The following is a 60,977-nucleotide window of genomic DNA, read 5'->3' on the forward strand; positions in this document are numbered from 1 at the left end:
TGGAAGCTGGCCCTCACGACAGAGAAATCCCCCCAGGTCCTCGATTTGGGCGTATCGGAACCCCACGATCGCAGTTCCCAGTCGCCAGACAGTCAAGAGAGGGCCCCTGTGACCATCAGCAGAAGAAGGTCAGGAGGTTCAGACCCCTGTGGACCACACATGTGGACAACGGCAGGCCTGCAGCACACGGTGCTTGAGAGGTTAGAAAAGTGGTCCCCAGGCCTGTTTGGTCCATCCCACGGGTCCATTCAGCATCTGGAAGCCCAGGGCCACTGCTAGTGGTAGGTCAGCAGTCAAGAGGGCTGGATTTGGGGTATCCAGAGAGAAGCAAGGACAAGCCAGACCTCGCTTTGTCTTTGCACCTGCATGGCCGGCTCGCGAGAGTGTAGGCTGTTGCTGCTGCTCTGCCTTCTAAGTCCCCCACGTGCCATGCTCTAGGGCGACTCCACACAGGACCCAAACCAGGAAACCATGGCTGCCATGAAGATGCACCAGTGGGGCCGGGGCCCTGGGGCATCACGGGCACCCGGCCTGCTCGTGAACCCACCAGCGCGCTCACCCGAGACAGTGCTTCGGGGGCGGCTCTACCACGCTTGGGGCAGGGATTCTGAGACACGCCTACTCCATGGGCTGGAATCTGAGAAGTGAGCCGGCTCTGGAGTATGCCTGGTCAGGCCTTGCTGGAGCTGAACCCCGTCGCACCTCGGCCTGCCGCTCCCTTGTCATCACTGGGTCTGCAACGTGGGCTGCCGACTGCCAGGACTCATCCAGATCTTTCCCTGGACACACTGCTGCACGGGTACTCGCATGTTGGTGTCTGCTTCAAACGGGACTGTGTTTAAACAGCCAGTGCTGAGAAGGTGGGAAGATGGGGGGCTGGCGCTGGCTGCTCACCACTGGTAGATGAAGAAGCAGCCACGCTGGCTGGCTGGGGAATGGATGGTGCCCGGCGCAAGGTAGGAGGCTTTGGGAAAATGTCCCAGAAGACAGATACCGTGCACAATGCAATGATCCAGACGCCCAAATAACCTGGGGCAACCGCGAGCAGAGGGTTGGCTGCTGCTGCCCACCTGTACCCACACACCGCAAAGGGATGGTGAGGGACCGAGGGCTGTTGCTGAATGGCTAATTGGCAAACGTGGAGGCTGGAGAGGCTCTGAGGGGCTTACAGAGAAAGCTGCATCTCTCACGGGGCACAAGGCAGAGTAGTGGGCAGCTGGCCCAGTGTTAAAATCAGAATTCCTAAGACGCTACTTGGCAGGGCCAGTGCAGTGGCATAGCGGGCAAAGCCACCCTGCAAAGCCAGCATCCTGCATGGCTGGAGCCCTGGAAGCTCCACTTTTGGTCCAGCTCCCTGCTAATCCACCTGTGAAAGCAGCAAAGGATGGCCCAAGTGATTGGGCCCCTGCAGCCATGTGGGAGACCCGGAAGAAGCTCCTGGCTCCTGATTTGGCCTGGCCCAGCCCTGCACACTGCTGCCCTCTGGGGAATGAACCAGCAAATGGAAGAGATTCTCTCTCTCTCTCTCTCCCTCTCTCTCTCTCTCTCTCTCTCTTCACCCCTGTCTCTTTCTCTCTCTCTCACTCTCTCTCTCCCTCTCCCCCTCCCTGCCTCCTTCCCTCCCTGTCTCTTTCACTCTCTTTGCCTTTCAAACAAATAAATAAATGTTTTTTTTGAAAAAAGACTGGAAATCCATGCATATAAGAGGTCTTCAAAAAGTTATGAATTGTGAAAAAACCATGCATAGATCTCAAAGCTGTTTGTATTAATAGAAATGGATGTTTTTGTTGCACTTTCCATGAACTTTTGGAAGAGTTCTTGTAACACTGAACACTTCCTCAGAAGCAAGGACAAAAGAACCACTCAAGGAGCCAATGTCAAAGTCACTGCTGGGTGCCTCGCAGCACTGTCTCTCCCGGCTGGGGTGTGGCGGCCGCTATTCGGTGAGCGGACTTGCCAGGGAAAGGCCTGGCTCTCACCAGAAGATCATTGCATGAGGATGCATGGAAAGAGGGGTGAACCAGGCACTCGAGGCTGAGAAGAATGAGTGTCCCAGGAGGCTGACAGGGCACAGAGGAGGGACACTGAGGAGGCAGACAGTGAAACGGGGGCCGCAAGGTCACTCCCCAGAGGACACGTCACTCCCCAGAGGACACGTCACTCCCCAGGGACACCTCATTCCCCAAGGACACGTCACTCCCTAAGGACACATCATCCCAAGGCCATCCAGTCACTGCATCCATGATGGAGACCCCAGGATCACTAAGAAGCTCACAGTCAGCACTGAGGTGAGAGAGCTGGACACGAAGCTTGTGTCCCGAAGCCACAGAGGCTGGTGGCAGCAATGACTAAATGCATGTGAACTAGGAGCTTGGAGGGACCAGCATGTGGGGAGTGGGCAGACGGCCAACTGCAATCTCAGGAGCAAACAGACGCACAAGCAGCTTGCTCTTAGCCAAGCAACCCCCAAGGCCAACATCAGAGGTGGAGACTAAAGCTGTTGTCCAGTCTAGAGTCCCAGTTGCACACTTTGTTCTCCATCCCTACACAACACTCAGGGCCAGAACCCACTGATGGAAGCAGACTCAGATTCACGGAGTGAGCAGCCGGCAGGGCGATGGCGAGCGTGTCCAGGCCGCACATCTCTACTCTGAGGTGCTCCTAGATTGCTCCAACTGCCACACTTCCCACGAGCTAGCAGGCAGCTGCCACAAGAAAGGTTCACGCACAGAACTGTGCGGCTGCGTGTGGACAGATTGCTCGGGGAGGGGTGCAAGTCTGGGAAGAGACCCTCTGAGGTGTCAGGGAGGGCCTCACGGGAAGAGAGTGAACAGGGAGAGAAGCCCACGTGGCTGTCCAGGGACACAGTGGCCCCGGGGTGTGCAGTGCACTGACCCAGAGTCCGACCCTTCCCCTGCAAGGCAGGGAAGCTGGAGCCTGGAATGTGCATGTTTAGCTGTGGAGATCATGGCAGCTCATCGTGTGAGGCAAAGGCATACTCACATGACGCTGCCCTGAGAGTGCGCGCTCACGCCTCGAACGTGAACCCCGGTAGGTGCACCCCACACCTGGGGCTCAATAAGCCCCTTTCATGAGCATCTTGCACTACAGGAGATGCCATCAGGGTGCAGATTGGACTTTGGAATTAAAATGATTTGCTCTGCTAAATACCAGACACACTTGGCAAAGGTGAACCCATTTTGTGACCCCAGCATGGGTTCCTAATGTATTTGCAGGAACTTTAGAGATTTCAGAGCCGATTTAATGAAAACATGAAAGAATTGTAATAGGTTCCTGACTTGATAAGGCTCCAGGGATATTTACAACAAAAGCAAAGCAGCCTCCTGCAGAGGTCTGGGACTCACAGCCAAAACTTCATTCAGAAAGAACTCTCATCATGGTCTCCTGAAGCCGCGAGCACAGCCCGCTCCCCCAGCCCGGCCTCTGCTCTGCTCACCCCCACAGCCTGTCGCTGTCTCCGCTCCCTAGGAAGCCCCACACCTCCCCGCCAGCTTCCGGAGTGCAGCCAGCACCTGCTTGTTCCTCAGGCTGTAGATGAGGGGGTTCAGCATCGGGGTGAGCACGTTGCTGAACACAGACAGCGCCTGGTCCTGCTCTGGGCTGTGGGAAGAGGTGAAGCTCATGTAAATGAAGATGTTTGGGCGGGCGGAAGAAGAGACTCACCACCGTGAGGTGGGAGGAGCAGGTGGCCAGGACCTTCCGCCTGCCCTTGACGGAGCTCATGCGGAGCACAGCGAGGAAGATGAGCGTGTAGGAGGCTGTGATGAGACCGAAGGGGACGACCAGCAGCACCACGCTGGTCACCACCACCACGGACTGATACACGGACGTGTCCTCGCAGGACAGCTTGATGAGGACAGGGACCTCGCAGAAGAAGGGCTGGATCTCCCGGGACCCACAGATGGGGAAGTGCAGAGGGTAAACTGTGTGAACTAAGGAGCTGGCCGAGCCTCCAACCCAACACCCAGCCACCATGTGCAGGCAGAACCTGGGGCTCATGATGGCGGGGTAGCGCAGTGGGTTGCACACAGCCACGTAGCGGTCATACGCCATGAGGGTCAGGATGAGGCACTCAGACATCCCCAGCAACAGGAAGAAGAAGCTCTGTGTCCCGCAGCCAACCCAGGAGATGCCCCTCTCCCCTGTGAAGAAGTTGGTGGCCATCTTGGGGACGATGGTGGAGGTCAGTGTCAGGTCGATGAGGGAGAGCTGGCTGAGCAGGACGTACATGGGCGTGTGCAGCCGGGCGTCCCCCAGGATCAGGACGATCAGAAGAGCGTTTCCCAGGAAGGCCAGGACGTAGACGAGGACCACGGCGGCATTGAGGAGCAGGGAGTGCCGGGACCCAGGGAAGAGCCCGGCCAGGAGGAAGTCCGTGGCCGAAGAGGCGTTCCCACCCACCATGCCGCTGCAGGCACAAGGGAGACCACAAGTGCCACCACCACGCGTGACAGACTCGTGTCAGTCTGGGGGCCAGCGTTCGAGAACCTTCCCCCCAGCTCCGGGTTCTCACATAGCCTTTGCCCGCATCTCAGGGAGAGCACTTTCCCGTGTCTCTTGAACAATCACCTGACTTGGTAAATACAGAATACTGGACACACGACCCACGCCAGCACTAACCGGCCTCTGCTGAGCTGAGTTCTTCCGATTTTCTTCTTTCTTTCTTTCTTCTTTCTAAGTGGGAGAATCCTATAAATACGAACACCCATTTCTAGAAATACAGGCTTAAACTGCTACACACTGTTTATGTTAGCCGTGGGCCCTAGCTAAGAACTTTTGTGCATTGGAGCACAAATGAAGGAAATTCTAATCAGTTCTTTCAATTTGGCTTTATAAATTATAAATCAATTACTTGGTTACATCCTAATGAAATATCCTACTGTTTGCTTTCCTCTTGTTGGGTAATTGTCCTTATGTTATACACAGGGTGACAGAAATTGCTAGACGCACAGAACTGCCAACCATCAGTGTTCTGAATTACTGACCGAGGAAAGCTCTGGGATTTAACAGAGAATCTGACATCTACAGTGACTGATGACACGCCTGTCCTGTGTCTCAGACACAGACCTGGAGCTCTGCCCAGTGGTCTCCGCGGCCCCTGGCCCTGCTGCACGCGCCGCTGCACCTCTGCTCTCTGCAGGTTGAGCAGCTCCAGGAGCGCAGCCGCCCGCACTTGCACAGGCACCTGCATGCAATGAACTTCTGGCGAGAGCCAGGCCTTTCCCTGGCAAGTCGGCTCATAGAACAGTGGACGCCCCACCCCAGCCGGGAGACAGTGCTGCCAGGCAGAAGTTTCCAGATGCTCAGCCTCCCGAACAGAGGGGCTCTGCTCAGCACGGGTCAAAACTCCCTGAAGTCCAGTCTGTTACTGCAGCCAGAGACCACTAATGTAAAGCCATGCCCCCCTCGGTCTTACACTGGCTGTTCAGCTGGCCGTCTGTATTCACAGTACTGTGTGCATTTTGGACAAAAGATCAGTTCAGAAGAAAAACCACTGCTTGGATTTGAGCCGTCAGTCCAGTGAACTACAAATGCGGCGGGACTGGCTGACCTTGCCGGTCAGCGACCATGAGCACAAATTTGCTGCACACCACACTCACATCAGTTCAGGGAGTGCCAGCAACGAGTGCGTGCGCAGCCTGCGTGGTCCACTCACTATCATAGCACACTTGCTGAGCGCTCACGAGGGCAGCAGTGACCTGGGACAGGGCCTAAGCAGATCAGAGGCCAGTGTGCAGCACTGCCCAGCACCAGCCCCTGCGGTGACCCTTGACAGTGGCCGTCAGAACCTTTAACTGCCCTGTTCTGTAATCCTCTCCGCTCCAGACGCCACCTGTCCGTCATAAGGCTGTGGGCTTACAACTCAGAGAATGCAACTGTCAAGTTTAGACACAGCCAACTAATGTTCAAACACTAAAAGCTGGAGCAAAGAAACATTCAAATGTGTCTAGCTCACTCCCACTTTAACTTAAGGACATCAAACTTTTACTTTGTATCTTATAAATACACATTAACTCTGTGGGGACTGAAACCAGACCCTGACAGTGTTCTTTGAGTAGAAATGCAAACATCACAGCAAAGAACTCTGCATCACTTCATACAATAAAGCCTATTGCGCCATTAAATGATTTCAGCTGACTAAGCCTTTTTGGGGTCAGCTCTGCACATGTTTCTGTTACTTGCTTTGTAAACAAGAAGGCTGAGCTGTGGGAGGGAAGAGTGCGATGCTGTGTGCGTTAGCCTGTAGGCTGCACTGCAGTCTCCCAGGTCCTGACGACCTTCCGGGCTCCGGACCCCTCTTGTTAGCGTGCTCGAGGTTGGGCTGTGAGGGCACAGACAGTGCAGACATCGACAAAGTCAGCAAACGGCCATAGCTCAGGAAGCAAACTACCACAAGCCACAGGATAAGTTCAACGGGTTGTCCTACCTGCTGACTGAGTTTGGGCACATGATGGTGCCCCGTGTTCTACTGGGTTTGGTCAGACAAGAGTACCGATCACACCACAACCCCTGCCTTATACCCTCGACAAAAAACAGCTCAAAATGGATCAGGGATTTAAACATAAGACGAGAAACCGTAAAACCACTGGAGGAAAACACAGGGCAAGGACTCCAAGACATCGGCACAGGCAGTGGCTTTTTGGATCAGACTCCCCAAGTCCCAGCAATAAAGGCAAAAGTAGACAAATGGGAGTGCATAAAGCCAAGCAGCTTCTGTACAGCCCGGGAAAGTGAAGCGGGAGGAGAGAGCTGACAGAATGGGATCATATGTCTGCACACCTTGCGTCTGGATCTTTCACACAGAGCCCAAACAGAAATACCGATTCCAGGCAGACTTCCCCTCCACGCGGACTCTGAGCAGGCTGAGCCTAACACAGGCCTGGCCCAGCGCTGTGTTGCACGCATTGTATAGGGTGAACCAGCAGATGAACAATTTCTGTCTCTCTCTGTTACTCTGCTTTTCACATAAATTAATGAAATTAATCTTTAAAAAATAAAATAATGCACTGAGATACTTAAATATATATTTTAAGGCAATAAATATGAAAATGTAACTGAATATCTCTGAGGAGAAAGGGAAATAGGATCTGGAAAATATGAATTACTTTACCTGCAACTGTTTTCAATAAAACGTATAAAGCAAATAAAAAATAGAAGTTTCAGTAAAAACAGAATGTGACCAGTTCAGTAGGAGACAGACCAGGAAACGTAAGACTACTGCAGTGCCAGGATCCCATTTGGACATTGGTTCAAGTCCCGGCTATCTACTTCCGCTACTGCTCTATGGCCTGGGAAGGCAATAGAAGATGGCCCAAGTCCTTGGGCCCCTGCGCCCATATGGAAGACCCAGAAGAAGCTCTTGGCTCCTGGTCAGATTGGAGCAGCTCCAGCTGTTGCGGCCATTTGGAGTGAACCAGCAGATGGAAGACCTCTCTGTCTCTACCTCTGCCTCTCTGTAACTCTGCCTTCAAATAAATACATAAATCTTAAAAAAAAAAAAAGATTGGTGGAAAGAATTGTGGAAAGACCCCTGATGGCTACAGGTTTCCGATGGCTCTGACACACTGCCGTTGGCGGGGTCAGGGTCTGGAGAGCAGTGGGGCTCCGTGGCAAGCAGGCCAGACTTTGCAGCGTGGGGCTGAAGGTCCTGGGAGAGGACCCGTGTGGTGCTCAGGAGCCCGCTGAAGCTGACACTCGTGTTTGAAGGCTTGGGGGTGTCTGAGACGTGGGAAGACAGCTCTGTCCTCACAGCAGGACAGAGAGCAAACACTGGTTCCAGCTCAGAGATTTTGACTGGGGGGCAGCGTCTGAGCATGGGAACAACCAGGACCAGACCCGACTCAGGGTGGAGGGCCACCCTTGTGGAGTGGAGAAGACCCTGGCCCAGGCTGGGCTTCCACGAGTCACTCAGACTCCAGGTGATGCCATGACCTTGCCACCAGTTCCACCATTCACTCTCAGCATTCTAAATAAAAGCTCACACAGGAGCTGGTGCTGTGCTCTAGCAGGTGAAGCCACCGCCTGCTGTGCCAGCATCCCATAGGGGTGCCGCTTTGTGGCTCAGCTGTGCCACTTCTGATTCTGCTCCGTGCTAATGCGCCTGGGAAAGCAGCAGAAGATGGCCTAAGAACTTAGGGTGCGCCTAAGACACTGCCCTTGGCTTTCCTCACTGACCTTAGCTTGGATTTTAGGGGCCTTCCTAAGAAGCAGGCTACTGTCTTTGGGAAATGATAGGAAAAGGAGGTTTAGACTCCAGCTGAGTGCCCTTCAGCCTGGGATCCTGACCCCATCCAGGTCTCCCAGGCACTGAGGGATGGGGCTGTGTTTGCCTAATTGTGCACAGTCAAGGGGATGGCATCGGGGCAGGATAGGAACAGTCAGCAGCCCAGAGGGCCTTGGGAGCTCTTCCTGCTGGAAGGGTCCATATACTGGACCTGGAGGAAGTGACCTCACTTCCTTGGTGATGGGCCACAACAGACCATGGAACTCTGGTAACCAGGCACCCAGATTCTAGTGGTAGCCATTGCCAGCTCACTTGATAGGAAGCGTTGCAGGGAGAACTATGTTCCCTTGCTGCTGCCCTTCAAGGCGAGGCTCTGGCCGAGCCAAAGCCCAGAATGAAGGTCTCTTCCAGCGTGTAACACGCTGGCTGAGCTCTCACTATGGACGCCTGTGGCCACGGGGCAGGAGGCAGCCACAGGTAACAGGGTTTAGCAGCCCTGGGAAATCCCGGCCAGGCCCAGAGTCTCTGGTGACCCCGCGTGGGCTGTCCTCCCAACCCCATGAAGGGGACAAGAGGAGGGGCCCTTCCTGCACAGCACCAGGATTCAGGCATTGGATGAGGGTTGTGGTGTTGTCCGTACACATTCCAGGGATGGAGCGGATGGGAAATTGGGTGTTGGGGGCCATTTTGTCTACTCAGGGTTTCCACGTGAGTTCTCCTGTGTCACCTGGAGTCCTCCTGGCTGGGGGTATACCCACATGTCCCTCCGTATGTGACCTGGGGAGTGGAAATACTCACAGGGGTGTCTCCTGTGGGACATTGACGCCTTCTGGCCTGGCTCCGGGCACTCTGTTTGCAGGGCTCCACGCTGGAGATCAGCAATGATTCCCATGAGGAACTCATCTTCTCAGGCAATGGACAGGTGCGTCAGGCCAACAGCCGTGGACAGCGCTGGGCTGGGCTGAGGGAGGGGCCTAGGGAGATACACAGGTGGGGACTCAAGATGACCAGGCTGGGCCGAGGACCAGAGCCTGGATATAGGCACCTCTGGGCCCCGTCCTGGTGTTTCCCACCCGAGTGACTGACCCCAGTCTGGTTCCTAAGAGATCTCACTCCTTTGCTGTCCACAGACAGCTGGGTTATGGCAACCCCATGTTGGGTACTGGTGGGATGTTCAGGGGACAGGTTACTACTGGTACCCTGGATACGAAGTCAAGAGCGTCCACGTGTGTGACAGCAATGGGTTCCCCCCCAGCCCATGAATCCCGGGCAGGGGTCAGCTCCACTGTGCTTCATGACCTCCCCACAACCCCCGATGGAGAACCCAAACCCCACACACAGGGTGAGGCTTACACGAGAGAGAGAGAGAGAGAGAGAGAGAGAGAGAGAGAGAGAGAGAGAGACTACTCCATGCATGTGTCAGCAGCATGTCCCTGGGTCTCAGCCCTGGAGCCCCCACCCATCTTCATCCTGTTCCATGAGAAAGGACATTTGTCCTGTGGCTCAGAGGGGATTCCAGTGCTTGTCCCCAGCTGCCCTGCTGCAGGTCACGGCCTCAGAGAGCGCCCCTGGAGCCTGGTCTGCTGGACAGTCACAGCCCAGGGCCCCACACGAGGGCGGCCCTCACACAGGAGTTTGCACACAGTGCTGGGGGCTGGATGTCCCTGTCTCCTGCTTGTGCATGTCCATCTCCGTTCCCATGTTCTCGTGTTCTCCTGTGCTTCTCTGTGTCCTTGTCCCCTCTCCTTATCAGCACGGCAGTCCTGGGGCCCACACCATGGCCTGGCATAACGTCCATCAACTCCTCAGGAGTGCATGGCACATGCAACCACACTCAGGGACCCAGGTGTCAGAGCATCACCGTCACTCTCACAGGAGCTAATGCCCTGCTGAGACAGAGGCCCAGACAGCACATTCTGGGAGAGGGGCTGAGGTGTCCTCCTGGAGCAGCCATGGTCAAATCACCGTGCAGAAGGGCTGTGGCCGGGACACCGCCAGCTGCCATCTCTGCACTGCTGCTCCCAGCTGCTGGCCTCCCTGGGGGGATACTCTGCTCTCCCCACTCTCCCAAGCTGCTCTGTATGTGGCCAACAGTCACTCTGGACCTTTCAGGCCCAACCCCCCAGGGATGTGAGCGATCACCTGCTGCAGCTGGATGCCCTCTGTGAGGGGGTCTTCTCCCAGCCCAGACTCCCGTGGTTGGGGGTCCCTGGAGCCTCCTCTGACTCCTGTCCCTGCTGGTCCTCCCTAGTTTGGAGGTGTGTCCACACTGCACCTGGCAGAGGTCTGCCCCCTGCGGAGCCTGCAGCCAGGCACCAAGGCGAAGCTGGAGGAGTCCCTGGTCCCGGCCTCCCCAGGAAGAACCATTGCTTACCTGTCCATTTTGCTGTGCTCATATGGCGACTTCAGCACTGTTCCGTATTTCCTGGACCAGATATTCCACAGGTGAGCGTCTGTGCCCTCCAGGCACAGGGGCCTCTGCTGCCCCCTAGCCGTGGCTCTCTGTGCCTGCGTGCTCCTCTGAGAAGGGGGGTGGTGTGGGTGTGAGCCTCAGGAGTTGTACAGGGACCATGTGACTGCAGACATGGCAGGGGCCTGGTGCCTGCTCCGTGGCCAGGGCTGCTGGCACTGCGCTCATCCCTCTTCTTCTGGTCTCTGCACCCTCGGGACTCAATAGCCCACGGCACTCGAGGTTTGGAAAACCCCACAGAGAGCAGCCCTGCCTTCCCATCTGTAAAGGAGGCCTCCCAGCCCCAGTCCCTGATACAGACAGAGCAGGGCCCGGGCACTGGGTGTTGGGCCCAGGCCCCTCAGCTCTCTGGCAAGGATCCGTGTGGGGTTCATCCCCACAGCACGTGAATTTTAAACACTCTGGGCAGTCACTTTGCAGACACGTGTCACAGCTCAGCGAGCAAAGCAGACAGCATTCCCGGGGCCTCATGACCTGGGAGGACCAGACTCTCCCAGCTGAACGCCTGCCCGGGTCCTGTCCACAGGGTCAGAGGGGAGAGGATCGTCCTCCCATGGTCTTGCCAGGATGTCAGAGCCCAGGCCCCACTAGGACGTCACGGACTGTGGGTCCAGTCGGAGGCCTTCTGTCCCTGCCAACTGTGGGAGCAAAATGTGGGCTGTGGCTGGGGAGGGACAGACAGGGTGTGGATCTCCCACTTCCTGTGACTCCTCTTAGAGCACTGAGGCCCGGGGACTCCCCGCGAAGGAAAGGAGAACAGAGCTGGGAAGGGGGTCCCAGACCTGCAAAGGAGAGAGGATGCTAGGGCGCAGAGCAGCCAGGGGTCCATAGCCAGGACAGGTGCTTCCCAGCTCCACCCATGCTCCCGGCCCCCTCCCCAGGATGCCAAGACCTACAGAGGTCCTAGATACCTGCTCCTAAGTCTGCCTGGAGCCTCTGTGCTGAGCACCAGGGGCCCTCCCCTCAGGAAAGAAGGTCCCTGGGAGGCTGTCACCACGGGTGTGCACCAGCCCTGTTGACCAGGTCTGCCACGGCCAGGACAGCCCAGGAGGGCTTGGGGGGTGGGTCATGCTCTGGACAGGCTGAGGCATGCCCAGGGCCCCAGAGCCACAGAGGGGCCCCTGGCAGTGCAGTGTGGTGGCCAAGGCCAGCCTCTGACCCCGCTGCCCTCGCTTGCGTCCCCAGCAACATGGCTTCCTTCCTGGGACGCTGCAGAGACCTGTACGAGGCAGAGCTCCATGGCCACACCAGCCTTCCACTGCTGAAGATGAAGGTGGGCTGCAAGCCTGTCAGCCTGCCTGGAGGAGACCTGGGGACCCAGGTGTATTTTCTGTATGCCCTGCCCGGACACGCCCAGCGCCCTGAGGCCACAGCAGACGGTGAGGGGCAGCGCAGTCTGCAGGTCTCTCAGGGGTGGTGTTTGGGGCTGGACTCCCCTTCCAGGCGGTGCGACCCCTCGGGGTTTGCAGAGGCCACTGGAAGGTGATTCACGTTGGCGACCCTTTCTCTTCTTCCAGCTCCCGCTCTGCGTGCAGGGCCACCACCCTTCCGCGCACTGGCTCTCGAGCCAGCTGCAGCACCGCTGGCTCAGCCAGGACCTGCTCCAGAGCCAGGGCCAGCTTCCCCACGGGGCCTGCCCCCATGCGCACAGTCAGCACCAGGGCCAGCTCCACAGGCCTCCTCTGGATGGGCTGGGCCTGCAGAGGAGCTGCCTGGGGCGGAGATGGTTGACATCACCGCCTTCTCCCCCAGGATGATGGCAGAACAGCTCACGCTTCTGGATGCGGTGAGCAGCCGGCTCTGCTGGGCAGGGCCAGGACCACGGCGTCCCTGTGGCAGCTGGCGTCCCACACAAGCCCTGGCCAGAGTCAGCCCAGGCTCCATGTCAGCCCCAGTGTGACCTGGGCTCGTTTCTCATGTCCTAACCCACCTGTCCCCTGTGGACAGCAGAGATGGGACACACTCATGCCAGGTGCACAGAGTGGCAGACAGAAAGCTGGGCACGGTGTGGCCCGGAGGTGGTGGAGGGCACTCACTGTGGTGCAGCCAGGCCCCTGTCCCTGCCAGTCTGCCCAGAATGCCTTACCTGTCTCAGCACTGATTAGGCTTCAGAGTTGGACGGGGTCCCAGAGCAGACACACAAACAGAGCCCCTTGGTGTAGCTGCCACAGGGAGGTGCGCTGGGATGGGACAAGGAGCATAGGGCTGATGGCGATGGGCCGAGTGATGGGGAGTTGGCCAGGACGCCCGGGAGAAAACACCTCTGTGTCTTCTCTCCAAGAATGGGCTCTGGGCCATGGGGCTCGGGGCACCCTCAGTGGGCTGCTGCTCCCACTGCTGTGAGCCCCATGCACAGCATCCTGGGAGTGTGGGCACCGGTGCACTCTGAGTGGGGGTGGCTGTGCCCATGGGTCACTCTCCTCCCCAGGAGCTGTTCCAGAAGGTCGTGCCCTTCCACTGCTTGGGCTCCGTCTGGACCAAGAGCAGCAAGAGAGGCAAGGAACACCTGGCCTCCACTGTCCATGCCACCGTCCAGCAGTTCAACTGCGTGACAAATTGTGTAGTAACCACATGCTTGGGGGACCCCAGCAGGAAGGCCACGGACAGGGCCCGTGTGGTGGAGCACTGGATCAAGGTGGCCAAGGTCAGCTGCGGGCAACCAGGACCATTGCTCCCTGCACTCTGGGAATGGCCACTTTGCTCTATCAGCCCTTGGGAATACAACCTGTGGCTGAAGACCCTGCACAGACCCTGGGCCCTTCCTGGCAGGGAGGGGCCTGACCTGACTCGCTTCCCCCAGGGGTGCATGCTCACCTGCCACCTGAACCTCCGTGTGGGTTGAACCCAATCCTCTCCCTGTGGGGTGGCCATGGTTCCCTCGTGCCTTCCTGTGGCTCCGTGGGCATCTGATGCAGGAGGGGGACGTCAGCCCAGGGGATCCAGGTGACTTCTCCCTCATCCGCTCTGCTCTCCAGGAGTGCCAGACCCTCAGGAACGTTTCCTCGGCCCATGCCATCCTCACTGCTCTACAGACCTCCCCAATTTGTCGCCTGCAAGAGACGTGGGGAGAAGTCTCCAGGTGGGTGCCTTCTCCCACAGGAGCACCAGGGTGTACCTGGGACCCTAGGACTCAGCACTAACCCCATGATCTGGGAGGTGCCAGACGTGGACTCTAAGGGGAGGCATGGGGAACGTCACCTTCGAGACCCCTAGACCTTCTGCCTCATGTTTGCCTCAGGATGCTATTTGCTTTGCTGTCAGGCACCAGTTCTTGAATAGTGCTCCTGGGCAGCACCGGAGCACCCTGTGCAGGTGAACGTGAGGCAGAACGGTGCTGCTCCGTGGAGGGGAGGGGCCCAGGAGAACCACTTGAGCTTCCCCCGTCCCCTGGGCCCCAGGGCTTCGGGAACTCAGTGGAAACTCACCTGGGCCGTGTGCATCCTCCTTGCTCTCGAGCAAAGGGAGCTGCACTCACCACCCTCCCATCACACCGAGTGGCTCCTCCTGGTTTCCCATCTCCACAGGAAAAGCTGCAAAAAATTTGAGCGCCTGTGTGAGAAGGACAATGGCTTGAGCAGGGATCGGCTCACCAAGGTAGGGGGCTGGGAAGTGGGGTAAGTGTTTGGGGGTAGGGTGAGGGGTGGAGTGAGGGCCTGGGGCAGGGGTGGTGTTGGCCGGCAGGACAGGCTCTGTGCGCCTGACCCCACCCGGGCTGTGTGGCAGAGTGGCAGGAAGGACTTCCCTCCTTCCACAGGGTGACCTCGGTTCCTCACAAAGCCAGGCCCTGCCTGGGATCTGCCTGCCCAGGACCTGCATGGGGAAGGCCACCCGCCTGCACTGGGGAGGGGGGAACTGAACACGGGTGTCCCAGGGCCAGTGGTCCATGGTTTCTGAGCATCAGGTGCAGTGGGCACATGAGAAACAGATGCACCTGTGGCTGTGATGCCCGTCCTGCCCTGACCCACTGCCCATCGCCTGAGGTCCTGGGATTCTCACCCTGCCCAGGGCAATGACATCATCTGCAGGTAGACGAGGAGAAGCTCCTGAGGCCTCCTCACACACGCCTGGTGGCTCTGTCCTGACCACATCTCAATGCCTTCCACCTAAGGGAGGAAGCAAAGTGTCGCCACCCAGAGCCTGTGCAGGCCCTGCCTGTCACTCAGAGATGATCCCTGGGGGCCACTCCCTGAGTGGCAGGGGAGATGTGCAGCAGAAGCTGTGGTTCGTCCTTGACCCTGCTGGGGGTGGGAGGAGCACCCAGTGGGGCTGGGTGGCCAGCACCTATCAGCCAGGCCTCCTGAGACCACCTGGCCCTCTCCCTCCATGGCTGTGCCTGGCCAGGGACCAGGACACAGAGAGCCCTGATGGACTCCTGGCCAGGGGTGCAGCTGGGGTTGTGGTGAAGCAGTGGGGTGCCAGTCAGCTGGGGGCAGGGCAGGCTCTCCTGTGTGGCCCTGGGCTGGTCACTGCCCATGGCCTCTGATTTCTCAAGTAGAGGATGGGGCTGGTGAGCCTGTTGTGCAGAGCTCACGGGGGTCGGTGAGGCACCAGGAAGGGTGATGTGTGGTGCAGGGCCTGGCCTTCCTCCCAGGGGACAGTGAGGAGGAGGAGGGCAGGCGTAGGATGCTGAGTCAGGACAGCTGTGGGGGGGGGGCACCCAGCACCCTCACTAGCCAAGGAGCAGACCCAGGGAGGCCCCTTGCTCAAGGTGCCCCCAGTGAGGGTGGGAGCCACAGCATCCAGACAGAGTGCACTTGGGGGAGGGGCTCAGACATGCAGGGCCCCAGCAGAGGGCCCAGGTGTGGGCAGGGGTGGGAAGGACAGGCCCTATGACCCTGACCTTGATCCTGGCAGAAGGGGGCCTTCAAGCTTGCTGCCCGGGAGCAGAATCCACAGAGAGCCCAGATGAGGCTGCGGAAACAACAGAAGGTGCGTGTGCCCGGGCGAGGGGACTCCTCCGTCACACCGGGGCCCGAGCCACAGGAGCAGGGCTAACACCTCCAGCCCTCCCTGCAGTCCCCACACTGCCTCAGTGGCCCCCACCGGAGAGACCAGAGCCAGGGCCTGGGGCAGCTGGGCTCTCAGTGCACTTGGGGCTGAGGTGGCGCTGGTCGAAACAGGGCCTGTGTGCCCTTGGACATCCCAGCAGGAGTCCTAGGGGTGCCTGCTGTCCTGGGAGTAGCTGGGAGGATGGAGAATGGGGGAGGCTGCCAAGGTCCTGGAGGGCTCCTGGGGGGAGACATGAGCCAGGGTCCAGGAGCTGGGGTGGAGGGGTCTCTGGGGCAGGGCTTGGGTGGCACCTGAGAGCAGGTGCTCATCACCACCCCCTGCGGCACAGGGAGTCGTCCCCTTTCTTGGCACTTACCTGAAATACCTGGTGATGTTGGACACTGTGATGGGGGACTCTGTGCATGTGAGTGATCCTGGGGCAGGTGGGGTGGGCCCGGGTCCCTGAGGCTGGCGGGGGGAGGTGCAGGGAGAGCCTGTACTGCATTCTTAGCCTTCTGCGCTGCCAGCCCTTCTCCTGAACCTCACAGCCGTCCCTGGGGCTGGGGCTTCACTGCCTCTGCCCTGTGAGTGTCGGGGCCTCCAACTGGGTGCCCCTCCCTCTCCTGGAGGGACAAAGCTACACAAGGTCTTGGCTGAGCCTCCTTGGCCTCCCCCTTGGGTAGGCTCCATGGGCAGGAGAGAAATTGGGCCCAGCAAGGTCAGGAAGCACTGACATGGCCAAGCACCCTCGCCCATCCCAGCCTCTGTTTCCCTCCTGTCACCAGGCAGGGTGAGAACAGCAGGTGCCTGAGCCTCAGCTGCCAGGTCCCCTCTCCAGAGCTCACCCAGATCCTTGTCCTTTCCCACCCGCATCCCCTTGACGGCCTCATGAAGGGGAGGGTCGGGGCTGGGCCTGGCTGGGGGCAGTTCTGATGGACTCTGTCTGCCTTCCAGCAGGCTGACTTCAGCTTCGAGAAACTGAATAAGGTGAGCAGCTGTGGCCTCACTCAGGGTAGGAGGGCACTGGGGGTCACAGGTGGTCCTGTTCAGGACCCCCATGCATCACCCCTGCAGCTTTGCTCTATTAGGAGGGCTGGGTGCACATGAGGGGGAGACCCATCCCTAGGGTGGGTGCGGGTAGAGGACTGGAATCAAGGAGAAGCCCCTGGGGAGGGGCTGTTGGCACCCCTGTCGAAGGCCAGGGTGCGGCCTGCATGGGCTGGATTGGAGGAGGCCTCTTTAGAGGAAACACCCAGAACCCCGCGGCCCCTCCCCTACCAGGTCCCCACAGCGTTCCCAGCCCAGGCGCTGACCGTGTCCTGTGTGTCCCTCTGTCCCCAGGAAATTAAAGTCCTGCAAGAAATCCAACTGCTGCAGGTGGCAGCGAGCAATTATTATTTTAAGCGTGATGAGGAGTTTGGCGTGTGGTTCCGGTCTGTGGAGTATCTCACTGAGAAGGAGAGGTGAGTGATGGGCAGGAATTGGGTGAAGCCCAGGGGTGTTGGGGGTGGGGAGGGCTCTCCCTGCTGTGCAGCTGGGGGAGCACCGTCCAGGCCCCCTGGTGGCAGCAGGCCCTGTCCTATGGGCACTGCTGGCCCCCAGGACTGCAGCTCCTGGGCAGGCCCTGGGAGGGAGGCCTGAGCTGAGGCTCTTGGTGGACTCATGGCTGTGCTCTCTCCGTTAGCTACGCCCTGTCCCGCCAGCTGGAGCCCTCTGCCAAGAGGCCCGCAGCAGCCTCAAGGCCATGAACACCATCGTGATGCCCTCGTGACCGAGTGCTGGGACCTCAGGGGCACATCTGAGCTCATTGGGAGCCTGGTGCCTGGGACAGTGGCCTCCCTGCTGTGAAGCTGAGGCCTGCGTTGTGTCAGTTTAATTGCCCCTCTTATGTTCTCTCCTTTCCCCCATTGAACTATAGTCACTGTTAGTAGCTCCCTGTTAGAGTTTTATTAAAGTTAATGTAAATATGTTGCACCATGAGTTTCATGCTTCCTCGTCATCGCTTCCCCGTAACTGAGGTTGTGAGCGGTGTTCCACCGTGCAAATGCGCCGTGGGCATGGGCCCCTCCTAGTTGCGGCTCCTGGAGCTGCACCTCGCTGGGTGAGGTTCCCTGAGGTTCTTCTCCTAAGAGGCGCTGGCAGATCACTTGGTGCCTGGTGTAAAAATCCTGCCTGGCTCCTCTTGCACTTTCTGCCCTGGGTTTAGGATGTTGGGTCCAGCCTGGCCTGGCCTGGCTGTGGTGGGCATATGGGAGGTGAACCAGCAGATGGAAGGTCTCTCTATCTCTGTGTTTGCCTTCCAAATAAATAAAAGAGGGGCTGGTGCTGTGGCATGGTGGGTAAAGCTATCACCTGCAGTGCTGGCATCAGGGGTGTGTTCGAGTCCCGGCTGCTCTCCTTCTAATCCAGTCTCTGCTATGGCCTGGGAAAACAGTGTGGGATGGCCCCAGTCCTTGGGCCCCTGCACCTACGCAGGAGACCCAGAAGAAATTCTGGCTCCTGGCATCTGATCAGCCCAGCTCCAGCCATTGTGGCCATTTGGGGAGTGCACCAGCAAATGGAAGACCTCTCTCTCTCTGCCTCTACCTCTAGCTTTCAAACAAACAAATCTTTTTTTAAAACTTTTATTTATTGAATATAAATTTGCAAAGTACAGCTTATGGATGACAATGGCTCCCCCCCCCCCATAACTTCCCTCCCACCCCCAACCCTCCCCTTTCTCGCCCCTTCTCCCCTTCCATTCACATCGAGATTCATTTTCATTTCTCTTATATACAGAAGATCAGTTTAGTATATTTTAAGTGAAGATTTCAACAATTTGCAGCCACATGGAAACACAAAGTGAAAAATACTGTTTGAGTACTAGTTGTAGCATTAAATCACAATGTACAGCACATTAAGGACCAAGATCCTACATGAGGAATAAGTGCACAGTGATTCCTGTTGTTGACTTAACAATTTGACACTCTTGTTTATGGTCTCAGTAATCTCCCTAGGCTCCAGTCATGACAAACAAACAAATCTTTAAAAAATAAAGAAAAAATAGGCCGGCGCCGCGGCTCACTAGGGTAATCCTCCGCCTTGCGGCGCTGGCACCCCGGGTTCTAGTCCCGGTTGGGGCACCGATCCTGTCCCGGTTGCCCCTCTTCCAGGCCAGCTCTCTGCTGTGGCCAGGGAGTGCAGTGGAGGATGGCTGCTTTGCTCTCCTTCATTTTTGGGGTGCAGTTTTCTGTGTGCTCCCCTGAGGCTCCCCGAGGCCAGCGCCTGTCCACATCGGTGTGGTCCGTGCCTGGTCATCCGACCCAGGCACTGAGCCCAGCATCCACAAGCACGTGTTCCCGGAAACTGCACCCCCCAGGGAGCGGCGGCCTCTCCCCCACCCGGGTTGCACCTAGCAAGGACCGGACCTGGGGCCACACATAGATATAGCCCCAATAACGGGAATGACCCCATGGAAGTGGCAGGTGCTGAGATGACCACGCGTGGGAGTCAGGCGAGGGAAGGCTGGTGTGAGGGACAGAGATCCCGGCAGGACAGTGGGGTGTCGTAGCCAGGGTCACCTGGGCCCCCCGAGTCCCCACGCTTACTTCAGCACTGGCTGCTGCTGGGAAGCCCTCCTGAGCCCTGCCGCCGTGGCGAGGAAGCTGTATGTGCAGCTCTGTCGCTGAGGGTCGTGCACGGGGAAGATGAGGAACAGAGCCACGGATCCCCTGCCAAGGACAAGTCTCCTGAGAAGAGATGAGCCTTGCTGGCTCACGCCCCTGATGGGTTGTTAGCGCGCCCCAACCTGGCCCATCCCAGTGGAAGGAGAGAAATGGAGCCCAGTGCTGACGGGCTGGGCACGGGTGCTCTTCTTCCACGGCGCTTGTGGGAATAGTTTCCCTCGTTTCTGGGGAAGACTGGACAGTCTAGATTTCGTGAAAACGGAACTCTGTTAATTTCCCCAGCCCCAGAACCTAGAGAGTCACTTTGGACATACAAGTCTCAGTCAACAAACACTTGGCCAAGTGGACGCTACGTGTCGGGTCCTGTTGTCGCAGGAGTTCTGGGGTTGGCATGTGGGAGGCGTGAGAGAGCAGTGGCCGCATCTGCCGCTCCAGCCACTCAGGTCTGTGTCTCTTCCCCACGAGGGGTGCCGGCTGCTTCCTTTTACCGAATCCCTCGGAAGTGACACCGCGTCTGTGTCGCAGCTCTTGCTGTTACAGTTCTGATGTTACCGCTCTGTGGACCACTGCCTCTCCTCTTCCACCGGGTCACAGCTTCTCTCCCCTTTGCTCCCTGAGCATCGTGGTCTCCTGGGCTACAACTGTTCTTCTCTGCCAGATTCTCTGAGGGGTGCGGCAGTCTTTGGTGCCACAGCTCCTGCTGTCTGCCGGATCCTTGTCTGGGAAGAGTGAGGCACTGGGACAAGGAGGGAGTGAGCAAAGCGAAGGTTTAAGAAGGAGGCAGAGAAAGCCCCCCCTCCCCGTAGCCACAGGGCTGCTCCCCAAGTGCCTGGGGAAGGTACCGCCTATGTCACTGGCATTCCACCTGGGAGCTGGTTTGAGTCCCAGCTGCTCCACTTCTTGTCCAGCTCCCTGCCAATGTGCCTGGGGAGAGCAGCAGAAGATGGCCTGGGGGCTTTGGCCCCTGCCACCACATGGGAGACCCAGATGAAGCTCCTGGCTCTGGCTTCAGCCTGGCTCAGCCCCCGCCATTCTGCCAACTGAGGAGTAAACCAGCTGAAGGAAGTTCTCTCTCTCTCTCTCTTTCTCTCCCTCTCTTTTTCCCCCTCTCCCCCTCTCCCCTTCTCTCCCTCTCCCCCTCTCCCCCTCTCCCCCTCTCTCCCTCTCCCCCTGTCCTCCTTCCCCTTTCCTTCTCTCCCTCCCTGTAACTCTGACTTTAAAATAAATAAATCTTAAAAAATAAAAAATAAAAACTGCCTGGCTGGGATTTTTACACAATTCCAAAGGTTCAAGTTCACCTGATTGGTCAAGTAGCAAGATAATGAGGTAGTATATATAAACCAATCAGGGAGCCAGCAGAGCCTAAGTATGATTGGCTTGACCAGGAACCAATCACGGAGCTCACGCTACATGTGGAAGTGGGGAGTGTGTTCAAACAGGTCCAGAGCAGGCGCACTGTTCAGCAGCTGGAACCACATCTGGAGGTGACGTCGAACCTGTGTCCCACCCTCCGTCCCTCAGAGTTCCTGGATGGCCAAGTCAGGCGGGGTCTTCCTTTCCTTCCCAGGGCCCTGGGGTCCCTATCAGAGGCAGGAGGAGTCTATGTCTCCTCCCCAGGAGATGGGGCACATGCTTTACCACATTCCATTTTTTAAAATTTTTAAAAATACTTATTTGAAAGAGTTACAGAGAGAGAGGGAGAGACAGGGATAGAGGCCAGGAGTGAGTGAACAAATGGAAAAGGAAGACCTTTCTCATGTGTCTCTCTCTCTCTCACTGTCCACTCTGCCTGTCAAAATAAATAAATAAATAAATAAATAAATAAATAAATAAAATGTTTAAGACATCACCTCTAAGCACACTTATGGCAGCATCGTTGCTTGGTAGCAGAGAAAATGCACACAGAGTGAACGCCACGTGAGAGAGACTGACAGACCCACGCTAGGAGCAGCATCAGCCACAGAAAGGAACACGTCCGCTGACCAGACTTCCCTGAGAATGCAGAGAAAACAGAAATAACACGTATGATGGAACCCACCCTTTCACCAAGGCAGGCCAAACGAAGCCCGAAAAGTAGGCAGAGTAGTTGGGGGTTAGCAGCAGCCTCTGGGGACAGGTGGAAGCTGGCCCTCACGACAGAGAAATCCCCCCAGGTCCTCGATTTGGGCGTATCGGAACCCCACGATCGCAGTTCCCAGTCGCCAGACAGTCGAGAGAGGGCCCCTGTGACCATCAGCAGAAGAAGGTCAGGAGGTTCAGACCCCTATGGACCACACATGTGGACAACGGCAGGCCTGCAGCACACGGTGCTTGAGAGGTTAGAAAAGTGGTCCCCAGGCCTGTTTGGTCCATCCCACGGGTCCATTCAGCATCTGGAAGCCCAGGGCCACTGCTAGTGGTAGGTCAGCAGTCAAGAGGGCTGGATTTGGGGTATCCAGAGAGAAGCAAGGACAAGCCAGACCTCGCTTTGTCTTTGCACCTGCATGGCCGGCTCGAGAGAGTGTAGGCTGTTGCTGCTGCTCTGCCTTCTAAGGCCCCCACGCGCCACGCTCTAGGGAGACTCCACGCAGGACCCAAACCAGGAATAACCTGGGGCGACCGTGAGCAGAGGGTTGGCTGCTGCTGCCACCTGTACCCACACCCCACAGAGGGATGGCAAGGGACCGAGGGCTGTTGTTGAATGGCTAATTGGCAAACGTGGAGGCTGGAGGGGCTCTGAGGGGCTTACAGAGAAAGCTGCATCTCTCACGGGGCACAAGGCAGAGTAGTGGGCAGCTGGCCCAGTGTTAAAATCAGAATTCCTAAGACGCTACTTGGCAGGGCCAGTGCAGTGGCATAGCGGGCAAAGCCACCCTGCAAAGCCAGCATCCTGCATGGCTGGAGCCCTGGAATCTCCACTTTTGGTCCAGCTCCCTGCTAATCCACCTGTGAAAGCAGCAAAGGATGGCCCAAGTGATTGGGCCCCTGCAGCCATGTGGGAGACCCGGAAGAAGCTCCTGGCTCCTGATTTGGCCTGGCCCAGCCCTGCACACTGCTGCCCTCTGGGGAATGAACCAGCAAATGGAAGAGATTCTCTCTCTCTCTCTCTCTCTCTCTCTCTCTCTCTCTCTCTCTTTCTCTCTCTCTCTCTCTCCACCCCCGCCTCTGGTCTCTTTCTCTCTCTCTTCTCTCTCTCTCTCACTCTCTCTCTCTCTCTCCACCCCTGTCTCTTTCTCTCTCTCTCTCTCCCTCTCCCCCTCCCTGCCTCCCTCTCTCCCTCCCTGTCTCTTTCACTCTCTTTGCCTTTCAAACAAATAAATAAATGTTTTTTTGAAAAAAGACTGGAACTTCATGCATATAAGAGGTCTTCAAAAAGTTATGAATTGTGGAAAAACCATGCATAGATCTCAAAGCTGTTTTGTATTAAAAGAAATGGATGTTTTTGTTGCACTTTCCATGAATTTTTGGAAGAGTTCTTGTAACACCGAACACTTCCTCAGAAGCAAAGACAGAAGAACCACTCAAGGATCCAATGTCAAAGTCACTGCTGGGTGCCTCGCAGCACTGTCTCTCCCGGCTGGGGTATGGCGGCCGCTATTCGGTGAGCGGACTTGCCAGGGAAAGGCCTGGCTCTCACCAGAAGATCATTGCATGAGGATGCATGGAAAGAGGGGTGAACCTGGCACTCGAGGCTGAGAAGAATGAGTGTCCCAGGAGGCTGACGGGGCACAGAGGAGGGACACTGAGGAGGCAGACAGCGAAACGGGGGCTGCAAGGTCACTCCCCAGAGGACACGTCACTCCCCAGGGACACGTCACTCCCCAGGGACACCTCATTCCCAAGGACACATCATTCCCCAAGGACACGTCACTCCCCAGGGACACATCATCCCAAGGCCATCCAGTCACCGTATCCATGATGGAGACCCCAGGATCACTAAGAAGCTCACGGTCAGCACTGAGGTGAGAGAGCTGGACACGAAGCTTGTGTCCCGAAGTCACAGAGGCTGGTGGCAGCAATGACTAAATGCAGGTGAACTAGGAGCTTGGAGGGACCAGCATGTGGGGAGTGTGCAAACAGCCAACTGCAATATCAGGAGCAAACAGACTCACAAGCAGCTTGCTCTTAGCATAAGCAACCCCCAAGGCCAACATCAGAGGTGGAGACTAAAGCTGTTGTCCAGTCTAGAGTCCCAGTTGCACACTTTGTTCTCCGTCCCTACACAACACTCAGGGCCAGAACCCACTGTTGGAAGCAGACTCAGATTCACGGAGTGAGCAGCCGGCAGGGCGGTGGCGAGCGTGTCCAGGCCGCACATCTCTACTCTGAGGTGCTCCTAGATTGCTCCAACTGCCACACTTCCCACGAGCTAGCAGGCAGCTGCCCCAAGAAAGGTTCACGCACAGAACTGTGCGGCTGCGTGTGGACAGATTGCTCGGGGAGGGGTGCCAGTCTGGGAAGAGACCCTCTGAGGTGTCAGGGAGGGCCTCACGGGAAGAGAGTGAACAGGGACAGAAGCGCACATGGCTGTCCAGGGACACAGTGGCCCCGGGGTGTGCAGTGCACTGACCCAGAGTCCGACCCTTCCCCTGCAAGGCAGGGAAGCTGGAGCCTGGAATGTGCATGTTTAGCTGTGGAGATCATGGCAGCTCATCGTGTGAGGCAAAGGCATACTCACATGACGCTGCCCTGAGAGTGCGCGCTCACGCCTCGAACGTGAACCCCGGTAGGTGCACCCCACACCTGGGGCTCAATAAGCCCCTTTCATGAGCATCTTGCACTACAGGAGATGCCATCAGGGTGCAGATTGGACTTTGGAATTAAAATGATTTGCTCTGCTAAATACCAGACACACTTGGCAAAGGTGAACCCATTTTGTGACCCCAGCATGGGTTCCTAATGTATTTGCAGGAACTTTAGAGATTTCAGAGCCGATTTAATGAAAACATGAAAGAATTGTAATAGGTTCCTGACTTGATAAGGCTCCAGGGATATTTACAACAAAAGCAAAGCAGCCTCCTGCAGAGGTCTGGGACTCACAGCCAAAACTTCATTCAGAAAGAACTCTCATCATGGTCTCCTGAAGCCGCGAGCACAGCCCGCTCCCCCAGCCCAGCCTCTGCTCTGCTCACCCCCACAGCCTGTCGCTGTCTCCACTCCCTAGGAAGCCCCACACCTCCCCGCCAGCTTCCGGAGTGCAGCCAGCACCTCCTTGTTCCTCAGGCTGTAGATGAGGGGGTTCAGCATCGGGGTGAGCACGTTGCTGAACACAGACAGCGCCTGGTCCTGCTCTGGGCTGTGGGAAGAGGTGAAGCTCATGTAAATGAAGATGTTCGGGCGGGCGGAAGAAGAGACTCACCACCGTGAGGTGGGAGGAGCAGGTGGCCAGGACCTTCCGCCTGCCCTTGACGGAGCTCATGCGGAGCACAGCGAGGAAGATGAGCGTGTAGGAGGCTGTGATGAGACCGAAGGGGACGACCAGCAGCACCACGCTGGTCACCACCACCACGGACTGATACACGGACGTGTCCTCGCAGGACAGCTTGATGAGGACAGGGACCTCGCAGAAGAAGGGCTGGATCTCCCGGGACCCACAGATGGGGAAGTGCAGAGGGTAAACTGTGTGAACCAAGGAGCTGGCCGAGCCTCCAACCCAACACCCAGCCACCATGTGCAGGCAGAACCTGGGGCTCATGATGGCGGGGTAGCGCAGTGGGTTGCACACAGCCACGTAGCGGTCATACGCCATGAGGGTCAGGATGAGGCACTCAGACATCCCCAGCAACAGGAAGAAGAAGCTCTGTGTCCCGCAGCCAACCCAGGAGATGCCCTCTCCCCTGTGAAGAAGTTGGTGGCCATCTTGGGGACGATGGTGGAGGTCAGTGTCAGGTCGATGAGGGAGAGCTGGCTGAGCAGGACATACATGGGCGTGTGCAGCCGGGCGTCCCCCAGGATCAGGACGATCAGAAGAGCGTTTCCCAGGAAGGCCAGGACGTAGACGAGGACCACGGCGGCATTGAGGAGCAGGGAGTGCCGGGACCCAGGGAAGAGCCCGGCCAGGAGGAAGTCCGTGGCCGAAGAGGCGTTCCCACCCACCATGCCGCTGCAGGCACAAGGGAGACCACAAGTGCCACCACCACGCGTGACAGACTCGTGTCAGTCTGGGGGCCAGCGTTCGAGAACCTTCCCCCCAGCTCCGGGTTCTCACATAGCCTTTGCCCGCATCTCAGGGAGAGCACTTTCCCGTGTCTCTTGAACAATCACCTGACTTGGTAAATACAGAATACTGGACACACGACCCACGCCAGCACTAACCGGCCTCTGCTGAGCTGAGTTCTTCCGATTTTCTTCTTTCTTTCTTTCTTCTTTCTAAGTTGGAGAATCCTGTAAATACGAACACCCATTTCTAGAAATACAGGCTTAAACTGCTACACACTGTTTATGTTAGCCGTGGGCCCTAGCTAAGAACTTTTGTGCATTGGAGCACAAATGAAGGAAATTCTAATCAGTTCTTTCAATTTGGCTTTATAAATTATAAATCAATTACTTGGTTACATCCTAATGAAATATCCTACTGTTTGCTTTCCTCTTGTTGGGTAATTGTCCTTATGTTATACACAGGGTGACAGAAATTGCTAGACGCACAGAACTGCCAACCATCAGTGTTCTGAATTACTGACCGAGGAAAGCTCTGGGATTTAACAGAGAATCTGACATCTACAGTGACTGATGACACGCCTGTCCTGTGTCTCAGACACAGACCTGGAGCTCTGCCCAGTTGTCTCCGCGGCCCCTGGCCCTGCTCCACACGCCGCTGCACCTCTGCTCTCTGCAGGTTGAGCAGCTCCAGGAGTGCAGCCGCCCACACTTGAACAGGCACCTGCATGCAATGAACTTCTGGCGAGAGCCAGGCCTTTCCCTGGCAAGTCAGCTCACAGAAAGGTGGCCGCCCCACCCCAGCCTGGAGAGACAGTGCTGCCAGGCAGAAGTTTCCAGATGCTCAGCCTCCCGAACAGAGGGGCTCTGCTCAGCACGGGTCAAAACTCCCTGAAGTCCAGTCTGTTACTGCAGCCAGAGACCGGTAACGCAAAGCCACGCCCCCCTCGGTCTTACACTGGCTGTTCAGCTGGCCGTCTGTATTCACAGTACTGTGTGCGTTTTGGACAAAAGATCAGTTCAGAAGAAAAACCACTGCTTGGATTTGAGCCGTCAGTCCAGTGAACTACAAATGCGGCGGGACTGGCTGACCTTGCCGGTCAGCGACCATGAGCACAAATTTGCTGCACACCACACTCACATCAGTTCAGGGAGTGCCAGCAACGAGTGCGTGTGCAGCCTGCGTGGTCCACTCACTATCATAGCACACTTGCTGAGCGCTCACGAGGGCAGCAGTGACCCGGGACAGGGCCTAAGCAGATCAGAGGCCAGTGTGCAGCACTGCCCAGCACCAGCCCCTGCGGTGCCCCTTGACAGTGGCCGTCAGCACCTTTAACTGCCCTGTTCTGTAATCCTCCCCTCTCCAGACGCCACCTGTCCGTCATAAGGCTGTGGGCTTACAACTCAGAGAATGCAACTGTCAAGTTTAGACACAGCCAACTAATGTTCAAACACTAAAAGCTGGAGCAAAGAAACATTCAAATGTGTCTAGCTCACTCCCACTTTAACTTAAGGACATCAAACTTTTACTTTGTATCTTATAAATACACATTAACTCTGTGGGGACTGAAACCAGACCCTGACAGTGTTCTTTGAGTAGAAATGCAAACATCAGGCCGGCGCCGCGGCTCACTAGGCTAATCCTCCGCCTTGCGGCGCCGGCACACCGGGTTCTAGTCCCGGTCGGGGCACCGATCCTGTCCCGGTTGCCCCTCTTCCAGGCCAGCTCTCTGCTGTGGCCAGGGAGTGCAGTGGAGGATGGCCCAAGTCCTTGGGCCCTGCACCCCATGGGAGACCAGGAGAAGCACCTGGCTTCTGCCATCGGATCAGCGCGGTGCGCCGGCCGCAGCACGCTACCGCGGCGGCCATTGGAGGGTGAACCAACGGCAAAAGGAAGACCTTTCTCTCTGTCTCTCTCTCACTGTCCACTCTGCCTGTCAAGAATAAAAAAAAAAAAAAAAAAAAAGAAATGCAAACATCACAGCAAAGAACTCTGCATCACTTCATACAATAAAGCCTATTGCGCCATTAAATGATTTCAGCTGACTAAGCCTTTTTGGGGTCAGCTCTGCACATGTTTCTGTTACTTGCTTTGTAAACAAGAAGGCTGAGCTGTGGGAGGGAAGAGTGCGATGCTGTGTGCGTTAGCCTGTAGGCTGCACTGCAGTCTCCCAGGTCCTGACGACCTTCCGGGCTCCGGGCCCCTCTTGTTAGCGTGCTCGAGGTTGGGCTGTGAGGGCACAGACAGTGCAGACATCGACAAAGTCAGCAAACGGCCATAGCTCAGGAAGCAAACCACCACAAGCCACAGGATAAGTTCAACGGGTTGTCCTACCTGCTGACTGAGTTTGGGCACATGATGGTGCCCCGTGTTCTACCGGGTTTGGTCAGACAAGAGTACCGATCACACCACAACCCCTGCCTTATACCCTCGACAAAAAACAGCTCAAAATGGATCAGGGATTTAAACATAAGTCGAGAAACTGTAAAATCACTGGAGGAAAACACAGGGCAAGGACTCCAAGACATCGGCACAGGCAGTGGCTTTTTGGATCAGACTCCCCAAGTCCCAGCAATAAAGGCAAAAGTAGACAAATGGGAGTGCATAAAGCCAAGGAGCTTCTGTACAGCCCGGGAAAGTGAAGCGGGAGGAGAGAGCTGACAGAATGGGATCATATGTCTGCACACCTTGCGTCTGGATCTTTCACACAGACCCCAAACAGAAATACCGATTCCAGGCAGACTTCCCCTCCACGTGGACTCTGAGCAGGCTGAGCCTAACACAGGCGCTTTCTCCTGTGACAGGCACAGCCACCGAAGTCTGACATGTGCGAGAATCAGCATCGGCTGTGTGAATTCTCTACAGAACGAGCGTTACCAGGCAAGGGGCGGGATGTGTTCCTTCCCGTCTGGCATTGGTCTGGTGAGCTGCTTGTGTGCAGCCCCTCTCCCGGGGGATTCCGTGCTGACACAGGACCTCCCACAGTCACACACGGCTTCTCATGGTGCAGCATGTGGCCCCTCTGTGAAGGGGAGTGAGAGCAGCTGGCCCCATGCAGATGGAGGACCACGCATTTCTGCAGATGCTCGCCGTGTCAACGGTTCTGAACACTCGAAGGAGGGAGGCTGGCGTGTATTTCAGCTGAGCTCTGCCTAGAAGAGCTGTAATTTGTCATCAGCTCTGGGGCTGAGACCTTCACCAGGAACGGCCCCGGGGAGAAGAGTCCCCAGACTCCAATTAACTTGGATCTCAGATCAAAACAATGAACCTCAGAAATTAGGAAAAACCGTGTGAAACAGATTTTCCTCACCATGGAAAATATTCCAGTGCTTCCAGCTCCACAGTGAATGCCAAGCAGCATGAGCACAGATGCAGCCCGGGCACTGTTGTCTTCATGTGAGGAGGGTTGGCTTGCACTATCCTCGCTCTCTCTCTCACACTCAAAGAACTCCCCCGTATGTTTATAAGGTAGTTCTTTTTGAAGCAGCTGGAGAATCTCATAAATAGTATTGGGGATCAAACATATCCAAATGAAAAGACCATGTCTCCCATTTGGTGACTATCATTTGTTCAGATTACTTCATTATCTGAGCATTAAGTATGGTATCTGTAATGGCCTCACCAGGGTGCGTCTCTTGCATAATTGTATAAGAAGTGCTGTACCTTGGCTGGCGCTGTGGCTCCCTAGGCTAATCCTCCACCTGCTACGCTGGCACCCTGGGTTCTAGTCCCAGTTGAGGCGCCGGATTCTATCCCGGCTGTTCCTCTTCCAGTCCAGCTCTCTGCTGTGGCCCAGGAAGGCAGTGGAGGATGGCCCAGGTGTTTGGGCACTTTACCCACATGTGAGACCAGGAGGAAGCGCCTGGCTCATGGCTTCGCATCAGCGCAGCACCGGCTGTAGCAGCCATTTGGGGTATGAAACAATGGAAGGAAGACCTTTCTCTTGTCTCTCTCTCTCTGTCTAACTCTACCTGTCAAAATAATAAAGGACATGCTGTACCATCCTCTAGAATGTTCCCCAGCCAGTGAGTGTGACGAACATCGCAGCCACCAACAGTCGGGTCTCTTCTCCCTACCTGAAGTCACACACATCCTCTGAAGACCCAACACTTCCTTTCTCTAGGAATAGTCTGAGGGCCCAGGACTCACTCAGACACAGGCACAAGAAAAACAACAAAAAAGAATTGGGTGGGGCTGGTGCCATGGCATAGTAGGATAATCCTCTGCCTGTGGTGCCAGCATCCCATCTGGGCACCGGTTCTCCTCCCAGCTGCCCCACTTCCATTCCAGCTCTCTGCTATGACCTTGGAAAGCAGTGGAAGATGACCAAAGTCCTGGGGGCCTGTATGCGCATGTGAGACTGGGAAGAAGCTCCTGGCTCCTGGCTTCGGATGTGTGCAGCTCCAGCCGATGCGGCCATTGGGAGAGTGGACCAATGGACAGAAGACCTCGCTTTCTCTGTCTCTCCCTCTCACTGTCTGTAACTCTAGCTCTCAAATAAATAAATAAAATGTTTTTCAAAAAATTATTGGAAAATAATCAGCAAACACACATATCCACTGAATTCCTTCGGCACCAACAGGAAATTGTCAGCTCAAAGTGAACGGAGAGAAAGGGAGGCAAACAGGTGTTTTCCATGAGCTGGAGAAAAAAGCATCAGAGTGAAACTCGTATCTACACGTTTCAGAAAGGCTCCACAAGCCTGCAGCTCTCGGGAGGCTTCTAAGGACCAGGAGAACTTCCCTGGGCTGTACAGTAGAGCCCTATACAAACCGCTGTTTAGGCTGAATGAGGACACTATCAAATGTATGAAGTTTATATACCTTAAATAAGAGGTTTCTAGGTTAAAAAAAATAAAAAGAATAGAGCTCCTTGAGGACAAAGACAACACTGATTTATTTGCTTATTTGTTTTGTGTTGATTACACATACTTATTATCTTTATATATTTCTATGTGTGCCTGTATGTATATCACATCTGATTTATCTTTATGTCACCTACATTAGTGGTTAGCAAAATACCACCAAATCCGGCCTACTGTCTATTTTGGTGTGGCGTGTGAGGTAAGAAATTTATGGCAGGGGCCAGCATTGTGGCATAACGGGTAAAACTGTAGCCTATGATATAGGCATCCCATGTGGGCACCGGTTCATTTCCTGATAGCTCCACTTCCAGTCTAGCTCCCTGCTACAGACCTGGGAAAAGCAGCAGAAAATGGTCTAAGAACTTGGGCCCGGCCCAGATGGGAGACCCAGAGGAAGCTCCTGGCTCCTGGCTTCAGCCTGGCCCAGCCAGCTGGACTGGAAGAGGAGCAACCGGGACTAGAATCAGAGCCCATATGGGATGCCGGCACTGCAGGTGGAGGATTACCCAAGTGAGGCACACAGAGAGCACACGTCACTCCGGCCTGCCACAGCACATGGAAGATTTTACTTTCCCTTAAGGACATTTGGGGAGTGAACCAACGAAAGGAAGACCTTTCTGTCTCTCTCTCTCACTGTCTGTAACGCTACCTGTCAAATTAAAAAAAAAAAAAAACACTTAAAACATCTTCAGAAAAAAAAAGAAAGTCTGCCTCCTAAGAGATCATAGGAGTGAAAAGTGGTGCACTTTTGCCACCTGTAACAAGGGTCGTGGCCGGTATCTGTGCAACAGAAGACAGGTTAGAAAACAAAAACATGATAAATTTGTTTAAGAAGGGATTTACATGATTTACACTTTGGGTCAGAAAGGATGGCCCAAAGACCCAGGGAGAGCCATGTTTTTTTTTTTGTTTTGTTTTGTTTAGATTTAATTTATTTATTTGAAAGGTAGAGTACAGACAGTGAGAGGGAGAGACAGAGAGAAAGGTCTTCTATCCGATGGTTCACTCCCCAAATGGCTGCAACGGCCGAGCTGCGCTGATCCGAAGCCAGGAACCAGGAGTTTCTTCTGGGTCTCCCACTTGGGTGCAGGGGCCCAAGGACTTGGGCCATCTTCCACTGCTTTCCCAGGACATAGCAGAGTGCTGGATCAGAAGAGGAGCAGCTGGGATTAGAACCCACACCCATATGGGATGCTGGCACCACAGGCAGAGGATTAACCTACTGGGCCACAGCCCCGGCCCCAGAGCTGTGTGTTTTAAGGCTTAGACTCAGTGAAGAATGCACAGCCTAGTAGAGAAGCAACTGGAAAGCAAGACTGGGGTCAAAGGGTAACAAACGGAGGGGGCCCGGCCTGGCCCTGCTGCTCAGTCCCCCTCATCCTCTGGGAGTCCATACCCAGCTCCAGTACATGGCATGGCACTTGTCACTTGAGGTTCTCCAGGGAGAGGATAGAGAGGGATTTTCCTAGGTTGGAAGAGGAAGCTTTCTCTCTCTCTCTCTCTCTCTCTCTCTCTCTCTTCTCTCTCTCTCTCTCTCTCTCTCTCTCTCTCTCTCTCTCAGATTTATTTATAACTTGAGAGGCCAGACAGAGAGAGAGAGAGGTCTTCCATCCTCTGGTTTACTCCCCAAATGGCCACAATAGCCAGAGCTGAGCTGATCCAAAGCCAGGAGCCAAGAGCTTCTTCTGGGTCTCCCACACGGGTGTCCAAGCACTCAAGCCATCTTCAACGGCTTTCCCAGGCCATCAGCAGGGAGCTGGATCAAAAGTAGAATAGCCAGGACTCAAACCGGTGCCTCCATGGGATGCCCGTATCACAGGCAGATGCTAAACCTACTATACCACAGTACCTGCCCCAAGGAATCTGGCTTCTATAACTTGATTTGGGACAAGGGTTGGGGATTGAACTAACTGAAAGCATATTACTCATCCAACACATACTTGCGAAACAACTATGGAAGGCACTGTTTATATGGAATCAGGAAAATCACTGAATAAGAAAAAAACTCTCCCTTCACATAACAAGGGGAGAAAGGCCGAATATAATAAAATGGATGAATGAATAAACTTGACAGTATGTTCATCATTAATAAGTGGATGGAAGAGTTTAATCACCAGTAACAGATGGAATCCATTGATTTATGTATTTGAGACACAGACAGTCGTCCCATTTGCTGACTCACTCCCCAGATGCCCACATCAGCTGGTGCTGGGCCAGGGACAAAGCCAGGCACCTGGGTCTCAGTCTGGCTCCTCCACGTGGGCAGCAGGGACTTGACCACATCTGCTACCACTGCTGTTCCCAGGGTGTGCCTCAGCAGGAAGCTGGCATCAAGAGTGGAGGCAGGACTTGAACCCAGGCCGTGCAAAGTGGGACTTGGCCTCCCAACTGGTACAGTGACTGCTAAGCCAAACACTTGCCCTGCCAGTAGTTGATTTTAAAGTCCTACATGTACGTTGGTAAGAGGAACTTTCAAAAAACAAAACAAAGTCTAAAATAATGCTCTAGGGCCAGCATTGTGGTGCAGTGGGTTAAGCTGCTGCCATGCGACACCAGCATTTCCTATCAGAGCACGGATTCCAGCCCTAGCTCTCTGCTTCCCACCCAGCACCCTGCTAATGCACTTGGGAGGCAGCAGAAGACAGCCCAAGGGCTTGGGCCCCTGCACCCAAGTGGCAGATCCACAAGAGGCTCCTGGATCCTGCTCACAGCCTGGGAAAGCAGAAGATGGCCAGAAAGCTTGGGCCCCTGCTACCCAGGTGGGAGATCCAGATGGAGCTCCTGGCTCCTGGCTTCGGCCTGGCCCAGCCCTGTGTTGCACGCATTGTATAGGGTGAGCCAGCAGATAACAATCTCTGTCTCTCTCTGTTACTCTGCTTTTCACATAAATTAATGAAATTAATCTTTAAAAAATAAGATAATGCTCTGAGATATTTAAAGGTACATTTTAAGGCAATAAATATGAAAATGTAACTGAATATCCCTGAGGAGAGAGAAAGGGAACTAGGATCTGGAAAATATGAATTACTTCGTCTGCAACTGTTTTCAATAAAAAGTATAAAGCAAATAAAAAATAGAAGTTTCAGTAAAAACAGAATGTGACCAGTTCAGTAGGAGACAGAGCAGGAAACGTAAGACTACTGCAGTGCCAGGATCCCATTTGGACACTGGTTCAAGTCCCGGCTATCTAATTCCGCTACTGCTCTATGGCCTGGGAAGGCAATAGAAGATGGCCCAAGTCCTTGGGCCCCCGCACCCATGTGGAAGACCCGGAAGAAGCTCCTGGCTCCTGGTCAGATTGGAGCAGCTCCAGCTGTTGCGGCCATTTGGAGTGAACCAGCAGATGGAAGACCTCTCTGTCTCTACCTCTGCCTCTCTGTAACTCTGCCTTCAAATATAACATAAATCTTAAAAAAAAAAAAAGATTGGTGGAAAGAATTGTGGAAAGACCCCTGATGGCTACAGGTTTCCGATGGCTCTGACACACTGCCGTTGGCGGGGTCAGGGTCTGGAGAGCAGTGGGGCTCCGTGGCAAGCAGGCCAGACTTTGCAGCATGGGGCTGAAGGTCCTGGGAGAGGACCCGTGTGGTGCTCAGGAGCCCACTGAAGCTGACACTCGTGTTTGAAGGCTTGGGGGTGTCTGAGACGTGGGAAGACAGCTCTGTCCTCACAGCAGGACAGAGAGCAAACACTGGTTCCAGCTCAGAGATTTTGACTGGGGGGCAGCGTCTGAGCATGGGAACAACCAGGACCAGACCCGACTCAGGATGGAGGGCCACCCTTGTGGAGTGGAGAAGACCCTGGCCCAGGCTGGGCTTCCACGAGTCACTCAGACTCCAGGTGATGCCATGACCTTGCCACCAGTTCCACCATTCACTCTCAGCATTCTAAATAAAAGCTCACACAGGAGCTGGTGCTGTGCTCTAGCAGGTGAAGCCACCGCCTGCTGTGCCAGCATCCCATAGGGGTGCCGCTTTGTGGCTCAGCTGTGCCACTTCTGATTCTGCTCCCTGCTAATACGCCTGGGAAAGCAGCAGAAGATGGCCTAAGAACTTAGGGTGCGCCTAAGACACTGCCCTTGGCTTTCCTCACTGACCTTAGCTTGGATTTTAGGGGCCTTCCTAAGAAGCAGGCTACTGTCTTTGGAAATGATAGGAAAAGGAGGTTTAGACTCCAGCTGAGTGCCCTTCAGCCTGGGATCCTGACCCCATCCAGGTCTCCCAGGCACTGAGGGATGGGGCTGTGTTTGCCTAATTGTGCACAGTCAAGGGGATGGCATCGGGGCAGGAGAGGAACAGTCAGCAGCCCAGAGGGCCTTGGGAGCTCTTCCTGCTGGAAGGGTCCATGTCCTGGACCTGGAGGAAGTGACCTCACTTCCTTGGTGACGGGCCACAACAGAACATGGAACTCTGGTAACCAGGCACCCAGATTCTAGTGGTAGCCATTGCCAGCTCACTTGATAGGAAGCGTTGCAGGGAGAACTATGTTCCCTTGCTGCTGCCCTTCAAGGCGAGGTTCTGGCCGAGCCAAAGCCCAGAATGAAGGTCTCTTCCAGCGTGTAACACGCTGGCTGAGCTCTCACTATGGACGCCTGTGGCCACGGGGGAGGAGGCAGCCACAGGTAACACGGTTAAGAGCCCTGGGAAGTCCCGGCCAGGCCCAGAGTCTCTGGTGACCCTGCGTGGGCTGTCCTCCCATCCCCATGAAGGGGACAAGAGGAGGGGCCCTTCCTGCACAGCACCAGGATTCAGGCGTTGGACGAGGGTTGTGGTGTTGTCCGTACCCATTCCAGGGATGGAGCGGATGGGAAAGTGGGTGTTGGGGGCCATTTTGTCTACTCAGGGGTTCCACGTGAGTTCTCCTGTGTCACCTGGAGTCCTCCTGGCTGGGGGTATACCCACATGTCCCTCCGTATGTGACCTGGGGAGTGGAAATACTCACAGGGGTGTCTCCTGTGGGACACTGACGCCTTCTGGCCTGGCTCCGGGCACTCTGTTTGCAGGGCTCCACGCTGGAGATCAGCAATGATTCCCATGAGGAACTCATCTTCTCAGGCAATGGACAGGTGCGTCAGGCCAACAGCCGTGGACAGTGCTGGGCTGGGCTGAGGGAGGGGCCTAGGGAGATACACAGGTGGGGACTCAGGATGACCAGGCTGGGCCGAGGACCAGAGCCTGGATATAGGCACCTCTGGGCCCCGTCCTGGTGTTTCCCACCCGAGTGACTGACCCCAGTCTGGTTCCTAAGAGATCTCACTCCTTTGCTGCCCACAGACAGCTGGGTTATGGCAACCCCATGTTGGGTACTGGTGGGATGTTCAGGGGACAGGTTACTACTGGTACCCTGGATACGAAGTCAAGAGCGTCCACGTGTGTGACAGCAATGGGTTCCCCCCCAGCCCATGAATCCCGGGCAGGGGTCAGCTCCACTGTGCTTCATGACCTCCCCACAACCCACGACACAGAGAACCCAAACCCCACACACAGGGTGAGGCTTACACGAGAGAGAGAGAGAGAGAGAGAGAGAGAGAGAGAGAGACTACTCCATGCATGTGTCAGCAGCATGTCCCTGGGTCTCAGCCCTGGAGCCCCCACCCATTTTCATCCTGTTCCATGAGAAAGGACATTTGTCCTGTGGCTCAGAGGGGATTCCAGTGCTTGTCCCCAGCTGCCCTGCTGCAGGTCACGGCCTCAGAGAGCGCCCCTGGAAGCCTGGTCTGCTGGACAGTCACAGCCCAGGGCCCCACACGAGGGCGGCCCTCACACAGGAGTTTGCACACAGTGCTGGGGGCTGGATGTCCCTGTCTCCTGCTTGTGCATGTCCATCTCCGTTCCCGTGTTCTCGTGTTCTCCTGTGTTTCACTGTGTCCTTGTCCCCTCTCCTTATCAGCCTGGCATACCTGGGGCCCACACCATGGCCTGGCCTAACGTCCATCACCTCTTCAGGAGCGCATGTGCACATGCAGCCACACTCGGGGACCCAGGTGTCAGAGCATCACCGTCACTCTCACAGGAGCTAATGCCCTGCTGAGACAGAGGCCCAGACAGCACATTCTGGGAGAGGGGCTGAGGTGTCCCCCTGGAGCAGCCACGGTCAGATCACTGTGCAGAAGGGCTGTGGCCGGGACACCGCCAGCTGCCATCTCTGCACTGCTGCTCCCAGCTGCTGGCCTCCCTGGGGGGATACTCTGCTCTCCCCACTCTCCCAACTGCTCTGTATGTGGCCAACAAAGTCACTCTGGGCCTTCCATGCCCAACCCCCCAGGGATGTGAGGGGTCACCTGCTGCAGCTGGTTGCCCTCTGTGAGGGGGTCTTCTCCCAGCCCAGACTCCCGTGGTTGGGGGTCCCTGGAGCCTCCTCTGACTCCTGTCCCTGCTGGTCCTCCCTAGTTTGGAGGTGTGTCCACACTGCACCTGGCAGAGGTCTGCCCCCTGCGGAGCCTGCAGCCAGGCACCAAGGCGAAGCTGGAGGAGTCCCTGGTCCCGGCCTCCCCAGGAAGAACCATCGCTTACATGTCCACTTTGCTGTGCTCATATGGCGACTTCAGCACTGTTCCGTATTTCCTGGACCAGATATTCCACAGGTGAGCGTCTGTGCCCTCCAGGCACAGGGGCCTCTGCTGCCCCCTAGCCATGGCTCTCTGTGCCTGCGTGCTCCTCTGAGAAGGGGGGTGGTGTGGGTGTGAGCCTCAGGGGTTTTACAGGGACCATGTGACTGCAGACATGGCAGGGGCCTGGTGCCTGCTCCGTGGCCAGGGCTGTTGGAACTGCGCTCATCCCTCTTCTTCTGGCCTCTGCACCCTCGGGACTCAATAGCCCACGGCACTCGAGGTTTGGAAAACCCCACAGAGAGCAGCCCTGCCTTCCCATCTGTAAAGGAGGCCTCCCAGCCCCAGTCCCTGATACAGACAGAGCAGGGCCCGGGCACTGGGTGTTGGGCCCAGGCCCCTCAGCTCTCTGGCAAGGGTCCGTGTGGGGTTCATCCCCACAGCACGTGAATGTTAAACACTCTGGGCAGTCACTTTGCAGACACGTGTCACAGCTCAGCGAGCAAAGCAGACAGCATTCCCGGGGCCTCATGACCTGGGAGGACCAGACTCTCCCAGCTGAATGCCTGCCCGGATCCTGTCCACAGGGTCAGAGGGGAGAGGATCGTCTTCCCATGGTCTTGCCAGGATGTCAGAGCCCAGGCCCCACTAGGACGTCACAGACTGTGGGTCCAGTCGGAGGCCTTCTGTCCCTGCCAACTGTGGGAGCAAAATGTGGGCTGTGGCTGGGGAGGGACAGACAGGGTGTGGATCTCCCACTTCCTGTGACTCCTCTTAGAGCATTGAGGCCCGGGGACTCCCCGCGAAGGAAAGGAGAACAGAGCTGGGAAGGGGGTCCCAGACCTGCAAAGGAGAGAGGATGCTAGGGCGCAGAGCAGCCAGGGGTCCATAGCCAGGACAGGTGCTTCCCAGCTCCACCCATGCTCCCGGCCCCCTCCCCAGGATGCCAAGACCTAGAGAGGTCCTAGATACCTGCTCCTAAGTCTGCCTGGAGCCTCTGTGCTGAGCACCAGGGGCCCTCCCCTCAGGAAAGAAGGTCCCTGGGAGGCTGTCACCACGGGTGTGCACCAGCCCTGTTGACCAGGTCTGCCACGGCCAGGACAGCCCAGGAGGGCTTGGAGGGTGGGTCATGCTCTGGACAGGCTGAGGCATGCCCAGGGCCCCAGAGCCACAGAGGGGCCCCTGGCAGTGCAGTGTGGTGGCCAAGGCCAGCCTCTGACCCCGCTGCCCTCGCTTGCGTCCCCAGCAACATGGCTTCCTTCCTGGGACGCTGCAGAGACCTGTACGAGGCAGAGCTCCATGGCCACACCAGCCTTCCACTGCTGAAGATGAAGGTGGGCTGCAAGCCTGTCAGCCTGCCTGGAGGAGACCTGGGGACCCAGGTGTATTTTCTGTATGCCCTGCCCGGACACGCCCAGCGCCCTGAGGCCACAGCAGACGGTGAGGGGCAGCGCAGTCTGCAGGTCTCTCAGGGGTGGTGTTTGGGGCTGGACTCCCCTTCCAGGCGGTGCGACCCCTCGGGGTTTGCAGAGGCCACTGGAAGGTGATTCACGTTGGCGACCCTTTCTCTTCTTCCAGCTCCCGCTCTGCGTGCAGGGCCACCACCCTTCCGTGCACTGGCTCTCGAGCCAGCTGCAGCACCGCTGGCTCAGCCAGGACCTGCTCCAGAGCCAGGGCCAGCTTCCCCACGGGGCCTGCCCCCATGCGCACAGTCAGCACCAGGGCCAGCTCCACAGGCCTCCTCTGGATGGGCTGGGCCTGCAGAGGAGCTGCCTGGGGCGGAGATGGTTGACATCACCGCCTTCTCCCCCAGGATGATGGCAGAACAGCTCACGCTTCTGGATGCGGTGAGCAGCCGGCTCTGCTGGGCAGGGCCAGGACCACGGCGTCCCTGTGGCAGCTGGCGTCCCACACAAGCCCTGGCCAGAGTCAGCCCAGGCTCCATGTCAGCCCCAGTGTGACCTGGGCTCGTTTCTCATGTCCTAACCCACCTGTCCCCTGTGGGCAGCAGAGATGGGGCACACTCATGCCAGGTGCTCAGAGCGGCAGACAGAAAGCTGGGCACGGTGTGGCCCGGAGGTGGTGGAGGGCACTCACTGTGGTGCAGCCAGGCCCCTGTCCCTGCCAGTCTGCCCAGAATGCCTTACCTGTCTCAGCACTGATTAGGCTTCAGAGTTGGACGGGGTCCCAGAGCAGACACACAAACAGAGCCCCTTGGTGTAGCTGCCACAGGGAGGTGCGCTGGGATGGGACAAGGAGCATAGGGCTGATGGTGATGGGCTGAGGGATGGGGAGTTGGCCAGGACGCCCGGGAGAAAACACCTCTGTGTCTTCTCTCCAAGAATGGGCTCTGGGCCATGGGGCTCTGGGCACCCTCAGTGGGCTGCTGCTCCCACTGCTGTGAGCCCCATGCACAGCATCCTGGGAGTGTGGGCACCGGTGCACTCTGAGTGGGGGTGGCTGTGCCCATGGGTCACTCTCCTCCCCAGGAGCTGTTCCAGAAGGTCGTGCCCTTCCACTGCCTGGGCTCCGTCTGGACCAAGAGCAGCAAGAGAGGCAAGGAACACCTGGCCTCCACTGTCCATGCCACCGTCCAGCAGTTCAACTGTGTGACAAATTGTGTAGTCACCACATGCTTGGGGGACCCCAGCAGGAAGGCCACGGACAGGGCCCGTGTGGTGGAGCACTGGATCAAGGTGGCCAAGGTCAGCTGCGGGCGGCCAGGGCCCTTGCTCCCTGCACTCTGGGAATGGCCACTTTGCTCTATCAGCCCTTGGGAATACAACCTGTGGCTGAAGACCCTGCACAGACCCTGGGCCCTTCCAGGCAGGGAGGGGCCTGACCTGACTCGCTTCCCCCAGGGGTGCATGCTCACCTGCCACCTGAACCTCCGTGTGGGTTGAACCCAATCCTCTCCCTGTGAGGGTGGCCATGGTTCCCTTGTGCCTTCCTGTGGCTCCGTGGGCATCTGATGCAGGAGGGGGACGTCAGCCCAGGGGATCCAGGTGACTTCTCCCTCATCCGCTCTGCTCTCCAGGAGTGCCAGACCCTCAGGAACGTTTCCTCGGCCCATGCCATCCTCACTGCTCTACAGACCTCCCCAATTTGTCGCCTGCAAGAGACGTGGGGAGAAGTCTCCAGGTGGGTGCCTTCTCCCACAGGAGCACCAGGGTGTACCTGGGACCCTAGGACTCAGCACTAACCCCATGATCTGGGAGGGGCCAGACGTGGACTCTAAGGGGAGGCATGGGGAACGTCACCTTCGAGACCCCTAGACCTTCTGCCTCATGTTTGCCTCAGGATGCTATTTGCTTTGCTGTCAGGCACCAGTTCCAGTTCTTGAAAAGTGCTCCTGGGCAGCACCGGAGCTCCCTGTGCAGGTGAACGTGAGGCAGAACGGTGCTGCTCCGTGGAGGGGAGGGGCCCAGGAGAACCACTTGGGCTTCCCCCGTCCCCTGGGCCCCAGGGCTTAGGGAACTCAGTGGAAACTCACCTGGGCCGTGTGCATCCTCCTTGCTCTCGAGCAAAGGGAGCTGCACTCACCACCCTCCCATCACACCGAGTGGCTCCTCCTGGTTTCCCATCTCCACAGGAAAAGCTGCAAAAAATTTGAGCGCCTGTGTGAGAAGGACAATGGCTTGAGCAGGGATCGGCTCACCAAGGTAGGGGGCTGGGAAGTGGGGTAAGTGTTTGGGGGTAGGGTGAGGGGTGGAGTGAGGGCCTGGGGCAGGGGTGGTGTTGGCCGGCAGGACAGGCTCTGTGCGCCTGACCCCACCCGGGCTGTGTGGCAGAGTGGCAGGAAGGACTTCCCTCCTTCCACAGGGTGACCTCGGTTCCTCACAAAGCCAGGCCCTGCCTGGGATCTGCCTGCCCAGGACCTGCATGGGGAAGGCCACCCGCCTGCACTGGGGAGGGGGGAACTGAACACGGGTGTCCCAGGGCCCGTGGTCCATGGTTTCTGAGCATCAGGTGCAGTGGGCACATGAGAAACAGATGCACCTGTGGCTGTGATGCCCGTCCTGCCCTGACCCACTGCCCATCGCCTGAGGTCCTGGGATTCTCACCCTGCCCAGGGCAATGACATCATCTGCAGGTAGACGAGGAGAAGCTCCTGAGGCCTCCTCACACATGCCTGGTGGCTCTGTCCTGACCACATCTCAATGCCTTCCACCTAAGGGAGGAAGCAAAGTGTCGCCACCCAGAGCCTGTGCAGGCCCTGCCTGTCACTCAGAGATGATCCCTGGGGGCCACGCCCTGAGTGCAGGGGAGATGTGCAGCAGAAGCTGTGGTTCGTCCTTGACCCTGCTGGGGGTGGGGGGAGCACCCAGTGGGGCTGGGTGGCCAGCACCTATCAGCCAGGCCTCCTGAGACCACCTGGCCCTCTCCCTCCATGGCTGTGCCTGGCCAGGGACCAGGACACAGAGAGCCCTGATGGACTCCTGGCCAGGGGTGCAGCTGGGGTTGTGGTGAAGCAGTGGGGTGCCAGTCAGCTGGGGGCAGGGCAGGCTCTCCTGTGTGGCCCTGGGCTGGTCACTGCCCATGGCCTCTGATTTCTCAAGTAGAGGATGGGGCTGGTGAGCCTGTTGTGCAGAGCTCACGGGGGTCGGTGAGGCACCAGGAAGGGTGATGTGTGGTGCAGGGCCTGGCCTTCCTCCCAGGGGACAGTGAGGAGGAGGAGGGCAGGCGTAGGATGCTGAGTCAGGACAGCTGTGGGGGGGGGCACCCAGCACCCTCACTAGCCAAGGAGCAGACCCAGGGAGGCCCCTTGCTCAAGGTGCCCCCAGTGAGGGTGGGAGCCACAGCATCCAGACAGAGTGCACTTGGGGGAGGGGCTCAGACATGCAGGGCCCCAGCAGAGGGCCCAGGTGTGGGCAGAGGTGGCAAGGACAGGCCCTATGACCCTGACCTTGATCCTGGCAGAAGGGGGCCTTCAAGCTTGCTGCCCGGGAGCAGAATCCACAGAGAGCCCAGATGAGGCTGCGGAAACAACAGAAGGTGCGTGTGCCCGGGCGAGGGGACTCCTCCGTCACACCGGGGCCCGAGCCACAGGAGCAGGGCTAACACCTCCAGCCCTCCCTGCGGTCCCCACACTGCCTCAGTGGCCTCCACCGGAGAGACCAGAGCCAGGGCCTGGGGCAGCTGGGCTCTCAGTGCACTTGGGGCTGAGGTGGCGCTGGTCGAAACAGGGCCTGTGTGCCCTTGGACATCCCAGCAGGAGTCCTAGGGGTGCCTGCTGTCCTGGGAGTAGCTGGGAGGATGGAGAATGGGGGAGGCTGCCAAGGTCCTGGAGGGCTCCCGGGGGGAGACATGAGCCAGGGTCCAGGAGCTGGGGTGGAGGGGTCTCTGGGGCAGGGCTTGGGTGGCACCTGAGAGCAGGTGCTCATCACCACCCCCTGCGGCACAGGGAGTCGTCCCCTTTCTTGGCACTTACCTGAAATACCTGGTGATGTTGGACACTGTGATGGGGGACTCTGTGCATGTGAGTGATCCTGGGGCAGGTGGGGTGGGCCCGGGTCCCTGAGGCTGGCGGGGGCAGGTGCGGGGAGAGCCTGTACTGCATTCTTAGCCTTCTGCGCTGCCAGCCCTTCTCCTGAACCTCACAGCCGTCCCTGGGGCTGGGGCTTCACTGCCTCTGCCCTGTGAGTGTCGGGGCCTCCAACTGGGTGCCCCTCCCTCTCCTGGAGGGACAAAGCTACACAAGGTCTTGGCTGAGCCTCCTTGGCCTCCCCCTTGGGTAGGCTCCATGGGCAGGAGAGAAATTGGGCCCAGCAAGGTCAGGAAGCACTGACATGGCCAAGCACCCTCGCCCATCCCAGCCTCTGTTTCCCTCCTGTCACCAGGCAGGGTGAGAACAGCAGGTGCCTGAGCCTCAGCTGCCAGGTCCCCTCTCCAGAGCTCACCCAGATCCTTGTCCTTTCCCACCCGCATCCCCTTGACGGCCTCATGAAGGGGAGGGTCGGGGCTGGGCCTGGCTGGGGGCAGTTCTGATGGACTCTGTCTGCCTTCCAGCAGGCTGACTTCAGCTTCGAGAAACTGAATAAGGTGAGCAGCTGTGGCCTCACTCAGGGCAGGAGGGCACTGGGGGTCACAGGTGGTCCTGTTCAGGACCCCCATGCATCACCCCTGCAGCTTTGCTCTATTAGGAGGGCTGGGTGCACATGAGGGGGAGACCCATCCCTAGGGTGGGTGCGGGTAGAGGACTGGAATCAAGGAGAAGCCCCTGGGGAGGGGCTGTTGGCACCCCTGTCGAAGGCCAGGGTGCGGCCTGCATGGGCTGGATTGGAGGAGGCCTCTTTAGAGGAAACACCCAGAACCCCGCGGCCCCTCCCCTACCAGGTCCCCACAACGTTCCCAGCCCAGGCGCTGACCGTGTCCTGTGTGCCCCTCTGTCCCCAGGAAATTAAAGTCCTGCAAGAAATCCAACTGCTGCAGGTGGCAGCGAGCAATTATTATTTTAAGCGTGATGAGGAGTTTGGCGTGTGGTTCCGGTCTGTGGAGTATCTCACTGAGAAGGAGAGGTGAGTGATGGGCAGGAATTGGGTGAAGCCCAGGGGTGTTGGGGGTGGGGAGGGCTCTCCCTGCTGTGCAGCTGGGGGAGCACCGTCCAGGCCCCCTGGTGGCAGCAGGCCCTGTCCTATGGGCACTGCTGGCCCCCAGGACTGCAGCTCCTGGGCAGGCCCTGGGAGGGAGGCCTGAGCTGAGGCTCTTGGTGGACTCATGGCTGTGCTCTCTCCGTTAGCTACGCCCTGTCCCGCCAGCTGGAGCCCTCTGCCAAGAGGCCCGCAGCAGCCTCAAGGCCATGAACACCATCATGATGCCCTCGTGACCGAGTGCTGGGACCTCAGGGGCACATCTGAGCTCATTGGGAGCCTGGTGCCTGGGACAGTGGCCTCCCTGCTGTGAAGCTGAGGCCTGCGTTGTGTCAGTTTAATTGCCCCTCTTATGTTCTCTCCTTTCCCCCATTGAACTATAGTCACTGTTAGTAGCTCCCTGTTAGAGTTTTATTAAAGTTAATGTAAATATGTTGCACCATGAGTTTCATGCTTCCTCGTCATCGCTTCCCCGTAACTGAGGTTGTGAGCGGTGTTCCACCGTGCAAATGCGCCGTGGGCATGGGCCCCTCCTAGTTGCGGCTCCTGGAGCTGCACCTCGCTGGGTGAGGTTCCCTGAGGTTCTTCTCCTAAGAGGCGCTGGCAGATCACTTGGTGCCTGGTGTAAAAATCCTGCCTGGCTCCTCTTGCACTTTCTGCCCTGGGTTTAGGATGTTGGGTCCAGCCTGGCCTGGCCTGGCTGTGGTGGGCATATGGGAGGTGAACCAGCAGATGGAAGGTCTCTCTATCTCTGTGTTTGCCTTCCAAATAAATAAAAGAGGGGCTGGTGCTGTGGCATGGTGGGTAAAGCTATCACCTGCAGTGCTGGCATCAGGGGTGTGTTCGAGTCCCGGCTGCTCTCCTTCTAATCCAGTCTCTGCTATGGCCTGGGAAAACAGTGTGGGATGGCCCCAGTCCTTGGGCCCCTGCACCTACGCAGGAGACCCAGAAGAAACTCTGGCTCCTGGCATCTGATCAGCCCAGCTCCAGCCATTGTGGCCATTTGGGGAGTGAACCAGCAAATGGAAGACCTCTCTCTCTCTGCCTCTACCTCTAGCTTTCAAACAAACAAATCTTTTTTTTAAAACTTTTATTTATTGAATATAAATTTGCAAAGTACAGCTTATGGATGACAATGGCTCCCCCCCCCCATAACTTCCCTCCCACGCCCAACCCTCCCCTTTCTCGCTCCTTCTCCCCTTCCATTCACATCGAGATTCATTTTCATTTCTCTTATATACAGAAGATCAGTTTAGTATATTTTAAGTGAAGATTTCAACAATTTGCAGCCACATAGAAACACAAAGTGAAAAATACTGTTTGAGTACTAGTTGTAGCATTAAATCACAATGTACAGCACATTAAGGACCAAGATCCTACATGAGGAATAAGTGCACAGTGACTCCTGTTGTTGACTTAACAATTTGACACTCTTGTTTATGGTCTCAGTAATCTCCCTAGGCTCCAGTCATGACAAACAAACAAATCTTTAAAAAATAAAGAAAAAAATAGGCCGGCGCCGCGGCTCACTAGGCTAATCCTCCGCCTTGCGGCGCTGGCACACCGGGTTCTAGTCCCGGTCGGGGCAGCGATCCTGTCCCGGTGGCCCCTCTTCCAGGCCAGCTCTCTGCTGTGGCCAGGGAGTGCAGTGGAGGATGGCCCAAGTTCTTGGGCCCTGTACCCCATGGGAGACAAGGATAAGCACCTGGCTCCTGCCATCGGAACAGCGCGGTGCGCTGGCCGCAGCGCGCCTACCGCGGCAGCCATTGGAGGGTGAACCAACGGCAAAAAGGAAGACCTTTCTCTCTCTGTCTCCCTCTACTCTGCCTGTCAAAAAACAAAACAAAACAGAAAAACAAAACAGAAAAACAAAACAAAAAACACACATTTAAAAAAAAAAGAAGAAAATAAAAAAATAAAAAGCATATTAGATGGAATGTAAAAATACTACCACAATGTCATAGTGCTTTATCAAAAGTTTGTTTCAATATCTGTACCACTACGGGACACACTAATGGCTAGTATCCCTAAGACATCCAGATGAATGTGTTGCTTGCTTTTCACAGGAACAAGCCGTCTGTTCCTGGAAATAATGGACACACTAAGGGCTGGGCTTCCTGGCAGCAGGTGCCCCTTCCTGACAGTTGCTTTGTTTTCTCATTTTCCGTCTTCTCTGTATTAACTGTTCTATGTCTCCGCATTTTCACTGGAACTTGCATCTTCAACCTCTGAGGCGACAGCAGTGCTGCAGGGTCAGCACCTGTGCCTGTGGACGGCACATTTGTCTTCAAGTCCCCTTAGGTAGAGTTGTCTTAGGGAACGTTCCTGACACACCTCGGAGCCACCAGCTTTGCAGAAGCTAGGCACACCTGAGGGGAGTCCCAGGGCGTCGGGCACCAGTGCTGACACACGGTGGGGCCAACCAACACCTGACGCTTGCTGTAGATGATGTCGGAGGGCAGGGGCTCTACCTGGCCTTTCCAATTCCCAAGGCTGACTTGAACTTGTCTTCTTGCACTTTGCTGTGTCTCACCTTTGCCACCGTTGAATCACTGCGTGAGTATTCACCATCAGGCACATGGCAGGGTGTTCCGGTTGGGGCTCTGAGTGCTGGTATTTCAACTGTGGCACAGGTTTTGGTGACACGGCACAGATCTGTCAGGTATGTATGTAGTGGAGGAGCTACGGCATAGAAGCTGCATCTCTGCACCCTGGGAGACACTGCCGGGTTCCTGGAATGCTTGCAGCATTGCACACCCACAGCACGAGCTCCCTTGCATGCCCCCCTCCCTGCCAACGAGGAGCTGTCATTCCCATGTGATTGCCTGACTGCTCTGTGCATTCATGCTCAAAACATCATGTTATACAAAATAATGTTATCAGTCAATTTAGGAATTCAAGCACCAAAAAGGGCTTCAAGACCAGAAATTAGTGAATTGACTGAGGTATGTAAGTATTAGGCAAACAGAACAAACAAGTTAAAGCTGTAACTTCGACATCATTTAAATAAATAGGCAGGTCAGTCTGCTCATCAGGCATGTGGCGTGACCACAGTGTGCATAAGCTGTGCTGGGGGGGGGGGGCTGCTTTGCTCTCCTTCATTTTTGGGGTGCAGTTTTCTGTGTGCTCCCCTGAGGCTCCCCGAGGCCAGCGCCTGTCCACATAGGTGTGGTCCATGCCTGGTCATCCCACCCAGGCACTGAGCCCAGCATCCACAAGCACGTGTTCCCGGAAACTGCACCCCCCAGGGAGCGGCGGCCTCTCCCCCACCCGGGTTGCACCTAGCAAGGACCGGACCTGGGGCCACACATAGATATAGCCCCAATAACGGGAATGACCCCATGGAAGTGGCAGGTGCTAAGATGACCACGCGTGGGAGTCAGGCGAGGGAAGGCTGGTGTGAGGGACAGAGATCCCGGCAGGACAGTGGGGTGTCGTAGCCAGGGTCACCTGGGCCCCCCGAGTCCCCACGCTTACTTCAGCACTGGCTGCTGCTGGGAAGCCCTCCGGAGCCCTGCCGCCGTGGCGAGGAAGCTGTATGTGCAGCTCTGTCGCTGAGGGTCGTGCACGGGGAAGATGAGGAACAGAGCCACGGATCCCCTGCCAAGGACAAGTCTCCTGAGAAGAGATGAGCCTTGCTGGCTCACGCCCCTGATGGGTTGTTAGTGCGCCCCAACCTGGCCCATCCCAGTGGAAGGAGAGAAATGGAGCCCAGTGCTGACGGGCTGGGCACGGGTGCTCTTCTTCCACGGCGCTTGTGGGAATAGTTTCCCTCGTTTCTGGGGAAGACTGGACAGTCTAGATTTCGTGAAAACGGAACTCTGTTAATTTCCCCAGCCCCAGAACCTAGAGAGTCACTTTGGACATACAAGTCTCAGTCAACAAACACTTGGCCAAGTGGACGCTACGTGTCGGGTCCTGTTGTCGCAGGAGTTCTGGGGTTGGCATGTGGGAGGCGTGAGAGAGCAGTGGCCGCATCTGCCGCTCCAGCCACTCAGGTCTGTGTCTCTTCCCCACGAGGGGTGCCGGCTGCTTCCTTTTACCGAATCCCTCGGAAGTGACACCGCGTCTGTGTCGCAGCTCTTGCTGTTACAGTTCTGATGTTACCGCTCTGTGGACCACTGCCTCTCCTCTTCCACCGGGTCACAGCTTCTCTCCCCTTTGCTCCCTGAGCATCGTGGTCTCCTGGGCTACAACTGTTCTTCTCTGCCAGATTCTCTGAGGAGTGCGGCAGTCTTTGGTGCCACAGCTCCTGCTGTCTGCTGGATCCTATCTGGGATGAGTGAGGCACTGGGACAAGGAGGGAGTGAGCAAAGCGAAGGTTTAAGAAGGAGGCAGAGAAAGCCCCCCCTCCCCGTAGCCACAGGGCTGCTCCCCAAGTGGCTGGGGAAGGTACCGCCTATGTCACTGGCATTCCACGTGGGAGCTGGTTTGAGTCCCAGCTGCTCCACTTCTTGTCCAGCTCCCTGCCAATGTGCCTGGGGAGAGCAGCAGAAGATGGCCTGGGGGCTTTGGCCCCTGCCACCACATGGGAGACCCAGATGAAGCTCCTGGCTCTGGCTTCAGCCTGGCTCAGCCCCCGCCATTCTGCCAACTGAGGAGTAAACCAGCTGAAGGAAGTTCTCTCTCTCTCTCTCTTTCTCTCCCTCTCTTTTTCCCCCTCTCCCCCTCTCCCCCTCTCTCCCTCTCCCCCTGTCCTCCTTCCCCTTTCCTTCTCTCCCTCCCTGTAACTCTGACTTTAAAATAAATAAATCTTAAAAAATAAAAAATAAAAACTGCCTGGCTGGGATTTTTACACAATTCCAAAGGTTCAAGTTCACCTGATTGGTCAAGTAGCAAGATAATGAGGTAGTATATATAAACCAATCAGGGAGCCACCAGAGCCAAAGTATGATTGGCTTGACCAGGAACCAATCACGGAGCTCACGCTACATGTGGAAGTGGGGAGTGTGTTCAAACAGGTCCAGAGCAGGCGGCACTGTTCAGCAGCTGGAACCACATCTGGAGGTGACGTCGAACCTGTGTCCCACCCTCCGTCCCTCAGAGTTCCTGGATGGCCAAGTCAGGCGGGGTCTTCCTTTCCTTCCCAGGGCCCTGGGGTCCCTATCAGAGGCAGGAGGAGTCTATGTCTCCTCCCCAGGAGATGGGGCACATGCTTTACCACATTCCATTTTTTAAAATTTTTAAAAATACTTATTTGAAAGAGTTACAGAGAGAGAGGGAGAGACAGGGATAGAGGCCAGGAGTGAGTGAACAAATGGAAAAGGAAGACCTTTCTCATGTGTCTCTCTCTCTCTCACTGTCCACTCTGCCTGTCAAAATAAATAAATAAATAAATAAATAAATAAAATGTTTAAGACATCACCTCTAAGCACACTTATGGCAGCATCGTTGCTTGGTAGCAGAGAAAATGCACACAGAGTGAACGCCACGTGAGAGAGACTGACAGACCCACGCTAGGAGCAGCATCAGCCACAGAAAGGAACACGTCCGCTGACCAGACTTCCCTGAGAATGCAGAGAAAACAGAAATAACACGTATGATGGAACCCACCCTTTCACCAAGGCAGGCCAAACGAAGCCCGAAAAGTAGGCAGAGTAGTTGGGGGTTAGCAGCAGCCCCTGGGGACAGGTGGAAGCTGGCCCTCACGACAGAGAAATCCCCCCAGGTCCCCGATTTGGGCGTATCGGAACCCCACGATCGCAGTTCCCAGTCGCCAGACAGTCGAGAGAGGGCTCCTGTGACCATCAGCAGAACAAGGTCAGGAGGTTCAGACCCCTGTGGACCACACATGTGGACAACGGCAGGCCTGCCGCACACGGTGCTTGAGAGGTTAGAAAAGTGGTCCCCAGGCCTGTTTGGTCCCTCCCACGGGTCCATTCAGCATCTGGAAGCCCAGGGCCACTGCTAGTGGTAGGTCAGCAGTCAAGAGGGCTGGATTTGGGGTATCCAGAGAGAAGCAAGGACAAGCCAGACCTCGCTTTGTCTTTGCACCTGCATGGCCGGCTCGCGAGAGTGTAGGCTGTTGCTGCTGCTCTGCCTTCTAAGGCCCCCACGCGCCACGCTCTAGGGAGACTCCACGCAGGACCCAAACCAGGAATAACCTGGGGCGACCGCGAGCAGAGGATTGGCTGCTGCTGCCCACCTGTACCCACACCCCACAGAGGGATGGCGAGGGACCGAGGGCTGTTGTTGAATGGCTAATTGGCAAACGTGGAGGCTGGAGGGGCTCTGAGGGGCTTACAGAGAAAGCCACATCTCTCATGGGGCAAAAGGCAGAGTAGTGGGCAGCTGGCCCAGTGTTAAAATCAGAATTCCTAAGACGCTACTTGGCAGGGCCAGTGCAGTGGCATAGCGGGCAAAGCCACCCTGCAAAGCCAGCATCCTGCATGGCTGGAGCCCTGGAAGCTCCACTTTTGGTCCAGCTCCCTGCTAATCCACCTGTGAAAGCAGCAAAGGATGGCCCAAGTGCTTGGGCCACTGCAGCCATGTGGGAGACCCGGAAGAAGCTCCTGGCTCCTGATTTGGCCTGGCCCAGCCCTGCACACTGCTGCCCTCTGGGGAATGAACCAGCAAATGGAAGAGATTCTCTCTCTCTCTCTCTCTCTCTCTCTCTCTCTCTCTCTCTCTCCACCCCCGCCTCTGGTCTCTTTCTCTCTCTCTTCTCTCTCTCTCTCACTCTCTCTCTCTCTCTCCACCCCTGTCTCTTTCTCTCTCTCTCTCTCCCTCTCCCCCTCCCTCCCTCCCTCTCTCTCTCCCTGTCTCTTTCACTCTCTTTGCCTTTCAAACAAATAAATAAATGTTTTTTTGAAAAAAGACTGGAACTTCATGCATATAAGAGGTCTTCAAAAAGTTATGAATTGTGGAAAAACCATGCATAGATCTCAAAGCTGTTTTGTATTAAAAGAAATGGATGTTTTTGTTGCACTTTCCATGAATTTTTGGAAGAGTTCTTGTAACACCGAACACTTCCTCAGAAGCAAAGACAGAAGAACCACTCAAGGATCCAATGTCAAAGTCACTGCTGGGTGCCTCGCAGCACTGTCTCTCCCGGCTGGGGTGTGGCGGCTGCTATTCGGTGAGCGGACTTGCCAGGGAAAGGCCTGGCTCTCACCAGAAGATCATTGCATGAGGATGCATGGAAAGAGGGGTGAACCAGGCACTCGAGGCTGAGAAGAATGAGTGTCCCAGGAGGCTGACGGGGCACAGAGGAGGGACACTGAGGAGGCAGACAGTGAAACGGGGGCTGCAAGGTCACTCCCCAGAGGACACGTCACTCCCCAGGGACATGTCACTCCCCAGGGACACCTCATTCCCAAGGACACATCATTCCCCAAGGACACGTCACTCCCCAGGGACACATCATCCCAAGGCCATCCAGTCACCGTATCCATGATGGAGACCCCAGGATCACTAAGAAGCTCACGGTCAGCACTGAGGTGAGAGAGCTGGACACGAAGCTTGTGTCCCGAAGCCACAGAGGCTGGTGGCAGCAATGACTAAATGCATGTGAACTAGGAGCTTGGAGGGACCAGCATGTGGGGAGTGGGCAGACGGCCAACTGCAATCTCAGGAGCAAACAGACGCACAAGCAGCTTGCTCTTAGCATAAGCAACCCCCAAGGCCAACATCAGAGGTGGAGACTAAAGCTGTTGTCCAGTCTAGAGTCCCAGTTGCACACTTTGTTCTCCATCCCTACACAACGCTCAGGGCCAGAACCCACTGATGGAAGCAGACTCAGATTCACGGAGTGAGCAGCCGGCAGGGCGATGGCGAGCGTGTCCAGGCCGCACATCTCTACTCTGAGGTGCTCCTAGATTGCTCCAACTGCCACACTTCCCACGAGCTAGCAGGCAGCTGCCACAAGAAAGGTTCACGCACAGAACTGTGCGGCTGCGTGTGGACAGATTGCTCGGGGAGGGGTGCAAGTCTGGGAAGAGACCCTCTGAGGTGTCAGGGAGGGCCTCACGGGAAGAGAGTGAACAGGGAGAGAAGCCCACGTGGCTGTCCAGGGACACAGTGGCCCCGGGGTGTGCAGTGCACTGACCCAGAGTCCGACCCTTCCCCTGCAAGGCAGGGAAGCTGGAGCCTGGAATGTGCATGTTTAGCTGTGGAGATCATGGCAGCTCATCGTGTGAGGCAAAGGCATACTCACATGACGCTGCCCTGAGAGTGCGCGCTCACGCCTCGAACGTGAACCCCGTAGGTGCACCCCACACCTGGGGCTCAATAAGCCCCTTTCATGAGCATCTTGCACTACAGGAGATGCCATCAGGGTGCAGATTGGACTTTGGAATTAAAATGATTTGCTCTGCTAAATACCAGACACACTTGGCAAAGGTGAACCCATTTTGTGACCCCAGCATGGGTTCCTAATGTATTTGCAGGAACTTTAGAGATTTCAGAGCCGATTTAATGAAAACATGAAAGAATTGTAATAGGTTCCTGACTTGATAAGGCTCCAGGGATATTTACAACAAAAGCAAAGCAGCCTCCTGCAGAGGTCTGGGACTCACAGCCAAAACTTCATTCAGAAAGAACTCTCATCATGGTCTCCTGAAGCCGCGAGCACAGCCCGCTCCCCCAGCCCGGCCTCTGCTCTGCTCACCCCCACAGCCTGTCGCTGTCTCCGCTCCCTAGGAAGCCCCACACCTCCCCGCCAGCTTCCGGAGTGCAGCCAGCACCTGCTTGTTCCTCAGGCTGTAGATGAGGGGGTTCAGCATCGGGGTGAGCACGTTGCTGAACACAGACAGCGCCTGGTCCTGCTCTGGGCTGTGGGAAGAGGTGAAGCTCATGTAAATGAAGATGTTCGGGCGGAAGAAGAGACTCACCACCGTGAGGTGGGAGGAGCAGGTGGCCAGGACCTTCCGCTTGCCCTTGACGGAGCTCATGCGGAGCACAGCGAGGAAGATGAGCGTGTAGGAGGCTGTGATGAGACCGAAGGGGACGACCAGCAGCACCACGCTGGTCACCACCACCACGGACTGATACACGGACGTGTCCTCGCAGGACAGCTTGATGAGGACAGGGACCTCGCAGAAGAAGTGCTGGATCTCCCGGGACCCACAGATGGGGAAGTGCAGAGGGTAAACTGTGTGAACCAAGGAGCTGGCCGAGCCTCCAACCCAACACCCAGCCACCATGTGCAGGCAGAACCTGGGGCTCATGATGGCGGGGTAGCGCAGTGGGTTGCACACAGCCACGCAGCGGTCATACGCCATGAGGGTCAGGATGAGGCACTCAGACATCCCCAGCAACAGGAAGAAGAAGCTCTGTGTCCCGCAGCCAACCCAGGAGATGCCCCTCTCCCCTGTGAAGAAGTTGGTGGCCATCTTGGGGACGATGGTGGAGGTCAGTGTCAGGTCGATGAGGGAGAGCTGGCTGAGCAGGACGTACATGGGCGTGTGCAGCCGGGCGTCCCCCAGGATCAGGACGATCAGAAGAGCGTTTCCCAGGAAGGCCAGGACGTAGACGAGGACCACGGCGGCATTGAGGAGCAGGGAGTGCCGGGACCCAGGGAAGAGCCCGGCCAGGAGGAAGTCCGTGGCCGAAGAGGCGTTCCCACCCACCATGCCGCTGCAGGCACAAGGGAGACCACAAGTGCCACCACCACGCGTGACAGACTCGTGTCAGTCTGGGGGCCAGCGTTCGAGAACCTTCCCCCCAGCTCCGGGTTCTCACATAGCCTTTGCCCGCATCTCAGGGAGAGCACTTTCCCGTGTCTCTTGAACAATCACCTGACTTGGTAAATACAGAATACTGGACACACGACCCACGCCAGCACTAACCGGCCTCTGCTGAGCTGAGTTCTTCCGATTTTCTTCTTTCTTTCTAAGTTGGAGAATCCTGTAAATACGAACACCCATTTCTAGAAATACAGGCTTAAACTGCTACACACTGTTTATGTTAGCCGTGGGCCCTAGCTAAGAACTTTTGTGCATTGGAGCACAAATGAAGGAAATTCTAATCAGTTCTTTCAATTTGGCTTTATAAATTATAAATCAATTACTTGGTTACATCCTAATGAAATATCCTACTGTTTGCTTTCCTCTTGTTGGGTAATTGTCCTTATGTTATACACAGGGTGACAGAAATTGCTAGACGCACAGAACTGCCAACCATCAGTGTTCTGAATTACTGACCGAGGAAAGCTCTGGGATTTAACAGAGAATCTGACATCTACAGTGACTGATGACACGTCTGTCCTGTGTCTCAGACACAGACCTGGAGCTCTGCCCAGTGGTCTCCGCGGCCCCTGGCCCTGCTGCACGCGCCGCTGCACCTCTGCTCTCTGCAGGTTGAGCAGCTCCAGGAGCGCAGCCGCCCGCACTTGCACAGGCACCTGCATGCAATGAACTTCTGGCGAGAGCCAGGCCTTTCCCTGGCAAGTCAGCTCACAGAAAGGTGGCCGCCCCACCCCAGCCTGGAGAGACAGTGCTGCCAGGCAGAAGTTTCCAGATGCTCAGCCTCCCGAACAGAGGGGCTCTGCTCAGCACGGGTCAAAACTCCCTGAAGTCCAGTCTGTTACTGCAGCCAGAGACCACTAATGTAAAGCCACGCCCCCCTCGGTCTTACACTGGCTGTTCAGCTGGCCGTCTGTATTCACAGTACTGTGTGCATTTTGGACAAAAGATCAGTTCAGAAGAAAAACCACTGCTTGGATTTGAGCCGTCAGTCCAGTGAACTACAAATGCGGCGGGACTGGCTGACCTTGCCGGTCAGCGACCATGAGCACAAATTTGCTGCACACCACACTCACATCAGTTCAGGGAGTGCCAGCAACGAGTGCGTGTGCAGCCTGCGTGGTCCACTCACTATCATAGCACACTTGCTGAGCGCTCACGAGGGCAGCAGTGACCCGGGACAGGGCCTAAGCAGATCAGAGGCCAGTGTGCAGCACTGCCCAGCACCAGCCCCTGCGGTGCCCCTTGACAGTGGCCGTCAGCACCTTTAACTGCCCTGTTCTGTAATCCTCCCCTCTCCAGACGCCACCTGTCCGTCATAAGGCTGTGGGCTTACAACTCAGAGAATGCAACTGTCAAGTTTAGACACAGCCAACTAATGTTCAAACACTAAAAGCTGGAGCAAAGAAACATTCAAATGTGTCTAGCTCACTCCCACTTTAACTTAACGACATCAAACTTTTACTTTGTATCTTATAAATACACATTAACTCTGTGGGGACTGAAACCAGACCCTGACAGTGTTCTTTGAGTAGAAATGCAAACATCACAGCAAAGAACTCTGCATCACTTCATACAATAAAGCCTATTGCGCCATTAAATGATTTCAGCTGACTAAGCCTTTTTGGGGTCAGCTCTGCACATGTTTCTGTTACTTGCTTTGTAAACAAGAAGGCTGAGCTGTGGGAGGGAAGAGTGCGATGCTGTGTGCGTTAGCCTGTAGGCTGCACTGCAGTCTCCCAGGTCCTGACGACCTTCCGGGCTCCGGGCCCCTCTTGTTAGCGTGCTCGAGGTTGGGCTGTGAGGGCACAGACAGTGCAGACATCGACAAAGTCAGCAAACGGCCATAGCTCAGGAAGCAAACCACCACAAGCCACAGGATAAGTTCAACGGGTTGTCCTACCTGCTGACTGAGTTTGGGCACATGATGGTGCCCCGTGTTCTACTGGGTTTGGTCAGACAAGAGTACCGATCACACCACAACCCCTGCCTTATACCCTCGACAAAAAACAGCTCAAAATGGATCAGGGATTTAAACATAAGTCGAGAAACTGTAAAATCACTGGAGGAAAACACAGGGCAAGGACTCCAAGACATCGGCACAGGCAGTGGCTTTTTGGATCAGACTCCCCAAGTCCCAGCAATAAAGGCAAAAGTAGACAAATGGGAGTGCATAAAGCCAAGGAGCTTCTGTATAGCCCGGGAAAGTGAAGCGGGAGGAGAGAGCTGACAGAATGGGATCATATGTCTGCACACCTTGCGTCTGGATCTTTCACACAGACCCCAAACAGAAATACCGATTCCAGGCAGACTTCCCCTCCACGTGGACTCTGAGCAGGCTGAGCCTAACACAGGTGCTTTCTCCTGTGACAGGCACAGCCACCGAAGTCTGACATGTGCGAGAATCAGCATCGGCTGTGTGAATTCTCTACAGAACGAGCGTTACCAGGCAAGGGGCGGGATGTGTTCCTTCCCGTCTGGCATTGGCCTGGTGCGCTGCTTGTGTGCAGCCCCTCTCCCGGGGGATTCCGTGCTGACACAGGACCTCCCACAGTCACACACGGCTTCTCATGGTGCAGCATGTGGCCCCTCTGTGAAGGGGAGTGAGAGCAGCTGGCCCCATGCAGATGGAGGACCACGCATTTCTGCAGATGCTCGCCGTGTCAACGGTTCTGAACACTCGAAGGAGGGAGGCTGGCGTGTATTTCAGCTGAGCTCTGCCTAGAAGAGCTGTAATTTGTCATCAGCTCTGGGGCTGAGACCTTCACCAGGAACGGCCCCGGGGAGAAGAGTCCCCAGACTCCAATTAACTTGGATCTCAGACCAAAACAATGAACCTCAGAAATTAGGAAAAACCGTGTGAAACAGATTTTCCTCACCATGGAAAATATTCCAGTGCTTCCAGCTCCACAGTGAATGCCAAGCAGCATGAGCACAGATGCAGCCCGGGCACTGTTGTCTTCATGTGAGGAGGGTTGGCTTGCACTATCCTCGCTCTCTCTCTCACACTCAAAGAACTCCCCCGTATGTTTATAAGGTAGTTCTTTTTGAAGCAGCTGGAGAATCTCATAAATAGTATTGGGGATCAAACATATCCAAATGAAAAGACCATGTCTCCCATTTGGTGACTATCATTTGTTCAGATTACTTCATTATCTGAGCATTAAGTATGGTATCTGTAATGGCCTCACCAGGGTGCGTCTCTTGCATAATTGTATAAGAAGTGCTGTACCTTGGCTGGCGCTGTGGCTCCCTAGGCTAATCCTCCACCTGCTACGCTGGCACCCTGGGTTCTAGTCCCAGTTGAGGCGCCGGATTCTATCCCGGCTGTTCCTCTTCCAGTCCAGCTCTCTGCTGTGGCCCAGGAAGGCAGTGGAGGATGGCCCAGGTGTTTGGGCACTTTACCCACATGTGAGACCAGGAGGAAGCGCCTGGCTCATGGCTTCGCATCAGCGCAGCACCGGCTGTAGCAGCCATTTGGGGTATGAAACAATGGAAGGAAGACCTTTCTCTTGTCTCTCTCTCTCTGTCTAACTCTACCTGTCAAAATAATAAAGGACATGCTGTACCATCCTCTAGAATGTTCCCCAGCCAGTGAGTGTGACGAACATCGCAGCCACCAACAGTCGGGTCTCTTCTCCCTACCTGAAGTCACACACATCCTCTGAAGACCCAACACTTCCTTTCTCTAGGAATAGTCTGAGGGCCCAGGACTCACTCAGACACAGGCACAAGAAAAACAACAAAAAAGAATTGGGTGGGGCTGGTGCCATGGCATAGTAGGATAATCCTCTGCCTGTGGTGCCAGCATCCCATCTGGGCACCGGTTCTCCTCCCAGCTGCCCCACTTCCATTCCAGCTCTCTGCTATGACCTTGGAAAGCAGTGGAAGATGACCAAAGTCCTGGGGGCCTGTATGCGCATGTGAGACTGGGAAGAAGCTCCTGGCTCCTGGCTTCGGATGTGTGCAGCTCCAGCCGATGCGGCCATTGGGAGAGTGGACCAATGGACAGAAGACCTCGCTTTCTCTGTCTCTCCCTCTCACTGTCTGTAACTCTAGCTCTCAAATAAATAAATAAAATGTTTTTCAAAAAATTATTGGAAAATAATCAGCAAACACACATATCCACTGAATTCCTTCGGCACCAACAGGAAATTGTCAGCTCAAAGTGAACGGAGAGAAAGGGAGGCAAACAGGTGTTTTCCATGAGCTGGAGAAAAAAGCATCAGAGTGAAACTCGTATCTACACGTTTCAGAAAGGCTCCACAAGCCTGCAGCTCTCGGGAGGCTTCTAAGGACCAGGAGAACTTCCCTGGGCTGTACAGTAGAGCCCTATACAAACCGCTGTTTAGGCTGAATGAGGACACTATCAAATGTATGAAGTTTATATACCTTAAATAAGAGGTTTCTAGGTTAAAAAAAATAAAAAGAATAGAGCTCCTTGAGGACAAAGACAACACTGATTTATTTGCTTATTTGTTTTGTGTTGATTACACATACTTATTATCTTTATATATTTCTATGTGTGCCTGTATGTATATCACATCTGATTTATCTTTATGTCACCTACATTAGTGGTTAGCAAAATACCACCAAATCCGGCCTACTGCCTATTTTGGTGTGGCGTGTGAGGTAAGAAATTTATGGCAGGGGCCAGCATTGTGGCATAACGGGTAAAACTGTAGCCTATGATATAGGCATCCCATGTGGGCACTGGTTCATTTCCTGATAGCTCCACTTCCAGTCTAGCTCCCTGCTACAGACCTGGGAAAAGCAGCAGAAGATGGTCTAAGAACTTGGGCCCGGCCCAGATGGGAGACCCAGAGGAAGCTCCTGGCTCCTGGCTTCAGCCTGGCCCAGCCAGCTGGACTGGAAGAGGAGCAACCGGGACTAGAACCAGAGCCCATATGGGATGCCGGCACTGCAGGTGGAGGATTACCCAAGTGAGGCACACAGAGAGCACACGTCACTCCGGCCTGCCACAGCACATGGAAGATTTTACTTTCCCTTAAGGACATTTGGGGAGTGAACCAACGAAAGGAAGACCTTTCTGTCTCTCTCTCTCTCACTGTCTGTAACGCTACCTGTCAAATTAAAAAAAAAAAAAAAACACTTAAAACATCTTCAGAAAAAAAAAGAAAGTCTGCCTCCTAAGAGATCATAGGAGTGAAAAGTGGTGCACTTTTGCCACCTGTAACAAGGGTCGTGGCCGGTATCTGTGCAACAGAAGACAGGTTAGAAAACAAAAACATGATAAATTTGTTTAAGAAGGGATTTACATGATTTACACTTTGGGTCAGAAAGGATGGCCCAAAGACCCAGGGAGAGCCATGTTTTTTTTTGTTTTGTTTTGTTTAGATTTAATTTATTTATTTGAAAGGTAGAGTACAGACAGTGAGAGGGAGAGACAGAGAGAAAGGTCTTCTATCCGATGGTTCACTCCCCAAATGGCTGCAATGGCAGAGCTGTGCTGATCCGAAGCCAGGAACCAGGAGTTTCTTCTGGGTCTCCCACGTGAGTGCAGGGGCCCAAGCACTTGGGCCATCTTCCACTGCTTTCCCAGGACATAGCAGAGTGCTGGATCAGAAGAGGAGCAGCTGGGATTAGAACCCACACCCATATGGGATGCTGGCACCACAGGCAGAGGATTAACCTACTGGGCCACAGCACCGGCCCCAGAGCTGTGTGTTTTAAGGCTTAGACTCAGTGAAGAATGCACAGCCTAGTAGAGAAGCAACTGGAAAGCAAGACTGGGGTCAAAGGGTAACAAACGGAGGGGGCCCGGCCTGGCCCCGCTGCTCAGCAGCTCTCATCCTCTGGGAGTCCATACCCAGCTCCAGTACATGGCATGGCACTTGTCACTTGAGATTCTCCAGGGAGAGGATAGAGAGGGATTTTCCTAGGTTGGAAGAGGAAGCTTTCTCTCTCTTCTCTCTCTCTCTCTCTCTCTTCTCTCTCTCTCTCAGATTTATTTATTTATTTATTTATTTATTTATTTATTTATTTAGAAGCCAGAGAGAGGGAGAGACAGAGAGAGAGAGAGGTCTTCCATCCACTGGTTTACTCCCCAAATGGCCACAATAGCCAGAGCTGAGCTGATCCTAAGCCAGGAGCCAAGAGCTTCATCTGGGTCTCCCACACGGGTGTCCAAGCACTCAAGCCATCTTCAACGGCATTCCCAGGCTATCAGCAGGGAGCTGGATCAGAAGTAGAATAGCCAGGTGCCTCTATGGGATGTCCATGTCACAGGCAGATGCTAAACCTACTATACCACAGTACCTGCCCCAAGGAATCTGGCTTCTATAACTTGATTTGGGACAAGGGTTGGAGATTGAATTAACTGAAAGCATATTACTCATCCAACACATACTTGCCAAGCAACTATGGAAGGCACTGTTTATATGGAATCAGGAAAATCACTGAATAAGAAAAAAAACTGGCCGGCGCCGTGGCTCAACAGGCTAATCCTCCACCTTGCGGCGCCGGCACACCGGGTTCTAGTCCCGGTCGGGGCACCGATCCTGTCCCGGTTGCCCCTCTTCCAGGCCAGCTCTCTGCTGTGGCCAGGGAGTGCAGTGGAGGACGGCCCAAGTGTTTGGGCTCTGCACCCCATGGGAGACCAGGAGAAGCACCTGGCTCCTGCCATCGGAACAGCGCGGTGCGCCGGCCGCAGCGGCCATTGGAGGGTGAACCAACGGCAAAGGAAGACCTTTCTCTCTGTCTCTCTCTCTCTCTCACTGTCCTCTCTGCCTGTCAAAAAAAAAAAAAGAAAAAAAACTCTCCCTTCACATAATAAGGGGAGAAAGGCTGAATATAATAAAATGGATGAATGAATAAACTTGACAGTATGTTCATCATTAATAAGTGGATGGAAGAGTTTAATCACCAGTAACAGATGTAATCCATTGATTTATGTATTTGAGACACAGACAGTCGTCCCATTTGCTGACTCACTCCCCAGATGCCCACATCAGCTGGTGCTGGGCCAGGGACAAAGCCAGGCACCTGGGTCTCAGTCTGGCTCCTCCACGTGGGCAGCAGGGACTTGACCACATCTGCTACCACTGCTGTTCCCAGGGTGTGCCTCAGCAGGAAGCTGGCATCAAGAGTGGAGGCAGGACTTGAACCCAGGCCCTGCAAAGTGGGACTTGGCCTCCCAACTGGTACAGTGACTGCTAAGCCAAACACTTGCCCTGCCAGTAGTTGATTTTAAAGTCCTACATGTACGTTGGTAAGAGGAACTTTCAAAAAACAAAACAAAGTCTAAAATAATGCTCTAGGGCCAGCATTGTGGTGCAGTGGGTTAAGCCGCTGCCATGCGACACCAGCATTTCCTATCAGAGCACGGATTCCAGCCCTAGCTCTCTGCTTCCCACCCAGCACCCTGCTAATGCACTTGGGAGGCAGCAGAAGACAGCCCAAGGGCTTGGGCCCCTGCACCCAAGTGGCAGATCCACAAGAGGCTCCTGGATCCTGCTCACAGCCTGGGAAAGCAGAAGATGGCCAGAAAGCTTGGGCCCCTGCTACCCAGGTGGGAGATCCAGATGGAGCTCCTGGATCCTGGCTTCGGCCTGGCCCAGCCCTGTGTTGCACGCATTGTATAGGGTGAGCCAGCAGATAACAATCTCTGTCTCTCTCTGTTACTCTGCTTTTCACATAAATTAATGAAATTAATCTTTAAAAAATAAGATAATGCTCTGAGATATTTAAAGGTACATTTTAAGGCAATAAATATGAAAATGTAACTGAATATCTCTGAGGAGAGAGAACGGGAAATAGGATCTGGAA

The 60,977-nt window shown here is 55.7% G+C and overlaps 4 protein-coding genes and 1 pseudogene across 4 annotated transcripts; 2 read left to right on the forward strand and 3 right to left on the reverse strand.

The window, feature by feature from the left end:
* Positions 1-3,485: 3,485 nt before the first annotated feature.
* LOC133766321 (olfactory receptor 2L3-like) lies at positions 3,486-4,425 on the reverse strand. Its single transcript, XM_062200009.1, is given in 2 exon segments — positions 3,486-3,656; positions 3,658-4,425. Coding segments are annotated over 2 exon segments (939 nt in total).
* A 1,127-nt stretch (positions 4,426-5,552) lies between these two features.
* Positions 5,553-17,452, forward strand: LOC133766322 (ral-GDS-related protein-like). Its single transcript, XM_062200010.1, has 14 exons — positions 5,553-5,651; positions 9,105-9,167; positions 10,244-10,297; positions 10,497-10,690; positions 11,901-12,094; positions 12,233-12,501; positions 13,144-13,359; positions 13,691-13,794; positions 14,240-14,309; positions 15,570-15,644; positions 16,054-16,128; positions 16,659-16,691; positions 17,046-17,167; positions 17,389-17,452. The coding sequence occupies exons 1-14, from the start codon at positions 5,553-5,555 to the stop codon at positions 17,450-17,452; spliced, it is 1,632 nt and encodes a 543-aa protein (XP_062055994.1).
* A 7,056-nt stretch (positions 17,453-24,508) lies between these two features.
* On the reverse strand, positions 24,509-25,447 carry LOC133766323 (olfactory receptor 2L3-like; annotated as a pseudogene).
* An 8,476-nt stretch (positions 25,448-33,923) lies between these two features.
* LOC133766324 (ral-GDS-related protein-like) lies at positions 33,924-43,719 on the forward strand. The gene is made up of 14 exons (XM_062200011.1): positions 33,924-33,935; positions 35,372-35,434; positions 36,457-36,558; positions 36,759-36,952; positions 38,163-38,356; positions 38,495-38,763; positions 39,406-39,621; positions 39,954-40,057; positions 40,509-40,578; positions 41,837-41,911; positions 42,321-42,395; positions 42,926-42,958; positions 43,313-43,434; positions 43,656-43,719. The coding sequence occupies exons 1-14, from the start codon at positions 33,924-33,926 to the stop codon at positions 43,717-43,719; spliced, it is 1,593 nt and encodes a 530-aa protein (XP_062055995.1).
* An 8,423-nt stretch (positions 43,720-52,142) lies between these two features.
* Positions 52,143-53,078, reverse strand: LOC133766325 (olfactory receptor 2L3-like). Its single transcript, XM_062200012.1, has one exon. It carries the CDS (start codon positions 53,076-53,078, stop codon positions 52,143-52,145), a length of 936 nt encoding a protein of 311 aa, XP_062055996.1.
* Positions 53,079-60,977: the final 7,899 nt, after the last annotated feature.

This window comes from Lepus europaeus, chromosome 9 (assembly GCF_033115175.1).
Source record: "Lepus europaeus isolate LE1 chromosome 9, mLepTim1.pri, whole genome shotgun sequence".
Taxonomy (NCBI): domain Eukaryota; kingdom Metazoa; phylum Chordata; class Mammalia; order Lagomorpha; family Leporidae; genus Lepus; species Lepus europaeus.

Bases quoted from the DNA above. Each gene is read 5' to 3' on its own strand.
- LOC133766322 (XM_062200010.1), top strand. From the start codon at position 5,553: ATGCGGCGGGACTGGCTGACCTTGCCGGTCAGCGACCATGAGCACAAA. The intron at 12,095-12,232 runs GTGAGGGGCAGC...CTCTTCTTCCAG, and splicing joins CCCTGAGGCCACAGCAGACG to CTCCCGCTCTGCGTGCAGGG. The intron at 13,360-13,690 runs GTCAGCTGCGGG...TCTGCTCTCCAG, and splicing joins ACTGGATCAAGGTGGCCAAG to GAGTGCCAGACCCTCAGGAA.
- LOC133766324 (XM_062200011.1), top strand. The intron at 36,953-38,162 runs GTGAGCGTCTGT...TTGCGTCCCCAG, and splicing joins CTGGACCAGATATTCCACAG to CAACATGGCTTCCTTCCTGG. The intron at 43,435-43,655 runs GTGAGTGATGGG...TCTCTCCGTTAG, and splicing joins TATCTCACTGAGAAGGAGAG to CTACGCCCTGTCCCGCCAGC.
- LOC133766325 (XM_062200012.1), bottom strand. From the start codon at position 53,078: ATGGTGGGTGGGAACGCCTCTTCGGCCACGGACTTCCTCCTGGCCGGG.